We start from the raw sequence: 72,089 nt of genomic DNA, 5'->3' as shown, positions 1-72,089 counted from the left end.
GGAAATGATTTTCATAAATCAAATCCTCTTTTCATTTTAATTTTTGATATTTTAATAATTTTGTGAAAACCATGTATATTTATTTTACCCTTTAGGAAAATTCCTAGTGTGTAGGAAACAAACCTGTTGGCACTAAAATATACAGCAACTAATACTATTTAGCATATCTTATTAAACCTGAACATTTAAATACCCTGATAAAATGCAAAACTTTATCAAAATATACATGAAAATTACACTTACATCTAGGTTTCATTTAGACAACATTTGTGACAAAATAATCATGTGCACGTTTAAAAATAAATATATGTCCATTTTTAAGCCCCTGGATTAAATCAACAATGGCATAGAAGGCACACAATTTTAAATCTTGGTGACAATTTCCATGAAGTTATTCAAATACATTTTGACTTCTGACAAGAGGATGTAATTTATAAAACAGAACGTGCCTATCAGTGGAACTTAAATTAGCATAATGAGGATACTTTCATTTCTGCAAGCAGTTTTTGACATCCCAATGTGGAGCTCTTAGAAGAAACCAAAAAAAAAAAAAAAAAAAAAAAAAGAAAAAGAAAAAGAAAAAAAGGTCAATACGCCTTAGTAGAAAATTATGAAAAAAAAAAATACTTAGAAACTTTATCTGGTTTGAGTAAACAAAAAAATATTTTCAAAAAAATCATGTTCCCTCATACTGATAAAAAAAAAATGTTTCTTAAAGGCAGAAAAGTCGAATACAGCCTTCAGCTGCTGTCATCCCTGTAAAGTAAGGGAGGTGTTTTGAGGTTATCATTGCATGACAAGAAACATTGTTTGACATTAATGTTATGCGATTTTTTTTATCAGTGTTTTGAGTTAATTTTCTATTGTGTTTCGCGTAAACACAGCGCGAGCATAAGTATAACCTTTTAAAAATTGTTTTACAAATTTCTGTATTGAGTGGAATGAGGCGGGTTGTTAGCTGAATGATTTGGGTTATTTGAGAAAGATACAGCAAATCGTTAAGGAAAATGGATGCTTTTTTACTTGAAGCAATATCAAACTGTATTCACCAGCGGAAATGCTACTCATACCATTAGATTCAAACCTGACTTGAGAAATAATGAAAGAAGCCACAAGTTCTCTGTACAATATTTGAAAAAAAGATGGAGCAGTTAAGCAAGTAAAATAAGCAATTGTATTTGAAGCTTAAGTTACAAATACCATTTGCTTCAAACCTGGAACACAAGAAAATAATGATATTTTTCCAAACACATCCCTAAAATATTACTGATATTCTTTGGAGGCATTTGAACTTGTTGTCCTTGAGTAAGCTATGAAATCACTGACATCTATATATAGTCATATGAATACTTTCACCATTTTATACCAAACTAGGTTGGCAAATGCTACTCCGCAATTGAAATATCTTCAAAGGGAAATTTCCAAAGACCTTCTCCTAAAAGGATACAGAAGAATATGTATTTACCTAAGGAATTATTATATCATATTTCAGAAATACGGTGATGTCATTTTGCAAGGAATGGAAAAATTTAATATGAACGAGATATAGAAATGATAGGAGTCCAAAGTGGAATACAGACAAAGGCCATGAGATTATGAAATTTTAACTTTATTGTTTTAACTAGACTTTTATCTGTGGTCTCTTTAGTGAGCCGACTTTCCTTTTACTTGTTTATGATCTTAAGTGAAAGCCAGGGCAGTGGCTCCTGCCAGATTAAGCACATCATTATTAGGATCATACAAAACCTATATGTTACACATAGTTTCCAAGGTAATATTTCAATTTTTTCCCACAATGTCATCCTTGTTTGTCAGTCCTTAACATTTATTTCTTTAATAAATAGGTTGGAACCACTATTACATTTTCAATATTACAGAGATACAGTATATAAATGTCATTTTGGTTTTAAATGTAGCATTGATGTTAATTAGCATTGAGTCATGTTACAATGTTTTAGGTTATCATAGAATAATAATAGGCAAAGGAAGGTATATCTAGCCTTGATATAAAGATTCATTTTCTTCTCATCTGCTATTCCTTCTTTCACTATATATGCTTAATCCAAGAAGTGATACTATTCCTTGACTATCAGTAACAAAAGAAAGAGATGCCATAATTAATTTATATATATATGTATACACATATGTCAATTACATAATATTTATTTCTGTAAATGGAACTGATGGTAAAGGGAATTCTGTTCTGAAAAATCAAATTCTATGAAATTAATAAAATGTTATATGGAAGATCATGACTTCATAATATATAAAACGGTTCTCTGAACACTCCGCTGTGATTTGCGGTAAAGTAATACCACACGAAGAAAAACTTGGTTTGTGTGTATAAAATACCACTGTTCTTTTTGTTTCCTATTTTTCCTATGTGAGGACAGACGGGAAGAATGGGGGGACTCGGCTGGGGTGAGGTAACAGAGGACAGAGGGACATCTGGGAGACACAAAGGACTTGAACTGGCCTCAGGGTCTGCCATCAAATGCTGCATGGTGACTCAGCAATTGCCACTTGAATGAGCTCATTGGAGCTTATCTTTCCTGTTGTCCCCTGGGTCAGACTTGTGATGTGACTACTTTACAAGAAATTTTTTAGAAAGACTCTTTTCACTATGTCCTACCAATTACAGTGTTGGAAAGTTAGCAACAGAAGGCATAACGGAAGAAGGAAAGTGGAATGGTGGTTGCCAAAGCCTCGGGGAGGGAGAGTGGGGAGTTAGAGCTTAATGGGTAAAGTTTCAATTTTGCAAAATGAAAAGCATTCTGGAGATGCATGGTAGCGATGGTTGTACAGTGATGTGAATGTGCTTAATGCCCCTGAGCTGCACGCTTAAAAATGGTTAAGATGATAAATTTTGTGTTATGTAGATTTTGCCACAAATAAAAAATAAATATAAGAAGAGGAACTTTATTTGAAAGAAATGTAACTTACACATGGTGAGTAGGAAATGAATGAGCAATAAAATTTCGAACAGCTGTGGCCGGAGGAGGATGCTCTGTATGTGTTTTAGGAACAGTATTGTGGTCTCTGCCTCACCAGATCAGGGAACTGCCTCTCAAGCTGGACCTGGAGTCTGCAGCCCGAGAGAAGCCCTGCTGCCCACCAGGACAAGGAGCAGGGTGCTGTGTGTGTGGGGGACGATGGGTGCAGAGAAGAGCCGCCTCTTGCTAATTGATGGTAGGCAATTCACAAATAAGGTTTTAAAGTAATAGCTAGGATTGCTCAGATTGGAAAACCCACTATACTGAAACACTATTTCAGCCCAACAATTATAATTTATAAGACCATTAGATATAATACGATATAACACGAATGAGTCACTGAAGAAACTTTAAGTTTTGAAATTTGAGCAAATGCGATCAGTTAGAAAGAAAATTATCTTTAAAGCTTCTCCTTTTAAAGGTAGATAATTTTTTTCAATATGGAATGTAGAGAATATGATAATAGGTCAAGGGGCCTCTGAGTGGGGAAGGAAACAGACAACAGATATGACAACAGGGTAGTCAGCTATGAGTTTAACCTGTAACTGTGGCCCAATTCTGATAATTGCAGAATTGCACTGGATGAAACCAGTGGTTTTAGATGATAAAATGATTACTTAAGTTACCTAGTTAGTAAATTGCATATCATCCTTATTTCCATACTATATTCAGCAGTTTAGAATTGGATTATGGAATTCTAAAAGCCTGAATAACGGTCCATCTCAGATTCATTAAAAATAAGTATCTAAACATTGTCAAAATTACATACCCCAGGCAGGTAACATGTGCCCCTTTCTGATGCGTTTAACAGAACTTAGTCCTTTTTGGACTTTATGTACATTACAGAAACGTGAAAAAAATCCAATGATTTGTTGTCAAAGATTAGGAGTAAATGAATTATAGCCAGGATACCTAACAATAAGGAGTTAACATAACCATATAATTAAGATCAATTCTACAATTTTTCAAGTGATTTGCAATGGCTCTATAAATGAACGTTGCAACACATGCACTTTTACCCTTGTGATTGTAAAACATGCACAAATGTTAAGGCTTCGCCCCAGAGCCCCCACATACTCTTTATTCCTGGATATAGAACTGTCCAGGTTATTCATTGGTCTATCAGCTGAAGGATTACAAATAACACTCCTTGTAACTGGAAAACATACTGCATTTGAGGTTTAAAATTCATTCTTCAAGGTAACTTTTAAAGTGTTGTTTTAGCACAGTCTGCTATTTCTTTCATATTTCCTTCAATTGTGCATTTCAATATATACTCTTCACTTTTTGAAAAAAGATTTTATCTTTAAGTAATCTCTACACCCAAGGTAGGGCTCAAACTCACAATGTCGAGATTGAGAGTCACGGGCTCTATGGACTGAGCCAGCCAGGCACCCTATACTCTTCGTTTTTAAAAAACAAAAACTTTTGAGTAATTTTTGGCACACACTGCATTTTGAGGTGTATCAAAAAAACTGGATTTCCTTTATGAAAATTTGTGGAATATTTGAATTAAGTTTATTAACCCTTTCCCTAAAATTTAAAATTTTATAATAATGTCACAAAGATAATGATATTTTTCTCCTTTGACTTCAGGGAGATATGAATTTCAAGCTCAGTTTAATGAGAAGCATACAGGTGTGTACAGATTACATTAAATTAAAAAATACGTTAGTGATTTTGCTGTTTCTTTTTTATTTTTAAATTGACAAAGAGTGAGCAAATTCCTTTTCTCTGGATCACATATAACTATGGATTCTGAGGAGTTTAAAGAAATTAACAAAATGTCAAAAGTTTATTCAAAAACAACTCTTTAAATTTTAAATGACTAAATCACTTCAAATAATTTAATATTAAAAATAAAACTGGTTATTTTTAAATATATAAAGAAATATACCCCTAGTCACATCATTTTCCCATTAAACTTTGTTTGCAAAGTACAAAGTACAACCACATCTTAATCAAGATTAATGATTTAAAATTTTACTCATAATGATGCTCATTCCAGAATGTCTTTATTTCTGTCAGAATTCATAAATAAGGATGTCTGGGTGGCTCAGTGGTTGAGCGTCTGCCTTTGGCTCAGGGCATGATCCTGGGGTCCTGGGATCGAGTCTCACATCAGGCTCTCAGCAGGGAGCCTGCTTCTCCCTCTGCCTGTGTCTCTGCCTCTCTGTGCCTCTCATGAATAAATAAAATCTTAAAAAAAAAGAATTCATAAATAAAGTCTATTGAAGAAGTCTTGAATTAATTCCACTGATTGGTTTATGTTTGATTTTTCAGCGACAGCTGATTATTCTCAGCATACCATTCATTATGAAATGTAGCCATCATCTCTTAGTCTTGTTACTCATGCTTTACTCGTAGGACAAATGCTGGGGATTTCTCAGATGATCTCAGATGATTTAAGCTTTTGTTTTAAACCTGGCTTATTAAAATTGTTTTAGGTGTATTCACAATGTTCTATTACAATAAACACAGACATAAGAAAAACAACATTGACACAGCCCGAAGCAAAGGAATTATTATCTAGCTGTCCTTTCCTCTAGAAAATTCAAGAAGGATATACATAGAACTCTAATGAATGCGAGTCCAAAATATATTTTTAAATCCAATCATTTGAGGAAATCAGCTGAAAGCAGATGAACTTGCTGTCAACCTGGCACACTATTTCAGCCCAACAATTATAATACACTTCTGCTGATACTTCTTGTGCAACCTCATTTGGAATGTTCTCCACAGCTGTTATTAGGAACACTTATGTAGACAATTTTAACCCAAATCCATCTTTATCATATAGGAATCCAACCTTTTGAAGCCTTTGGGTGAGGGGGTCTTTTCAGGGACAGATTTGACCTTTATTAGTGTAGATTTTTAAACATTGTAATGGTGACCCAAATAAAAAAGGAAGAGGGAGTAAAGATAGGGATCCAGATAGAGACAGAGATAGACATGGGCTTCAGGGAGGAAAGATGGAGAACTCTTCCCTAAGAAGAGCACCCATTAATCTCTGTAAGTGCAGGACCTGAGCGAATCAGTGGCTGGCATGGTGAGAAGCCATTTGCCCAATCAGGCACGTGGCAGTACCCCAGAGTCCCACTGCCCTCTTCCCAGGTCTTATTTCTCATCAGAGTACATCGTGAGAAAGCTCTGCTCAAGCTCTTTGCAAATGGAGACTTACCAGTGGTGGTAATGGGGCTGAGGAGCAACATCCCCACGAGAAAGAAAGAAAAGCAGAAAATAGACCTTGGTTTATAAGCTTTTATGATACAATTAATTCCGTGTCAGTAACTTCAACATCACTATCACCAAAAGGTTTCTTGGTGGCTACAGTTGTATGATCAGGAAAGCATGTGGCAGAGAGTGTTGACCAAGAGTTAAATGATATGTATCAGAGAGGGAATGAGGAAAGAAGGGAATAGTGAACTTTTTCAACCCCCGTTAATATTCATCTCACAGATGGGCACAGCATGTGCCGACCAGCACACCTGGGCTGGAGAACCGGCTGCCTGGATTTCTTGGGGACCCTAATATAATTATAAACAGACAAGTGGAGAGATGCCACAGGTCAGCCAGCAGGGCAAAGGGGGAGAAGAAAGTGCCAAATTCTCAAAGTTTCCCAGAGAATAATAATATCCACAACTTTCCTAGCACCTTTCATCTGAAAAAGAACCAGAAACAGATCTGTCATCAAGGAAAGAAGGTGCTAGCCAGGCTCCATACTCCCTCATATCTCTGATTTACATTTATCCACGTCACTTAGCTTCTCTTGAGCAGATAAGAGAAGTCTCGAATCACTCCCCAGAAGTCTTGATCATTCCATGTGAGGTCATGCAGTGAGACAGATAGAAAAGAAATCAGATAATCGGATATTGAATTTTTCTTAAGTGTGGTATTTCAATGGGACTCCAGTTCACCCACAGGGCAAGACGTCCTGATTTTTATTCCTCATGTGCTCACTGGTAGTGACTTTGCAACAGTCAGGCCAGATGTGATGCTCAGACTCTCAAGGTGACGATCAGGGTCTCAGTTCTGGAGTCTTGTCTACCTCAGGATCTCTTCATTCTGCCTTAGCATAACCTTACTGTGTTGTCCCTTTCCTGCCCAGATCATACTGATGCTGTCCTCTGCACATTTATCATAGGGAGGCTAGTCTTTACAGGGGTATTTCGTATTGCTACCACCTCAATCTGTGTCCCTCTTCTCTATTTCTATAGGTTCGATCTCCTTCTTCTCCACTTAGATGGCCTCAGCATTTGATTCCTCTCCAGTGTTTCCAACTTTCACATGGCTATGCATTTCTTTATGGAACTTAGTTCTGTCTGGGAGGAAAAAGGATAAATGTCTTAAGTTAATCTTTCAAGACAGACACAAAGGAATTGCGCTCACTCTAATTCACCTAGAATTAAATGCAAACAAGTTTTTCATAAATAGTAGGAGTGGACGATTACATATAAACAAATACATAAAGACGGATAGGTAATAATGATATTTGATTTTCGGGTTTTGAATTTGAAAGCCAATCATGCAAGAAGGCCAGGGTATCAGTCCGATTGCATTTGGCTATGAGTTTTAGAAAACCCAACAAATGGTGGCTTTAAAAAAAGTTCACTTACAATTTATTTAGTAAGAAATCCTGGATTGGGAGTCCTGGCATTGCAGAAGTAGCTCACCAGCCTGAAGCCCCAAGATTCTTCCCAGGCATCTCCTGGGGCTACTTTGCCAGCTTTTTTTTTTTTTTTTTTCTGGAAGCATCCTTCCTCATTATGACAGAACGGAGGCCACAACTATAGGTATCCCATCCTTGCCCCAGAGGAGATAGAGACTGGGTGTTGACCCTCAGGTAAAAGATGTTTCTTTCTCCTTTTATCAAAGATGGAAAATCTTTCTCACAGTTCCTCCAGCAGACAGTTCCCTCTGACCTCAGTGGCCAGAGCTGGGCCATGTGGCTCCTATCAAGCTGCTGGGAAGGTAATTTTCTGCCTTTAAGCCTCTCCGATGGGACCTAGAATGGAAGAGGGGTTTGAGAACAGCTATTGAAAAAATAACCTGGTGAATCTACTCCAGCTTTGCTTCGAAGCAGGGGCATATTTAGAGTCCTGTACATATTTGGAAGTATGGTAATGACTTTTGTTGAGTACGGATATTTATTTTATGAGGGGGGGATACTAATAGCAAGGCAGCAACAACCAAAAAAAGATTAAATGAAATAGAAATGAAGCCTGATCTCTTAATGTCAGAAGGAATTTTCTGTAAGCAGAAGGTACACACACACACACACACACACACACACACAATATTCCCCCCTTATTCTTGGGATGTAAGTTCCAAGATCCCCAGTGGAAGCTTAAAACCCATGAATAGTACTGAACCCTATGGATACTATGTCCTTCCTATACATACAAACCTACCTATGATTAAGTTTAATTTATGAATTGGGTACAGCAGGAGATTAACAAGTAATAATAAAGTATAAGAACAATTATAATGCAATGTAATAAAAGTTATGTGAATGTGGATTCTCTCTCTCAAAATGTCTTATTGTGTGTTACTCACCCTTCTTTTTCTGATGATGTGATTTGATAAGATGCCCACGTGATGAGATGTAGTGAGGTGAACAAGGTAGATGCAATGAAGTAGTGTTAGGCTACTAGTGACCTGAGCATATGGCAGAAGGAGTGTCATCTGCTTCTGGACCATGGTTGACAGCGGGTAACTGAAACCAGAAGTAAATCCACAGGTAAGGGTGGGTGGGGGAGACTCCTATAAACTGGTGAATAAACAGGCTAGTTTTTCATCAGATTTACTAACAGGCCTTTCTTTATATATTAGATTTGCCCACAATTTGCATTTATTCATGATAAAATAACATCAATTAAATCATTATAGATAATCTGGATAAGCATGTACCTCATACTCTAGGAAACATTGGTCAGTGATTTGAAATAAAAGAGAGCAAAATCTAAGTTTGAATAAATGCGTTCCTTTTTCCTCAGCTTCAGGGCAAAGAGCCAGTGGCTTGCTTTCTCAGAGGAGAAATCATTAAACAGTGGACAGGAAGTCCTGCTGCAAGGGATCCCTTACATCATCCAGCAGCAGCAATCAAGAAGTCACCTGCCATAACCAAGAAGTAGCCACACCAATGCTCTTTCCTCAACAAGGCCACGTCACCCAGCACAGTGGGAAGCCCGAAACACTCAGTACCAATAAGGACCCAAATTTGAGTAAGCTAATTCCTTTCAGGTGGTTTCTCCTGTAATTCAATCAGGACTTGAGTTTAGTTTCAAACACTTGAGCTTAGGGATTTAGAAATCCAGTTCTGAGAACAGATGAGGTGTTTTAAGGTATGTCCGCTTTTCATACAATCTTCTGGAGAATGTGGGTGAGCGGCCCTTCAGACCTAAACTTTCTCTTTTCTTCCATCCTGAGGGTGCCAGCCCACTTAAGCGTTGGTATGGTGTTATATTTATTTCTCTACTTGCAGAAGCTAAGCACTCATGTTTCTTCCTTCACTGTGGATGGGTGGAAGGGCTATTTTCAACCCCAGTAGCTGTTTTTAATTTCATTTCTCACATGTCACTGACCCAGAGTACGCCCGCCCTTCCTGATACCCTTAATTCTCTGTGCTTCGAGAATGACCCAGAACAAGCAATGACTTATCACCTGGCTGTCCTAGTTTCCGATGCTATCATAATAATGCCCAACGCTGATCCTTGCAGACGTTCAAATGACTGGTTATTAGTGTTTAACATATGGGGAATTCAAGCACACTGGGGTGAAGTCAACTCTCTCAAATGGCAGAGTCAGGACTCACACACATGAACACAGTTCGAGCCCAGAGCCCCGACTCTCGGCCTTTGTTGTCTGTGGCCCCAAGCTAGGGCCAAATATCAAAGAAGTCTCTAGCATTGGAGGATGACCTTTACTCCACCAGGACATACTCCCTGCCTCTGCACCTGTGGCTCTCCCAGACCTTCTTTCCTGTGCACTCACCTGCATCTCTCCTGGCCATCTGTGTGGTGAGCAAGCTGACATCATTGGGAATGCGTTGGCCAGGACCTGTCACCAGGAGCTCAGCTTTAGCTGTTCCTGGAGTCCCTTGGGAGAGACCCTTCTCTCTCTCTCTCTCTCTCTCTCTCTCTCTCTCTCCTCTCTCGGCTGTTTCCTCATCTCTACCTGAGAAGTTAAAGTACAAACACCTGCTTCCTCCTAGCATAGGTTGAAATGCCCCTTCTGAGAGGCGAACAGAAACCAAATGGAGTTTCTTTCCTTCTAGATTTCCTTGGGTTTTAATTTGAAGAAAAAGAGAGAACTGCAGGGGACCAAGCCATCTTTCCAGGGATTCATCAGCAGCCCTCGCCTCCCGCGGCTGTTCTGATTAATGGCTGCGCCTCCCGCCGAGTCCCTGTAATAGGTGTCAGGAAGGTGTTTACTCAAAGTTTTACACCCAATTGTCGTGAAGGTCAAAACAATAGGGCGTCTCCCATGCAGGTTAAACATCTTTTTATGAGTACATGGTCTATTAGAGAAGACTCTGTTTTCAGGCTGGCTAAACTCAGTGGGTTTTTTCTTCCAGGCTGACTCAGCAGGTCCCTGGTGGGGGAGCTGGGCTTGGGCTTGACCCTGAACTGGGCCTTGGGCCTTGGGAAGTTAACCAGTGGGCTACTGACAGTCTCTCCAGCTTTGGCGCATGGGTCCAGTCTGCTTTAAAATTCTGAGCCATTTTATAAACCCAAGCCAGTCATATCAAAATTCCCTTCCCAGGGAAGAGCCGTTCATGCAGAAACAGGGATGGTGTAATTCCTTCAAATTAAAACGTCTCCTTTTGCCACATTAAACAATGACCTTGGACCCCCAGAGTCGTTTTCCCCCTCCCTTATTATCCTCCACCAATTTTCTCTCCTAGCCTCTCCACCTCCTGCACAAACAAGCCCAGAGAGCAAAATGCCACAAGTTAGAAATACTGTCTCCCATCTGTTGCCCACAGGTGTGTGTCAAGGGGGTGGATTTTGACCCTATTTCTGAGGAAGAGGAAGCCAAAGGTCAAAGTGAATTTCCTAAATGTCAGATGCTTTCAAAGTGCTGCCTTATGTTTGTTCACACCATGCATGCAGCCGTCTTCAGCTCTGGTTCTTCCTGTTACATATGGGGTGCTTTCTGCTGGGTGCAGCAAGCAAGACCAGACCACAGCCAAGATCAGAAGAGCCCATTGGAGTGTAGTAAGAGTCCTCCAGAGAGCAAGGACTCCTATGGCTTCCACTGGGTTGATGTTAATCTTTTCAAAACCTTTCTGGTATAAAAGCATGTTTCTCTTCCAGTGAGGACCCATGCCACCCTCCACCTATACGAATGGCCACTCTTGCTTCTCTAAATAGAGAGATGACTACAGAGCTTTTTATTTATTTTTTTTAAAGATTTGTTTTTATTTATTTATGATAAATATATATATATATATTGAGAGAGAGAGAGGCAGAGACACTGGAGGAGGGAGAAGCAGGTTCCATGCCAGGAGCCCGATGTGAGACGCGATCCCGGGACTCCAGGATCACGTCCTGGGCCAAAGGCAGGCACCAAACCGCTAAGCCACCCAGGGATCCCTACTACAGAGCTTTTTAAAACCATTATCGTTCTGGATTTGAGTTGAGCTAAAAACAAGGCACATGTTCAGGAGGAAATGAATTCTGTAAGTACTTACTGAGATTTTATCATCTGTTGAAATATTTGGGATTAAGAAAGATGGATCATAGGCAATGAAAAAGAAGGAGAAGGTAGGACCGGAAATGGAGCTGCGGGGGGACCGAGGACAGTCATTGACTGGTAGAGATGAAAGGGAAGGGAAGGACCCAAGTGGGGTGATAAGCCCTTCACCTGTGTATAATCCTGTGACCATACCTAGCTTTTACTGCCTTCTTACATGGATGTGGACACTGGCATCTAGAGAGGTGGAAGGCTTGCTATATGCCATGCTGGCCAGGATTTACCATCTTGCATGGAGCAAGACCTGTTTTGCTGGATGACTACTAGACTCAGCTTGTGAAATGACATTGCCAGGCATAGAACAGGATCAGGCAAGAAGTTAAGAATTATAAACAAAAGAATGTAATATCCAGTTCTCTGAGATAAATCTTTCCAGTGGCACCATGAGCTGGAAGAAGGTATCAGGCTAGGTCTGGTGAGTGAGTGGGGAGGTGGATGACAGGCCATGATGTATGTCCTGTGGAGTAAGAATTGGTGGAACTCTGTCAAAAGACTGGATATACAAATAGACAATGGCCAGACCATATACAGAAATAAAACTCTGACTCATCATCTCTGACAACCAGCCCAGGAAAACAACCATGATCTCTAGTAACATTTCATTTATTTAATTGTTTTTAAAAATATTTTATTTATTTGGCAGAGACAGAGAGAGAGGAAGCAGGGGGAGCAGCAGAGGGAGAGGGAGAAGCAGACTCCCCATTGAGCAGGGAGCCCGATGTGGAGCTCTATCCCAGGACCCCAGGATCATGACACAAGTCGAAGGCAGATGTTTAACTGACTGAACCACACAGGCGCCCCTCTAGTAACATTTCAAAGAGCAGAATGATAACCCCAATGATCATCAACCTAAAATGGCCAAGACCTGATTGATAATTGACAACTTTTCTCATTTTAGCCCCCATTTCACTTGGGACCAAAAAGAGAAAGCCAAATGTAAACCCCTAACCAATCACATAGGGCACCCCACGACTAGCTAGCCTGCTTCAAGAGGCCCACACCAACAGCCCCCCATCGGGACATATAAAAAACACCTGAGCCTTCTCTTTTTTCCACCATAAATCTCTCCCCCGCCTCTGCCTGTTCTTTATGCTAAAACTGGAATATAATAATGCCTGTCTTTTCTATCTGATGATGAAGTTGTGAGGTTCAGATGACTTCATGGATATAAAAGTACCTTGTATATTACAAACTGCAGTATACATAAAAGGTACACTCAAAATAATAGCTATAACTATAATTCTTAATTTTGAATGATTGTAAAAGAGGCATCAGATTTTAAGAGATTTTTTTCAGGTGCTTGCAGCTCATTTGTCCTATCTGCAAACAGATACAGGAGTCTCAAATGTAGTAATATACTATGTGGATTATTTGCTTCACAAATAGAATATGGAAACTTCCAGAAGACCCAAGGACCAGCCTGGCCCCCATACATATGATAGTGTGATCTTAGGTTCCTGATCTCAGAGCTTTAAGCAGACGGGATCATTTCTGTCCAGCCTACTTGCTTGTGAGTTTCTCCATGAGCTCTGTTGACTGTAAATGCCCGCATAAATGCAAAGTATTATGTTGCTGCATTTGAAAAGTGCTATTTACGTGCCACTTACTATTATTGTGGTTATTATTATAGTTGAAGAGTAGAATGCATTTCAGCAACCAATGATAGAGGTAGCGAATCTTTTACTGCCACATGAACTCCCTGGGTGTCTCCCTCGCATAGGCAGACTTCTTTTCATTTGGGGCTGTCTATTGATATAATTAGCCTTTGCCATATGATGGGCTTTGCTTTTAATTCTGGGTACATAGCAGAAATATTTCATTGTATTTACCCCTATAAATAGGACCTACTTGATTTTTAAATTAAATAGCATTAGGGAACATGCTCTCAGGCTGACTATACTAACCATTTTCCACAAATGTATTACGTATGACTTAATATTTTTCTATGTGCCTAGCTTTAGCTATGGCCTAGTGAATATAAAGCTTTTATTTTGAAAAGTAACTGTTAATATTTAAGATATAGAAGAGAAATAAAGAGTAAATGCTCCTTTGGTTCACCCATAAAATCAACCTACTTAATTTCCGACAAGAAGAATTTAATAATATTTTATCTATCATCTGGTGTTCATTTTTCACCTCAGGGTATAATCTTAGCAATATTGTCACAATAAGTGTTTTAATCTCTGGGAAGCTTCATTTGATAATTTGTACAAACATCAAGTAACCAAGTTAGGTGAATTGCACTTTGGGGTACATACTGTCTTTATGTACTGAAAGTCTTAGCAAGAGTTTTAATTCATTTATCATTCTACCATGAATGATTCTGCAGGGACCACAGTTTGCCAGAGACTTCTAGGGCCCCGGTGGCTGCAAGTGACAGGAACTCCACCCATCATAGTGTCTTTCTGCCCTGCAGCATACTCACTACAAAGCACCCCAGGTGGCTGGGTCTTGGCCCTCTTAGCTCCTCAGTTTTATATTATATTATTTCAGCCCCTGGGGAAGAGACTTTAATTATGCTTTCTCTGGTTCCGTGTCCATAAATTCGAGGTCAAGTTCTCATTGGCTTAGTTTACTTAATTGCCCACCCTTGCATCGATCGACTGGGACCAGGGAGCGAGAACAATAAATAATAAGATAACCCTTTTAATTGAACTGTGAGACTTGGCAGTGGGAGAAGGGGTCATTCCTACAAAGGCCCGATGGGAAAGGTCATGGTCAGTTGACCTTTGCAATCACCATCTTTCACAGAGTATCTTGGACAGAATCTAAGTTCATGAAATGATTAGAATTTATTTCATTAAGAAAGTTTCCCAATTATCTAACACATGAAGTTACGGAAAATTCTGTGGAGGAATAATTCAACCACTTTAGCTAGTGTCTGGCTATGAGTATGATCTCATTTAATTCTGACAATAGCTCTGTTATCTTCATTTTATAGTGGATGGATCTGTAGCTCAGAGATGCAACAGCAGCTAGCTGATCTTGGGGCCAGGACCAAAGCCACAAATTGCTCAGGAGTAAAGCTTGTGGCATATTCACCATTAATTTAAAAAAAAAATTCTTTCCAGAACATTTGTGCTAAATTCAGATCCATCTTTTTTAATCATTTCAGTATCTCAAGATTTCATTTCAGGGTTAATCTAACTTATTTGTCCAGCCCCAGACTACCATTAGAAACAGATGAAATTTGCCTTGCTCTTTCCAGCACTGCTTTCTGAGACATTTCTCCATTTTCCTATCTTCTGTTGTGTTCAGATTTTTGGACAAATGATAACCATCTGGCATATTTATCCTAAGAAGTGAGATTCTTAGCACATGAGTCTTCTTAAAGTAGCTACACTGCAGAATGTCATTCAATGATTATACATACATAGCAAAAGAGCTAACACATTATTGGTAACTTTTTCTTTAAAGCTACCAAATATACATTATTTTTCCCATGGACGTCTGATAGTAATAGGGAGGAATTATTCAAAGGCAAGTCTTTGCTGAAAGTTTTTTGATTTATATGTCTAATAAACATTTCTAACTTTTTGATCTAGCATATGCACATAGAAAAGGTATGACATTTACAATTTTGGTATAGAAAAGAATAATGATAATGATGTCCATAGTACAGATTAAGTATCATCGACTCTTACTTTAATATGAAATCGAAACATTCACTGAACTCATGCAAGTAAAGAACATACCACATCATTCAGAGCATGCAACTCTCCAAAGATAGACTTTGCAAACTTGTTTTAGCGTTAAAAGAAGAGTTACCATAGAGGTGTGACCATACTTCCCATCAGGGCTATGATAGATTTTGTGCATCAGAGGGGAAGGTATTTTGGGATGAGGGAGCAAGCAGATGCTGACTGGAAAGAACTGTGTCTTCTCTCCTGCTAGAAAGTGAAGCTGCTCTGTGTTTCTGACCCACTATGGCTTTGCCTAACCCAGACAAATGGCAGATGACACCACTGGCCTTGGGGTCAGAAGGCCAACCAGATTTTTTTTTTTTTTTGTAAGTTCTGTTACCTGGACATGGAACACTGTAATCTTAAGTAATTGCTTTATGCATCCCCCCTCCCCGGCACCCCAGAGTCTCAAACTAGCTCTTCACTTCAGTTTGAAAGTTAAATTTTGCTATATAGTTTCATCTTAAACTGTGTCTACCTGGGTTGGTTTCCCACCTCACCCTGCCACTGGCATCAGCTCCTCAACAGTGTGGTGGAGGGGAAGGCACACAAGTTTGGGATCCAGGGAGACCTTTGTCCCCAGCCTTGAACTCACACTTTTCTTGCCCTGTGATGTGCAAGTTACTTGACTTTTCTCTGGCTTGGCTATTCCATCTACAAAATGGTGATAGTAGCACTTAACTGACAAGGTTAAATTTTGGCAGATAAGAGATTGACAAAGAAAGGTTTTATTAAAAGGATAATAGAGCATGAGTAAAGTGCCTAGCCTTGTGTTTGGCAGCTAGTAGGTGTTTCAACAGTTGTTCAGTCTTCTCTCAATTTAGTAAATATACATAGAGTGAAGATACCAGGCGTCAAGCCATATGCTGGGCCCTGTGATCTAAGGGTGAACAAATGGGGATCCCTGGGTGGCGCAGCGGTTTGGCGCCTGCCTTTGGCCCAGGGCGCGATCCTGGAGATCCGGGATCGAATCCCACGTCAGGCTCCCGGTGCATGGAGCCTGCTTCTCCCTCTGCCTGTGTCTCTGCCTCTCTATCTCTCTGTGACTATCATAAATAAATAAAAATTAAAAAAAAAAATTTAAGGGTGAACAAATGGGTGCAGTCCCTGACTTTGTGGAATCTGTATTTCATTGGTGGATCATGTGATCATAATCCCAAAAATATATACCTGGGATTGAATCCAAGAAGGAAAATGCTGGGGTGCTGGGTAGTGCAAGTGACATTTTGACCAGGTGTGCACAGCACAAAGTGACCCTTATGCTCAAATCCAAGGAGTAAGAGAGCACGGGAACTGGGAGAAAAGGAGAGGAGCATTCTGGGCAGGAGGAAAAAGCAAGTGGAAAGGCCTGAGTTGAGAGAATGAGTTCAGGAACTGAGAATTAAGTCACTGCGGGGGTAAAGAGAATGAGGATCAGAGTCTGGGCTTATACACCTAGTTGGGGACTTGGTCCACTGGCGTGTGAATAATAGGACTTCACTGAAGAATTTCTGCTGGGTATGGCAGGATCTGATTGGCACTTGGAGAAGGGTTTATTAAAATAGGCTTCTCGGAGACGCCACTCTTGCCTGTTGGACCAACTAGCTGGGTGACTGTGAGTTGACCATGAGGAGAGTTGGTAGCTGGGACTGGGGTGCTGGTCTTGAAGAGGAAGAGAAGACATAGAAGTACTGAAGGATCAGACAACACAATCACATAAAGAGTGGTGATATGGGGCCCCTGGTGGCTCAGTGGGTGAGCATCTGCCTTCGGCTCAGGTCGTGATCTTGGGGTCCTGGGATCAAGTCCCACAGAGACTGCTTCTCCCTCTGCCTATGTCTCTGCCTCTCTCTGTGTCTCTCCTGAATAAAAAAATAAAATATTAAAAAAAAAAAAGGAGTGGTGATGTAGCAAGTGTGCCGTGTCTGCTACCTGAGATCGCCCACTCTATCACACGCTTGTGTACTGAATTTCTGTCTTCCTCACTGGAAGATATGGACATAACTCCCCAGTACATGAAAATCTAACACAAACTCATTTGGCAGAAAAATCTGGACTGCACTGACACGAGGCTACTTAGAGTCTTTGTTTATTTCACTTGCTTGGAATATTTTGCCATAAAATTACGTCTGTGTTTTATTATCCCAGACCTTGCCTGGGTGGTATGCAATATACAGTGTACATATCATGTTACCCATGTAAATTCTGAATTATTCTGAATTCCAAAACATATCTGGCTCCAAGCATTTATGGACCTGTAATCATAATCCCAAAACCGGCAGAGCGAAATTGCCAAGGTTGCTCGCCCGAAGGCTTTCAGCTGCCAAAATTTGCCCCCAGGTTCATCTAAACCCAATGCTGAGACCACTCAGCACCATGTCCTACCCCTTCTCTCCCTGAGAGAATTTATCATTTATTTATTTATTTGTTTGTTTATTTATTTATTTATTTTTAAAGATTTTATTTATTTATTCATTCATGAGAGACAGAGAGAGAGAGAGAGAGCCAGAGATACAGGCAGAGGGAGAAGCAGGCTCCCTGTGGGGAACCAGATGCAGGACTCAATTCCAAGACCCCAGGATCATGACCTGAGCCAAAGGCAGATACTCAACCACTGAGCCACCCAGGCATCCCTACTTTCTCTTTTATTTAGAGGAAATATAGCCATGGGCCAAGTGCCCTCTAATTATGAAGTATGGATAATGGAGAAGTGAAGGAGACTCACCCAGGCTGTGAGGGAAAGAAGTTTCCTCCCCATTGCCATATTTTTCTCTTCTCAGAATCCCACAGCAACCTCCTATTAATGTAGAGCAAACCCGCTCACCTTCTTTTTATCACAAAACTCCTTAAAAACCATCTGCTCAGCAAAGCATTTCCATTACGATAACCACTCACTTCTCAACATTGGTCGCATTGCATTGTGTTTTATTGGTGTTCATTGTCTCGTGTGTCCTTGTGTGCATTCATATTGCAATTCCCCCAAGGAAAATCCTGGCTTTGTTCTGTCTGGTGCAAGGGCACACCCACTGTAGAGCTGTACCCACACCTATGCCCTGTATAAATAAAAGATAAGAACAAAAACACCACCACCACCGTGTTTCATCTTTGAGGGGTAAGGAGCGGTACTTGTCATATCAAGAAGACATGATATAATTCTATGGGGAAACTTTTTTTAAAAAGTGATGATTTATTTAGGTAGGATCTTTCATTAATTTTAAAGTGATTGAAATTATTTGGGAAGCCATTGGTGCAGGTAGATAATAAAGCATCCATGAATGCCCATCTTAAATGACAGGACATAACTGAGTTGATTATTGAAAGAAAATCACCACGGTCACATCATTAAATAAAGAAAATAGCAGTCGTTGTCTTCCACATAGGAATAGGCAAATCAAATTTTGGGGAGGAGGACACAGTATAAAGACAATTCATTTTTTATGCTGTATGTATGCGCTTGGAGTTCTGGGCTAGACTCAAATACTAGACATATTATAGCTGCCCAGAAAAATAAAGAGAATACAAGAAAGTACCAAGATTCTCTTCTGTCAGGATGAATTGAGTTGAAATGGGGAGATGTGTTTCAGTATCGGAGATAGATTGGCCTCTTTGTGACAGTTTGTCTTTTTCCCTCCCTTCGTTAGTATTTTGCTATCTGTGGTTTATGAAGGCCATATTTGATGGACCTAAGAGCCATCTTCCTACTTCATCACACCCTTATTTAAAATCTGATGGTTACAGTGATCTGACACCTTTTGGGGTGTGTGTGTGTGTGTGTGTGAAAGACAGACTTTTAACATGAGGGATTATCATTTGCCCCTTTTAGCTAAGGGGATACATTGGGATTTTGTTACATATATACTGAATATTTGTGTTCCTTTGAACTCATGTATTGAGATTCCAACCCCATTATGGTGGTATTTAGGGGTGGGCTATTGGCAAGTGATTATGTCACCATAGCAGATCCCTCATGGATAAGACTGGTGCCTATATAAAAGAGATCCTAAAATAATTCCTCCTCCCTCCTACCATGCGAAGACACAGCAGTAAGGTAGCTATCTATGATTTAGGAAGCAGGTTCCCACCAGACACTGAATCTGCTGGTGACTGGATCTTGGACTTTCAGTCTCTAGAACTATGAAAAAGAAGTTTCTGTTGTTTGTAAGTCACCCAGTGTATGGCATTTTGTTACAAACAGATGAAGATACAACTATATCACTCATTATCTTCAATACCAATTAACCAAATATTAATACTTTCCTTTTACACCCCAAATGGCAGACTTGTGGCCTTGTACAGGTACAGAATGCCACCTTCAGTTGACTTCCGAAGATTGTATCTGACACCAAAGGCATTTCCTCTGGTTAAAAAAAAATTACTTTTCATAATAGAAGCATTCCACAATATAAGTGACACTCAGACAAAAAGTGTAAGTCTTACCTACATGAAAGGTCTTATATTTTAAAAGTTGCAAGCATAATTTCTTGAACAAGCATCACATTTCTCTATTGGGAAGAATATTTGAGAAAACTGGACTTTCTGAAGTAGTAGTGCCTGTAGTAGTAATAGTAGTAGTAGTAGTAGTAATAGTAGTAGTAGTGGTAGATTTTATCCATGACAAATCACTATTATGAATGTCTCCATCCTTGCCCAGGTGATGTTATTATGTGACCCTAGGAAGAGGTTAGATGAAAAGCTTACTTTGGGGAGGGTACCACCTCACTCCACTCTTCCTTCCCCACTCTCCAGGAGGGACCACGCTGCACCACAACTGGTTTCCATTTGTGAGACTTAAAAGAAAAATAATAGATAAAATGAAGGTTTATGTGATTACTCCACGTCCAAGACTGAATACCCGCACCAAATTAGCGTCGGAATATTTGTGATTAAAAACAAATAATAGGGATGGTTGTTTGGCTCAGGGCATGTTCCTGGGTCCAGGGATGAAGACCTGCATCAAGCTCCCCCAGGGAGCCTGCTTCTCCTTCTGCCTGTGTCTCTGCCTCTCTCTCTCTCTCTCTCTCTCATGAATAAATAAATAAAATCTTTAAAAAAACCCTCCAACTCCCCCAAAAAAGTCCAAATAGAAATTGCTCACGTTTATTGAATTGCTATTACAAGCTCGATATTATTTTGCTTTATGTAGATGATCTTGTTCTATCTTCAGTCTACGTAAAGCCAATGGTGTCATTTGCCACTTTTAGAGAGGAGGAAACTGAGGCCTGGGTAAGTCATGGTGGAGCCAGTGTTTGAAGTCTGGTGGTCTGATTCCCAGAAAATGCACTTCTACAGTGTGCTTTCTTCTTTTAATTTTTTTCTAGTAGGTATTCTACATCCCTTGCCTTTCCTGAGTCTGTTTCTCTTCGTGGCACAATAGTCAGGGGTACAGTGAGAAGATTCACACTTGCAGACACAGAGCAACCACCTGGGGGCTGTAGGTGGGCTGCCAGTGGCTGTATTTGCCTCAGGCATGGATTCTAGAAAACTCCTTTTTAGTCCGTGCTGTCACATAAACTGTTCTCCTCAGAGAAGATTGTCTCTACCTCTGGTATTTCCTTAATTCAAAACAGTGTCTACACTTCTAAATGCAGTTCTGTAAGGTGAAATCACATACTAGGTAAGTTGGAAAGGCTTCCTGGGGCCAAGTGTGGGGGAGGGGCTATCTAGTTCTACAGATAGATTGAGGGCTTATGGGAGCAGGAAGACACTTGGGTACAGGACCCTCATCACCTAACAGGTGCCAGGGCCCCAATATCTGGTCACTGCTGGGAGCCTGTGGGAAGCTGGCACGATCAGTAAAGCTCTGGTCTATGGTCACATTCTGGCTGTGCTCAGAGGCATGTTACCTGAGGGCTTTAAATCTTTCCTTTTCTTCTTCCTTCTGATCAAGGTGAGATTTTTTTTTTTTTTTCAAAGAAAACCTTTGGAAACTTTCCTACCTCCCTTAGAATGCCTCCACTTCCTTAGGCCATCCTTAGCTAGAACCTTATTTTTATTTTTATTTTTTTTGCCACGCTATCTTGCTCTTTTTTTTCTACTTTCCTATCTTTCTTACTGGATCCACAAGCTAATGAATGAATATGTAATATGTAATATATAGTCACTTAATACAACCGCTTTAAACAAAAACTAAAGCAGAGTGAGGGCATAGTGGGTACTGAGAGATGGGAGTTCAGACGAGGACTTGCGATCTGGATGGATACAGAACATAATGAGGGAGTCAGATCCTCCTGGAGAATCAATCAGTCAAACAAGAAACCAAGAAGGAGTAGACTTTCCACCCATTTCAAAGGATCTTTGATATTCTGAAGTTTGAATATGCCAGAAGAATTTAAAGAGTCATTCATATTATTCATAGAGTCATATTATTCATAACAATAGAACTTGTCCTGTGACCTGTATAAAAGAGTAGATTTAACTTTGTTTATTTAGCCACAGACTCTTTTGAATAGCTGCTGCTATTGATCCTAGATAGAAAAATACACAAGCATAAAATTTGGATAAAATTTCAGTAGCTCTGTGGAACCATCTGAAGCCCACACATGGATCTCAGCTTACATATCCTTTTTCCACATCCAGAATTATTGAGCAAACTTTTTTTTTTAAAAAAAAAATCACAACTTTTATGTCATTATTCCTTTTGGTTGAAGTTGGCTGTCTTGGCCTGGGCCCCCAAACAGGGGCTGAGACATAATTTTGGATGCAGGTGGCTTACTTTGGAAGTGAGCCCAGGGAGCAGGAGGACAGGAGGGGAGGAAATTACAGCAGGGCAAGAAAGAAATGAAACTCAAGAATGTCTTACTGAGTTGGCACCCCATCTTTCCAAAAGCTTTGGAAAGGAATCTCAAGATTATCTGTCTAGCTGATAGAAGGGGGAACAGGCTCACTTCTGGGTCCTGCCTCCCATCAGGATAGCAGCTTAATGATTGTGAATTCTTTTTGTTAAAAGATGTTATTTATTTATTCATGAGAGACACACAGAGAGCAGAGACATAGGCAGAGGGAGAAGCTCCCCTGCAGGGAGCCTGATGCGGGACTCCATCCCAGGAACCTAGGAACATGCCCTGAGTGGAAGGCACTGAGCCACACAGACGTCCCAATTGTTAATTCTCCTGAGCTTCTAACTGACAGTGGTGGAGGCTGAGCTGCTTCTCCAGGCCTTCATGAGATCCACATGGAAGACCCAGGTAGAGGTAGAGGTGCAGCCTCGGAGTGAGGGCAGGGTGCTGAGCATTGCATCCTACAGTATCCACAGATGTCTGCCAAGAAGTGGTCTGTGCAAAAGGACCAGAAGAAAAGGAGGGGCTCAGGGGATTTCCAGGGATGCTTAAGGGGTGCCCATCACACTGGATATGCCCTCAAAAATCATCTTTTTTTTTCATTGATAGGAGAGCAAAAATCAATTTTCATATACAGTTACTTTTAACCATAAGGTTTACATGTAATCATCAAAGTAAGTTGCTTTGACTTTTGTGAATACTTTGAAACTGTTACTTTTTTTCATGTTATTTATGGTCTATAGCTAGGATTTGGTTAAACTGCATTAATTTAGTTACGATGGTAATAATGGCAGAAAACATATATCCTGTAATACTTTGTGCCAGGCACTGTTATAAAGAATATATATGGATTTTCTCAATGAATCTTTATGACAACCCCATGAGATAAGTAATACTATTGCCTTTTCACAGATGAGCCATATGAGGCTTGAAGAAGTTAAATCATGCGCCAAGGGACACGTGGGTAGTTTTGGAGGCGGCCTTCGAGCTTAGATTTTTCTAGTAGCAGGGCCATAAACCACTATGTTTCTCAGAGTCTAGAGTATCTGAGAATCATATGGAGGGCTTAGTGAAACACAGAACACCACCCCCTCCCCATCTTCCCGCTCAATTTTCAGTGGGTCGTGGTAGACCCTGAGAAAGTGCATTACTTTCTTATTATTTTCTTTTTTAGATTTTATTTATTTATTCATGAAAGACAGAGAGAGAGAGAGAGAGAGAGAGAAGAGAGGCAGAGACACAGGCAGAGGGAGAAGCAGGCTCCCCACAGGGAGCTCGATACAGGACTCGACCCCAGGACCCCATGATCACGCCCTGAGTTGAAGGTGCTCAACCACTGAGCACCCAGTGGCTGGGTGGCTTTCTAACTTTCTAGCAAGTTCCCAGAAGATGGTGATGCCAGGGGCATGAGGACCTCACTTTGAGATCCAGTCACCTCACCATACTAACTGGCCTATCTGGGTCCTAGGCTACTTCACGATAGCAGCCTGGGATCCTTCCAAGCCTTATTCTCCAACACTTGTTCTTTTGTTTTCATCTTCTGCTTTAGTGAAAAGGCATGATACTGGAGAATCTTCTGAGAGGATTTCTTCCTGGAACAGTTAGTGGTTTTTGTTTTGTCCCCCCCACTCAGCCCATGGCCAAGGGCTTTGTGCCCATTAGCGCTAGAAACCAGTTCAGCTCATGAGGCATTTACTTGTTGGAAATCCAAAGAAGCACATCCATCTTACAAATGATGTTTCGACTCTGCCTAAAATATAAATATTTATGAGAGTGAGGTTAGCTATTTGGCATGCGATACATATTTTTTGTTAAAGTTTTCCCATTAGAAGACAGTTGCTTGGGAAAGCCTTAGAAACTAATATTGCATTTCACTTCATAAAGACTGTGGAAAACTAGACACCAAGAGAATCCACATTCCAATTGCTGATGAGAGGTGAGGACATGTTCCCACAACCTCCCGGCGTTAATGAATTACAGTCACAACACGCAGCATGGCTCAGTGTGGTGTTTCCAAGCCATAATTAAGGAAAGAAAGAATTATAGTATTAGGGCTGAAGAAAAATTTCTGAGAGGAGAGCCAGTGCGAGAGCTGGATGGTAGCAGGAGTTGGCTGAGCTGAGAGAAAAAGCAGTCTAAGGGAGGCATGGTGAAAACCAGCCGTGTTGACTGGCTCCCAGGATCTCTGTCTAGGCAACATGGATGCAAGATAGATAGGAGAGTCCACTGTGGCTAAGGACAATTTGCAGTCAGCCACTCTTGGCTTTTCTGGTTGGCGTTTGTCAATATGGGGTGGAAAGATGGCTCCACCAAGTTAAAGTGAGGATGTCAGATTCACACCCCATCACTGGAATGGTAGTAGGCCGAGGAAAGGAAATCTATACTCAGGTGCCTAGAAAATTATATGGGACATTTTTTTTCCCGTGCGATATTACTTTCTTTTTCAAGACACATAATGGGAACGTATGGGTCTTGAGCCAAACAAATCTACTTTGACTTAGCTCTGCCCCAGGTTGCCTTGGTGAGTCTGCATGGCACTTGGCCTCACTCATTCTCAGTGTCCTCTTCTTAGGATGGCCCAGCGCCAAGTCCCTGAGTCACTGTGAGGAGTAGCTGAGGCACGATGCCTGGCATGCAGTGTGCTCTCATGATTTGGCCTTGTACGCTAAGGTGATCCCATCCCAACACCCTGTAAGGACAAGTGTGCAGTTTTTTTTTTTTTTACCCTTTTTTTTTTTTAATTTATTCATGATAGGTACACAGTGAGAGAGAGAGAGGCAGAGACACAGAGGGAGAAGCAAGCTCCATGCACCGGGAGCCCAACGTGGGATTCGATCCCGGGTCTCCAGGATCACGCCCTGGGCCAAAGGCAGGCACTAAACCGCTGCGCCACCCAGGGATCCCACAAGTGTGCAGTTTTAGTATTGATAGAAATATTTCCTGTTTTCTATCAAGGGATCTTAGTAGGAACATTTCTCTTTCGACAACTTCTGTAAGTGCTTTCTCTCCATGTTTCTTGGGGGCTGTGTCTGCTTCTATTTAGGGATTCAGATAGAGTGTAAGGGGGTAGTTTTGAGTCACTGCACAAACATGGCAGTGTTCCTTTTCCATCGAAGAGGTAAACATATAATGGCTTTACATGTGCCACTTAACAAACTGCATCAGAAGCTGAGACGGAGGAAGGAAATGACAAAGATGAGGAACGGTGACAGGAGGAAGAGGCAGGGAAAGGGGAAGGAGGGGAGGAGGCAACCCAGGTGTCTTCAGTCATTCGTGGCAAGAAGCGCTAACTGCCTGCATCATCTCATTTAATCTTTACAGCAGTTGAGTAGCAAGTACGATTTTCATCTTCATTTTAAAAACAAGGAGTCAGGGATGCCCGGGTGGCTCAGTGGTTGAGCATCTGCCTTAGGCTCAGGTTGTGATCCTGGGGTCCTGGGATCGAGTCCTGCATTAGGCTTCCTGCAGGGAACTTGCTTCTCCATCTCCCTATGTCTCTGCTTCTCTCTGTGTGTCTCTCATGGATAAATAAATAAAATCTTAAAAAAAAACAAAAAACAAAAGGAGTCAAGAAGCACTTGGGTGGCTCAGTTGGTAAAACATCCGACTCTTGAGTTCAACTCAGGTTGTGATCTCACAGTTGTGAGACCGAGTCCCACTGGGGCTCTGAGCTCAGTATGGAGTCTACTTAAGATTCTCCCTCTCCTCTGCTCTTCCTCCTGCTTGCACTCTCTCTAAATAAATAAATAAGTAAAATATTAAAAAACAAAACAAAACAAAAAAACAAGGAGTCAAGGAGATAAGCTGGTCAACTACACTGCACTCCACTGCCTCTGGTTCTTAACTTATCTTTTCCAATATGCCACCCCCTAGGTGCCCTGTTTCTCCCCTGCCTCCCAGACTTCACTATATGTATCATAATTCTAAAGTGAAGAATTAGAGGACTGTGTATAATATAGCAGCTTGCCTTTCTTCAGTGTGATCTGAGAAAGTTTGGGTAAAAGAATGTATAAAGAAGATGGTAGAAATGTAGCAGGATGGTCCAGCCCTGCTCTATACAACTTAATCTTTGTGAATGTACTGGGGAAGCCTGCAGGATGTGGGCGTAATCTGAGGCCTTGGAGGGTGAAGAGGGGAGTCTGGAAATAATATGAAAAAAGTAAACAAAAAATAATAAAGGACAACTTCAAAGCCCCTTATAATTTCATTATGATGTTCAACTTGAGAGAGGGCAGGAGTATAAGGTTCTGTTTGAACTGTCAGATACTTTCTAGGTGGGTTAGCATGTTCTGAGATGTTCTGTTCCTGTGAGGACCTATGGTTATGTTAACACTTAGGAGTGCATAAAATTGTTCCTTAGGCTGATACTTCCTTTGAGTTCTTGTCACAAAGGAGTTTTAATATGACCCTTAGCATTGTGTCAAGCAGTCAGATTTCAGTAATTTTAGTGCTATTGATTCCAACAATTTTATTTTAAAGATTTTATTTATTTATTTATTTGAGAAAGAGTATGAGCAAGAGCCATCACAGAGGGAGAGGGAGAAGCACTACCCTGCTGAGCGGGGAGCCCGATTTGGGGCTCCATCCCAGGACCCTGACATCCTGACCTGAGCTAAATGCAGAAACAACCAACTGAGCCACCCAGGTGCCCCTGATTCGAATAATTTTACATTTGTTGAAATAACTGTATGTGAGGAGTGATGGAATCATTCTTGGATTTGGGCAATTTACTCATTCTGGAATCTCATCGGTCGGTGGGTCACTTCAAAATCCCTGTTTGATTCTTAGAAGACCAAAAAGAGTCTTAAAAAAGTCATCACACACACTTTTACATGCCCTTGCACGGACACCCACACAAGGGAAGACACAATGAAGTGGCACGTTTCAAGAGTTAATAAGACCCACTGCTGTTGAGGTCTGATTTCCATTAAGAACTCACTGAACATCTACCCCAAGCCATATACTGCATAATTGTTGGAGATACCAGGATAAGTATGATTTGCTCTTAACTAAATAAGCATGTAGACTAGGATAGAGATAAATGAGTACAATATGCATGGAAACTTAGTATAAGCAATTATGAGTCATTAACTTGAACGCATGGGATTCCTCACAACGTAGTCTACAAGCAGGAGCAGAGAAGTGCAGAATTTTCGCCAAATGCACAGGTGTTATGTTGTTTTTTTCCCCCCATGTCCCACTTCTAGACTCTGCGATTCAATTTGGGACTGGTGAGGGTATTTCCCAAGGCCGAATAATATCCATCATTTAAGCACTGGGATTTCAAAATGATCGCTAGAGAAGTACTTATGTAGTAAGTACTCTTGGCACCTCTGAGAAAGACACAGTAGCATTTCTGTGAGGGAGCTGGAGAAAGTGGCCAGAAATGGAAGCCAAGTGTTTGCTTATACAGTTTGCCTTAGATAGGGATCACAAAATTTGGACTTCCCCCTTCATTCTCTGCATCCAGTAATTCCAAACACATTACAGTTTTAAATTCTGTATGGGGCTGAAGGACTACTTAGGGAATGAAGAGAAGGAAGGGCCTCTCTTATTTAATTTTTCTAAACCACTCCACTGAGCTCTAGAAGCTTCGTGTGTAGTGAATGGAAAATTTGCTCCTTTTAGGGCCCATCCTTACAGAAAGACACTTGAGTTTAGAGAAAGCTAGGCTTCTCTCCCCACCACTGACATACTCAAATCAATGTGGGATTTTAGGAACAAATCCCTGATTTTGTGAAGTGGATAGTTTTTATACACTTTTGACAAGAAGTTTTTTTTTGTTTTTTTTTTTTTTTTTTGGTCCCAGTTCTTCCTTCCTGGAGTGCCTTAGTACTGGAAATACATTTAGTCTCTTCCCTTTCATTTCCACAAAATCGCTCATGTGTTCTTTTGGTATTTTCTGTGGCACTTCCAGTTTGGGTTTGCTGTTGTTATGTTTGGGACACGTGTGTGCCATGGAATTGTGCTCTTCTTTTTAAAGATGTCAGTTCATTGCTTAGCTGATTCTTTGACATCCCTTTATCGATGTAAATTTCCTTATATAAAGGAGGAGTCACATTAAAAACAGACAGAATTGGAACCACTGATAAGAAAGAACATCTATCAAGCGTGTGTCGGTTCTCTTAAGTGTTCCTGTGTTGAGAACACAGGGCTTGCTGCCTGCAGTGGAGTGATGTCAGGATCCCTGCTGTGCCAGTCCTGGACCTCAAAGGACTGCAGTCCTTCCTACACCAGCATTATCCAGTTCTGGCACAGGTCTGGAAAGCCAGATTTTGTGCTGAAAGCCAGATTTCAGGTAATATGACAACGAAGGCCTTGCTGTCAGGATCTTACTTTCATTACAGAAAATGAAAACATCCAGCCATTGATTAAGAGCCTGGACGTGGAGGTTCTATGAACATGAAGAGGAATAATGGAATCTTTGTTAAGGAACTGGTGAGTTTCAAGGTAGGTTCACAGTCGTTAGCACATATAGTACAAGGTACAGGATTTTAAGAATCATGCCAATCGGGCACCTGGGTGGCTCAGTCGGTTGTGTGTTTGCCTTCAGCTCAGGTCATGATCCTGGGGTCCTGGGATCAAGCCCTGCCTATAGCTCCCTGCTTAGCAAGGAGTCTGCTTCTCCCTCTCCCTCTGTGCTCACACTCTTTCTCTCTCTCAAATAAATAAATAAGCCTTTTAAGAAACAAAACAATCATTTCAACCATCTCAAAGATTTTCTTCTTTGTATATGGGAGGAATCTGTCCTTTTCATCATGTAAAGAGGACTCAGTTCTAACAAGAGGAAAAGGTAGAAACTTCTTACTTACTGGAGCACTGTCATTTGTAAGAGCCCTTGGTATGAGGGGATTCTGGGGAAGAGGGTACCCCTGGGGTGAAGCAGTGCATGGTGGAGAATTTATATTCTCTGAAAGGTGAAGGGAGAGGTTCTGTGCTGGTGACAGGAACCCAGTGCCTCATGGGGGTGTCCCAACTGGTGAGTGGCCAAGGTTGGAAGCCCCCTTGCTCCTTATTCATCATTACCTGGTCCTTCGGAGCCTGAGCATGTCCTTGGGCACTAAAAGGGTTTTGTCCTTGGAGCCCATCATTGGCCATTGCTACAGCACGGCCAGGGCTATGGGTCAGCAGAAGCAACTACACAATAATGACCAAGGGCCCACCAGCCTGTGGAGGATGGCATATCACAGTGATACCTGGTGGCAACAGAGGAACTAGTGTGATCATTGTCACAGAGGCCAAAATAGTCATCTAAGTAGGAAAAGCTTTTACCATGGAAATAATTAACTCTGGAATCTAAAAAATTATCGGCAAACTTCTATGTCTTCTCCCTGCCAAAAGCAGAGTTGGAACATGGGCAGGCCTGATTGCAGAGTTTGCACTTCGCCCCTCTGCCACCTTAGATCAATAGGCAATGAGTGGAGGCATGGTGAGATTCCAGAAGCAACCCCACACCTCCAAGCTTATAAATTACCTGTAGAGTGACCTTTTCATCTCTTATTTAAGAAATGTCATTTTTAAATGTAGGGTTCATGTTAATTTAGGGAGTCATTGAAGTCAGTCAGGCCGATGGACCAAAAGACGCAATGTGTGTGTGTGTGTGTGTGTGTGTGTGTGTGTGTTTATTCCATTGTAGGCACTGTTGGAAACTCTCTCATGCCCACACATCATTAGATTGTCTTGGATCATCCTACAGAGGCCTTTTCACTTACAGGTGGGCCCAGGATTGAATTTTGTGCAAATTCTGCTATGATGCGGCCACTGGATGCCTCCAAGAAGCCTACAATCAAGGGTTGTTACCCAAGATCGAGAAGACATTTTTCTTACCCCTATACCTAAAACTATCTCTCTTTGTGTGATACAGTCTTTGAGAGAATCTGTCTGGTTCTTGGCTCCTTTGCTCCGGACTGGTTCTTTCGTGGAAGCTTGAAGTGCCCTTCGTTTGAATGCTTCACGTCTGGACACTTGCCGCTTATGATTAAGTATGAAAATTCAAAGGACATTCATGGAAGGAGGTTGTGTTGGTTATGTCTGTGTAATTGCGGACAAATCTGGCCCAGCAAAGGCCAAATACAGTTCTCTCTCCCTGAAACAGCTTAACACTGAGAATTCATGAACAACCAAACAAGACAGAATGTTCCTTGTCAATGCAGCACTTTGGGAAACAGCGGAGGGTGGGGAGTCGGAAGGCACCACGGGATTGATCTTTGATGAAGGTAACACAGATGATGGCAACTGACGAGTTCAAACATCTGAGCTAAAGAATGCTCTACATTTTGTTTTAAATATGGAGCAAGTTAAAAATGCTCTAAGAATTCCATTGTTCTAACCCTCTTTCCATATATTTCTCTACATATGGAGCTTTCCTGCAATTTGAGGAATCATATGCCAGAACACCAGCTTTACGGAGAAGTTAAGTTAGAGCAGAAGCGAACTGACAATTAATACATTTATTTCTTTTGCCTTTTATATAAGTTAATGGGTGTTAATTAATAGGTACTAAAAAATTCAACATCTCAGGGTAGGATTATTAAACATTTTTGGGTCCGATACAGTAGCAACCGCTCCAATCAGTGTAATATACCTTCCTGTAAGTAGTGTTTAATTACAGGGATTAGCAAGCAGCGACTCTCTTAGTTAGCTTTAATTTTTCTAGACATACACCAGCCGAAAAGCCCTGGCTTTTGCTTTCACCATGGTGCAGATGAAACCAAGGATGACTCCAACGGCGAGCAGCAGCAGCTATAGGAGAATCTATATAATTGGCTGACATAACATCACCGAGGAGCAGGTGCTCTGTAATCTGACAAATCAAATTAAAAGCAAAACAAACCATTTCCTTTTCACTGTGACCAGATTCAAATGTCCTTTTGGTATCAAGGAAGCAAAACATTCTTAATTGTTTATTGATTATTCAAATCATGCAAACCTGAGATGTATGAGTGTGGTCAAACTGTTTCTTTTGAGGCACAGGCACCAGGGCTTACTGGGAAGGCAGTGTGCTGAGCCACCGCGTGCAAATGTGTGTTGCTAGGGCCTCTCTGTTTGGGATGATCCGAGGTGGGGAGTGCAGAGGTGGCACCTTCATTAACCTAAAGGGTGAGAGGGCCTCACAAGTCATCTTTCCAGCAGCGGAGAACAAGCTTTGAGACATCTATATAGAAACTTCTTTTCGGGCTCTCTAGCAATGGAGACGCCTGCCAAGTAGTGAGCTGGCAAAGGCTAAGAAAGCAGAGACGGGTGGGGGAATCTTGAAAAGATGCTCCTTTGCTACCCAAATGAGTTTTTGGTCAAAGTCTCTGAGCACAGTGTGAGAACAAAAAATGGAGTGGGAGGAATATTTTGCAGCTATTTTGCAAGCTAATAATGTCAGATTTTAGGGTTGAGGGGAAGGAAAATGAGTGGGAATGGAAAGGAAGGAAAAAATATCCCGAGATTACAATGTTATCTTTAAATATTGTGCTTCAACTACACAGCGACCAGGGGCTTTCACGCTGGCTGCAAAGTCTGACAAAAATCTTGGTTTCCTGGGGGTACAAAGTCATGAACTGTTCCCCGACACCACTAGGTGGAGATGTAGCTTTACCAAGCATTCGCTCACTGGCTAAAAATGGCCTGTCATGGCTGTGAAATCCTTAACAAAAATTTAAAATGTTCAAGATTGATCAATTATGAATCATGTTGGTCACGAATTCACACTAATCTCTGGGTGGGGGGGGGAGGTTTTTAAAAAAATCCCACATCATACAACAACAGCAAAAACCCCTCAACGCGCCGTTGTAAAGTTGTCCATGCGAATTACTCTTTTTTTAAGCCATAAGTTCTGATGTTTAAGACTCTGAGAGAGAATAATCACGCTATGTTATAAATTGTCTGCTGCCAATACACACATATTTTCCTTTATTCTCACACCAGCTGCTAGCTCATGCTATCAGTGGTCAGGAACAAACAAACAAAAACTACCCCTAAAAAAAAAAAAATGCAGAGCTTCCTTTCCAACTTCATCAGTGGAAATGTGCCAGCAACTGGCAGGATTTGGGAATTGTGTGTTCGAGTTTAAGGGGCTGCTTCTAAATGTAGTACTTTTTGCGAATCTCATTACCTCACATCTTGATGTGTGAAGTGTGATTCACAGCACAGTTTGCTAAAGGCTAGTTAGCTCTTGTCTTAACGGTCTTAGGTGTCTAATATCCCATTAATCAAACCTTAGTGAAATGAAGCATTTCACTTTGTTTTGGCTAAGCCTCTTCTGTCTACTTAGCTGACCCCTTTTCTTTTATGTTAACTTTTCTATGCCCATTGGTAGATGGCATGGGCTATCAGATGGCTTCCAGAATAGACAATGGATACCAATCGTTTTCTAGAAAGCCAGGGAGTCATTTATTATTTCTCCTTTCACACTTGTCTCTCAGATAAAAATGCTCCTGAAGTTCATTTAATCATTCACTCACATTTTCTCTCTCTCCTATTCTCTTGGTCTCTTTCATAGAAAGAATACCTCATAGATTTCATCTGTTGCCCATGTAACCCTACTCCTCAGAGAGTGTGGCTATTCCACCTGCCAGGATTCCATTTAAAGACTCCATTTTCTCATGGAGTAAAGGAACTCTCCATTTATATATGGCTGGGGAAGTTCAAATGCCAACGTAATCACTGCTGCATTACAACCAAGCGAGTGGAGACTCTCCCATGATGAAGGTCAACGTTGAAAAAGAATGCATTGTGGTAGCAAAGCAATCATTGCAGCGAAAGATGTTTAAGATTCTATTAAACACCTCCCCCCTAAGATTTCAAAATACACAACATTTTTTATTACTGTGCAGATTAATCCATAAAGAAAAGTAGTGTTATTAGTGGCCAGGGGAGAAAGGAAGTAGAAACAATTAAAATACAAACACTAGATTTGCATCTAAGACATTACCTTCCATCCACGCTCATCATTAATTTCCAACTCGTGTTTTTTGTTTTTGTTTTTGTTTTTAGAGAGGCAGAAAGAGAGAGAGCCAGTGTGAGGGTGTGAGGAAGGAGGGGCAAAGAGAGAAAGACAGAGAGAGAATCCTAAGCAGGCTCCACACCCAGCATGGAGCCCAACACAGGGCTCAATCTCAGGACCCTGAGATCATGACCTGAGCCGAAATCCAGGGTTGTATGCTTAGCTGACTGAGCCACCCAGCCGCCCCAATTTCTAACTGTCCTAAAGTAATATTATCATAATCTTTATTTATTAGCCATAATCCCACAATTAATACTATATGGAATTAGGTAATTTATTCACAATGAGTCCCACATGAGGAGGAGTTGCATTTTCTAATATCATTCATTCCACAGCTTCATTGAAAAGCATATTTCATCAAGGCTCATATCATCATCGCATGCATTACTCATCTTCTGATTCTAGAGGGGGAGGTCTATGTCTAGAGTCATCCTCTTCTGAATAGACATTAAATGAACATTATGAGTAAAGCATTGCACTGGGGTGATGGGGATGAAGGGCTGACCATCACACAGACTGAACCGTCAGGAGTTCCAACTCCTTGGAAGGATCATGTTTTGAAAAAAAGCCAACAGCATTGCTGCATGGAAATTACCTGTATGATGTTTCTTCTTTCTTTGTCCTGTGAAAATCTCAGAAGTCACCAGAGTTTTGGTAGAAGCATAAAATCCTTTATGCAGGAGAAAAAGTAAAACTCACCTTTATTAATAAGCTACAACTTCGGGGATCCCTGGGTGGCTCACTGGTTTAGAGTCTGCCTCTGGCCCAGGGTGTGATCCTGGAGTCCCGGAATCGAGTCCTACGTCGGGCTCCCAGCATGGAGCCTGCTTCTCCCTCTGCCTGTGTCTCTGCCTCTCTCTTTCTCTATGTCTATCATAAATAAATTAATTAATTTAAAAAAAATAAGCTACAACTTCAGTAAAAACAGCCACTTATTATTTTTTTTTTAATGCTTAATGCTAGGTGTTATTAAAGCACTTTCCATGGATAGACTGATTTAATTGTACAAGATTCAGTATTAGTATTATTGTTATACCCACCTTATGGAAGAGGAAATGGAGGCCCAGAGAGGTGTAGAAACCTGCCTAATGAGACACAGCTAATGGGTAATGAGGCTGGGATTCATACCCAGGTAAGCAGATAGAAACACCTACCATCTTACCCCCTTATCCCTAATACGTAAATACATACTTGCATTCAATAACTTACAACTTTTTTTAATAGAAAGAGTTTTCTTACATAATATGGACATATGTATGCTCCTCAAAAAAAATACCCTATCAAAGTGCCGCTTTTCCCGGAAGAGATGAATTTTTTTTTCTCAGTTCAAGGCTTCTTGATATATAGTTCTTTTTTAAAAGATTAAAAAGTAAGTTTTTTTGTTTTTTGTTTTGTTTTTTTTTTTGCCACATAAGTAGTTCTTTCAAAGTCATTGTAAGATACATATTGTAATTTTACTGTGGTGGTATGATGAGCAGCAGGACTATGCACTTCCATGAGAGATGGTATCAGGGAAAAGAGTGGTTTTGTTTATTTATTCATGAGAGACACAGAGTGAGAGGCAGAGACACAGGCAGAGGGAGAAGCAGGCTCCCTGTGGGGAGCCCAATGTGGGACTTGATCCCAGGAGCCCCAGATCAGGACCTGAGCCAAAGGCAGACTCTCAACCACTGAGCCACCCAGGCGCCCCCAAAGAGTTGTTTTTAAAAATCAGTCTACGTTCCTCCTTGGGATAGGCAGGAAAGTATTAAAATAACAAAAATAGGCCTGGAATAAAACTGTATATTGCTTAGCGGACAAAACTGTTTTCTGCAATACCCATATGACTATTACCCAAGCACATTCAACACCATACAAGAGATTACTTCTGAGCAAAATCATACCATCAACATAAACCCCCTCTGCTCAAAGGCAGACAGACAACATCTGAACCACGAATACAAATCCATGCTGGTCTGGTTTGAACACAGAGGTCAAGTTTTTGTTAGACCGAAACTTTGAAAAATTCATATCAAGGAAAAAAAAAAAAAGATCAGAACTTACTGGGTTCCAGGAAGAGACTAAATTTCTCCCCATGCACATTCTCCTCAGTGAGACCTTGCCCCCCCTCCATCCAACATTAGTCTAAATACCTTCTAATCAGTGACAGATTGTGAGGAAGAAATGGAGTGCTGGCCTAATCAGCTTTCTCCTCAAATATTAAATATTAAGAAAGGTTTCGGGGAAATCAGCCTTGATATGATACTGTGCTGATGTGCGTGTGCTTGGTCCACGTACACAAACATGCCTTCTGAAAAGTCAGTCAGTGTGAAAACCAGGAATCCAGAAAGAAACCTCGCATGCAAACCAAAAATAATTGGGTTGGTGGAGGGAGTGGAGAGGTAACTTAGTTACAAGCAAGCTTCTTATTAACCAGTTACTGTGGCTTCTCTGGTTCTCTGTTAGAACTTCCATGGGCTGCCCAAAGGGAAGGTTCCCAGACAGGCAATCCCTCCAGAAGACATGGACTGAAGTGGACCAAAGAGGCAGTGCTTGCTTTTTGGCTTTCACACCCCTTTGCCACGACAGAGCTGAGTCAAGGAGGCTCACAGTCCGTCACATTTAGTTCTGACCGAGCCATATAAAAAATTGTCAGGCTGGCACATTTGATGGCTGCTAACTTTTGAGACGACATGCATTTGCTCCACAATTTCATTTCGTAATTCCTTAGAGTCCCTCCACAGATGCGTGCTTCCACAGAGGTGAGTGTTGTGCAGATTTGTAGGTGCTGGGGATGTCGATAGAATCACATGGGAAAGGGAGAAGAAGGGAAGGGAGATGCCCACCTGGAAATCTTGTCCGTTGACAGAGCATACGTTTGATCAAAATGCAATGTCATTTGTCTTTTGTGGCTCTTTGTCGATCATGTTTGCTGGAAGGATAAGTGAACTCCATGAAAAGACATTTATCTAAATTATCCTCATAAAGTGCCGTCACTCTGTGTAAGAAGAAAAATGGGAGAAGGCCAGTCTGTGCACAGGCGCCTTAGACTTGAATTATTTGAGGAGGAATACAAAGATACATCATGGGTAATCCAAAGATATATATGTAAACTATGTATGTATGTATGTATATGTGTAAATATATATGAATATATATACGTACGCATTTCTGTGCATGCGTGCGCGCGCGTGCAAACTAGGATCTGATAGGCTCCAAGTTGCTACTGTGGTTAGCTGCTCAGCTCTTATCCTTTTGAAATTCATATAATGCACAAACCTAGCTATAACCCAAGAATCCTCCCTGGCTCACTGATAGAAAGCCGGTAACCAATTTGTAAACAAATATGGGTAATGTCTGAGAGTCTGTGCCGACAAGTAGATAAGAAGATAAATGTAGAGTTTCTCTTAATTAGCCTTTCTTAATTAAAAACAGCAGCAGTATTGTGATCAAAATGAACTCTGGTGGGAGCGTGGTCACTTGGTCTTCTGGGTATCACTCAAGGAAAATTAGATTTTTTTTTTTCCCCTTCTAGGATAAATTGTGCACTAAAGAAGGAATAAACGGTGTCTGTGAGCAGTGTCCCTTTGGTTTTTATCTGTGCGAGATGGATGTGCCTCTTGCCGTTTCCAGAATGGCGTGGGGGCAGACTTAGCCATCATTAGCACCCCAGGATGGATCCAATTCACTAATTACTTATGCTGTCCTGGTTCACTGAGATTTAACTACCAAGTCAATCCCATTATCTGCAGTCTCCCAAGCTTGCCAGAGCCATCCGTCTTTCATGGAAAAGAAGCACAAGGGTTATCAATTGGGCCCTGCAAGACTTGGGATTTTCTGACTTTGGGAGAAGGCAAGATTAGTCCCAACTCAAGCCCAGGCCCCTCTAATCCGCCACTTTGGATGTGATAAAAGTAAACGGTGACAATTATCCAGAACTACGTGAAGGAGCGGGAGGGGCCGAGCAGAGAGCAAAGGGAAGGGAGGGGAAGGGGGGGAAGGGAGGAGAGATAAAAAACCCGCCAAGAAAAGAACGCAGGCCACCCGCTGTGACCCTGGGCCTGTGGTTTCAGGCAGCTCCGTGCATCACCTCCAAGCTACAAACGACAATTCCTCTCCCACAAACACATGATAATATAGTCAGAAATCAGGAATTAAAATATTCTGTAGGCCCAAGGCCCCCTCTGAGAGGAGGGATGGCTGGGGAGGGGCCGCAGGAGAGAGAAGGGACCCAAGGAGCACCTGCCTCTGCAAGGGCCTCCTCTGTCCACACCAGACAGGCTCCCGCGTCTCCGTGGCTCCCGGGTCCCCGCCGCTTGCGACGGGTGATTGGCACCTGCTCTGCCGAGGGGAAGGGCCTGGCAGCTATTGGCAGCGCCGTCTCGTTCATTTGCACACTTTAGGAAGCAGCAGTGTGGCTACTAATACAAAAAAGAATCTTCTAAGCAGCATGACATCTCTTGGAATGGAATATTTGTCTTTACAAATGATTGCTCTGCTGCCAGCACTTGACACGGTGCTCGCAAACATGTGTAATTGTTGGAAGTGTAATGATGATTATTTGCATATTTAATGTTCAAACAGTACTGAAGAAGCAACCTAGACTAAACCTTTTAGGGGAGGATTTGAATGTGTTCAGCATCAGCCCAAGGAGTCCCAGGAAGTAGGAGGCATCCGATGGTGAGCAAATGCAGGAATAATTGGCTTAAAGTTCAACGCACTGCCGCCTTGGTGCTTTTATTCAAGGACACAATAGCACTCCCTGGACCCATGCGAGGTGGAAGTTCACCAACACCAGAAGACGCTTTCTTTTGGCTCTAGTTCAAGCAAAAACTGCAAGACGCCCTGTATCAGCCTGGTTTTGCATTAACCAACTGCGACTCCTAGAACAGTAGCCAGGAAATTAGGGGAAGAGTTCTGATGCTACAGGGAGGGATGACAGACACTGAATTCATTACACTTTTTATCCCCTGGGGGGGGGGGTGGTGGAAATCTTCCACCCATTACTGCACCCCCAAAGACATCATTCCCGGGGAACAGCCCAGCCCAAATATTCAAATGCCGTTATAGGCAAAATGCTAGGGGGAACATTTTGCTCTCTTAAAAAGAAGATGCACTTCTAAGATACTCTTCTGGCTTTCGCGTAGACGGGTGCTTGTTCTTTTTCTCCGGATGTTAAAACGAAACATTGCGGTGATCGTGGTGTACTATCCACCTGTATCAAATCACTATGCTGTACGCCCGAAATGAATACAATTTTATATGTCAATTATAGCTCATTTTAAAAATGCTTTTTTTCTCATTATCCTCCTTAAAAATAGAGTAGTCGAAAATCTAAATGGAATGAGAAGCTCCTCTATTACCCTTTCCCCATACCCCTCAAATTTTGACCCAGATGCATCTTTATGGGGCTCATAAGGTGCGGAGGGAAGTGCTTTGCCCTTCTGCTTCCCAGCCATGACCAGATGGGTCTGGGAGGCCCCCGGGGATGCACGGGGCAGTTCCCTGAAGTAGGTTCCCTTGTCGGAAGTGTCCCAGGAAATCCGGAGCTGGGAACATTCCCTGTGCAGATGACACTCAGTACCCCAAATTTCTCAACATACACAAAGGCCCGGACCCTGGGAACCCTGGCGGCCTGCCTGCCTCCCTCTCTGAGCTGGCGCTAACTAGACACTCACAGCAGGCCGACCCGTGCTTACCCACATATGCCTACGCATCTTGAACGGCTTGAAACTCAGAGGCTGTGCTGCGTGCTCCAAATCAGCGGGAAAGGAGATTTTAGATGGTGGTAATCATCTCAGGGAAAACACACCTCACTGAAATCAATAGAATAATTTTTGATAATGTGGCCACTTGATCTGGTAATTTGGCCTTTTACCTGTCGTGAACACTTCACTGGAGACTTCTGGAGCTATTAGATGCCTCTTACTTGGAGGCTATCCTGTTCTTGTCTTCCAAAGGATGTTGAAGCTTTTGAACTTAGTGCTGTCGCTCCTTCCTCTTGCCCCTCACTCTTGTCACAAGGCCCCGCCTGCCCCGGCTTCCTCTCAGGCTCCTCTGAGCCAGGCCTCACCCTGCCAGAAGCCACCGGGTAACAAGGCACAGCTCGTCACAGATGTGTGAGGGGCAGCCACAATCCACCCAACTCTATTATCATCTTCTAAACTGATTTTTTAAAAAGTCCGATGGCTGAAGAGATGGAACGTTGCCATCACCACCCCCATGGTCCCAGGTACAGCTCCCTACAGGACCTGAGCCTGAGTGGCAATGCCTCTAATGAGCACTGTCTGTGGGCCACGTCCACTATCTGTGGAGTCACCTACAGAGTACGAGGTCTGGCAATGTTGCCTTTGCACACCCCTCAGTCAGATGACTGACTCTTTAGAAATGACAACAAAAGCGAGTTTTGCTTTGGAGCGTCAGAGAGGCCAGCCACTCTGTGGAGACATGAAGGTGGAAAACACCAGGGCGGGGAATAGTGGTGGTGAACCCTTTGATAGTGCCAGACACGTTTCTGCATTCGTGCGTCTTCATTTTCACAGCGACTTGATGAGTTCACAAGTCCCCATTTTAGAGATCAGCAAACTGAGGCGTGGAGAGAATAAAGCATGAGCCAGCTGTCTCCAAGCTCACAAAGGGTGAGACTGGGATTCACACCCAGGCATGGCAGTACCCCAGTGGAACCACTGAACAGTAGTGCCTTTTGGGGCTGTTAGCTACACTTCCTGTCCCGGTGTTCACGCTGGGCATTACGTATGGATGCTAAAGCTGTCTCATCTCTCCCTGGACTGGTTTAGTGCAGTATCACAAGACTCTGCTTGCCACTTCATGTGTCACTGTAGAAAGAAGCTCTTCTGAAGTGCAGCTGACCACCACCGACCCCAGGGATCAGTTCATTGCTCTCCTACAACCCAGAACACAGAAAGCTAAGGGCATTTAAAAAAAATGATATTAAAACGACCCCTTGGGATACGAAGTTGAATTTTATTCCTTGTTAAATTCTTTGAAGAGCAAAGTATTTAAAAAACACATGACAATAATTAGCAGTATTTCTTTAGGGGTTTGTTGGTTTGACCTTAGCCTTTTAATCTGTCAAAGTATGTTAATCAGCCTGGCAGACAGAAAGATAAAATGTGGGGGCAGATGTGCTAATAGTGAAAGAGGAAAAGAAAGGAGAGGATGAGGAGCCAAGGGGAAGTGGAGGACACTATGGTCAACAGTCCCTGTGGGGAAATTCTTCCCGGGTGGCCCCAAAAGGTTCAGAGGGAGACAGAGCCTCAGAAGCAAGTTACTATTTTTATTCAAAGCCCAGCAAAGTGAGCAAGCTGATTGTGTACGCTCCAAAAACTTCCTTTTACTGTGAGCTGAGCTTAAAATACATTTTGTAGTATAAAAGTTGTGAATGGGATGGGAAAACACATAAATGTCCTAATTTAAGGTTCAGTGGACGATGTCTGCACTTCCAGCTCAAGGCCTCACGCCGTCCTGTAACTTGGGCAGAGACATTTACTGCTCACCAAATATCCATGGACTCTTCCATTTTTCCAGTCTCCCTGTAGTCTGGTGGGTCCATACAACTGGGCGAGTGGGAATGACGTGTGTTAATTTTGAGTCCCCACATTTTAGGCCTTGTGTGTGTACCTCCGGCTTTCTCTTCTGCTGAGGGAGAATGCAAGGCCTGGGATTCACATGGTCCAGCTACCAGGTGAGAGATTCCTAATTCCCTGAGATCTATAGTAACTGAGGAAAGCTGACACAATTAGACATATGTTCTATGAGAAAGAAATGAACTTTTATTGCAGTAAGCCATTGATTTCAGGGTTATTTTGTTACTGCAGCATAACGGGATCTTTTCCTGACTATAGACTTATAGAAAAACGCATGCCTCTAGTAATTGAATGGCATAGATCTTTTGAATTCATGCAACATCAACCAACCATTTGGTTCCTCACTATACCTAGCTCAGATAGGAAGAATAAGGGGGAAATTACTGAATATGTCCTCCATCATGTACATTGTATAAGATGCTGCACATAAGTCATTTCACTTTGGACTCCCAGGACAAATAGGGCTAGATGTTGACATTTCAGCATTTGTTCAATAAAAAGGGAAATGAAGTTCAGAGAGGATAAACACCTGCCTGTTGATATGCAGTTCCTTTTCTGGGATTTCATGCATTTGGCTCTAAAATCTGTTTTCTGCTTTATGTTGCGTGACCTTCCTACCAAAGCAAACCAGAGACTATTTAGGTACCTTAGAAGTCAAGGAATAGATGGCATGATCTGCTCGCACTTTCTGGGCCCTTGATTCCATGATTCTATACTTGATCTAGCAAGGTAGTACTCATAAGTTTCCTCAGTAGGAGAACCTCAAGCTTGAACCTCTTAATTTCTAAATTTCTTAAAGTGGGATTTGTATCACTTGAGTAGGGATGGTAGAGGTATTTGTAAAAGGACCCCAGAGAACTCCTAAATTCCAAGGAGAATGCGAGTGGCAGAACCCCTACCTATTGACATACATCTTCCCAAGCACCCCCTCACACACATTATTATTATTACTGGTTTCTTGGTGAGCTTTTAGTCTTTCTTGGGGCACCTTTATTTTTACATATTCTACAAATAGTTTCATTATGCCAAATACTTTTGTGTGTTCATGCATGTGTTTGGCTATGTTCAATATATAAAGCAAATTAGTTATTAACCAATTATATACAGCACTGGCATTATTGTATTTAACATTATTGTATTGAAAAGAATTAAGATTCTTTAAAAGTAACCCCTAACTCAAATTTACGACCTCCACATTGTAAGTTGCACACTCCACCAACTGAGCAAGCCAGGGACTCAAAAATATGGCAATAATCCCATTCCTGTATATGTCACCGCCACCCATCAAACACATATACACTCATACACTCCGGCACCTGTTACCTTCCCTCTGCCATACATACATATGCACATGCCCACATTTGTGCTGTGAAGGGTTCCATGAGTCCTAGGGCAGGAAGTGTAATGAAAAAGTGTGAGAATTACTGATTTAAGAGTTCTAATTTCTGGATACCAAGGTATAGAGACTAGAATATTGGAGATGTGTGGAGGCCATTAATGTAGCTCATAGGAAATAGGAGATGGTGTTCAAGTCCTCAGAAAACTTCTGTTTAGCACCTATGCCAATAGCAATACAAAGGCAACCATGATACAGTCCTACAGTCATGTAGGGTACACTTGAGATGGGAAACTGTTCATCATGTTTTACTCAAAAATTGATTCTGGTCTTATGCCATTGCCACCTTATCTCAAAGTGAACATCTTTTCTGCCATGTCTTTCCAATTTCCCTCCTAATAATGTATGTGGTGATTTAGTTCTTTTCCATATTTTCAGGGGTCCCTGGCTGGCTCAGTTGGTGGAGTGTGCGACTCAATGTGGAGATTGTAAATTTGAGTTAAGGATTACTTTTAAAGAATCTTAATTCTTTTCAATATTTTCATCTCTATCCATATGCTTCGTATACTATGAGCTACTTAGAGCTCTCTTCTGGAACACTTACCTGGATGACTATGCCAGCACTGACCACTGCTGTCACCACCATCTCCAGCATCACCATTATTGTCATCCTGTGGTACTTATTACATTCCAGGCTTCTCAGTATGATTTCATACATGCCCAGAAAGTACTGAGGCCAAGATTGAAAACCATATGTTCTTGATCTCAAGGTCCATTCTCCTCAAAATTGTGCTGTCCTCCCACACCTATACATCTACAACTTAGTTCCTGCTTACATCCAACCCATTCTTCCAACTCAATAGAAGTGCCATTATCCTGCCAATTGTTTTAACCAGAAAGCTGGATCCTATCACTCAGCACATCTGCACACAGACTCCTTAATTGCTCTTGATTTTCCCAACTTCCTTCTGTTTCCACAGGCACTGGCTCAAGAGGAATCCCCATCAAGCCTCCTAGCCACTGCCTTGCCTCTAGCGCCTCTTGATATTCACTGTTGACACTGTTGCCCGAGAGATCTTTCTTTTTTTATTTTTAAGGATTTTATTTATTTACTCATGACAGAGAGAGAGAGAGAGAGGTTGAGCAGGCTCCATGCAGGGAACCCGACATGGGACTCGATCCTGGGTCTCCAGGATCACTGAAGATGGCGCTAAACCATCGAGCCACCGGGGCTGCCCCCCACACCCACCCCGAGAGATCTTTCTAAAGACCTGAACTTCTCCAGTTTAAGCTGTCCCAAGATACCTCATAGCTTGCAGGGTAAAGGCCCAATCCTCAGACTGGCAGACCGGGCCCCTCTGCCCTGAGTTTACCCTTTGGCCATAGGCCTACTAACCCCAGCACCATCTCTACCATCTCAACCAAGGGCCTCTCTGTGAGTCTTTCTGCTGTGGGCAGCATTCCACCACATCTTGTTCCCTGCTCATCTGTCATCAGAGGTTAGCCCCTGAGCTCACTTCAGCCTTTCTACCACCTGATCCTGGCTCTGGCTCACTTTTAGGATGCTCTTTAGAGCATCACACCTTCACCACAGCCCAGTATAAGTAGACAGGGCAGTCATTATTTTAATCACCATTTTACGGAAGTATAAACTGAGGCTAGAGACATTTAAGGACCACACACAGGAACGTGGTTGATATAAGCACTAAATTACGGGTCTTGGTTTCTAAATCCTGAGTTTTCCTAGCCAATTTCTTTCAGATTAGAATTTGAAGGTACTGCGGACATTTCCATTTTTCCTCCTTCAAGATGCTCTTCCTGCAGAACGGGGAGTGTATATCTTACTGCATCTCCTTCATTGCTCTATTAGCACAGCTCTTTTTGCACTTAGCATCCTCTATTGTCCTTTATCTCTTCCTATGCAGGTAAGGTGGTATAGTGTAAGGAGGAAAGCTTGGATAGAATTTTCTAAATGCTTGCTGTGTGACTTTGGGAAAGTCACTTCATGTCTCCAGATTCAGTCCCCAAATCTGCAGTATAAATGTGCTAGGAGCTATACCATATGGGTTTGGAAATCTTGTATTGATGCTGTCATTAAAATAAATACAGATAACTCTCTGTACTGTCACTAAAAGTAAATCAAGTATTTTGGCCAACCCATTATTTCACAACAGAGAAATGTTGCCCACCTAACAAGCATTTCAAATGCTCAGTTTCATGTCACCTAACACTCTTTAAAAACTAAAATAAGGATGGCATGAATAGGAGGCTTAAATAGGACTCATCTTTCTCTTTAAATTTCATTTTTAATTTTTAAAGATTTATTTATTTATTTATTTATTTATTTATTTATTTATTTATTTAATATAGAGTGAGAGTGAGTGAGAGAGAGCATTAGCCAGAGGGAGGGGCAGAGGGAGAGGAAGAAGGAGAAGCAGGGCCATGGGATCATGACCTGAGCTAAAGGGAGATGCTTAACCAACTGAGCCACCTATGTGCCCCAGGACTCATTTTTCAATTGGTGAATGGATGCAGATCTATTGACTGAAGGAGATAGGATAGCTAGGGCAGGTCCTGCATTGAAATTCTTTCTCTGCCTCTGATTGGCAGTGGATATTGGGCACATCATCTTCCATTGAGGATGATAGCAGCTCCAGTCCCTACTTAATGTTGTCTAAGGCCGACAAAAGAGATATCAAAGCCTTTTGAAATGTTTTATCCTAGTAAAAGGTATCACTACAATTATCTCTGATAAACCACTTTCTGTCACTGGACCACAATTTTTATCTTTCAAGTAAAAGGATTTAGCTAGTTGCCTTTTCAACTTTACTTAGTATTGGACATAAATGATGATGATGATGATGATGATGATGATGATGATGATGGTGATGATGATGATGATTATCACATAAAGGTTTAGTGCTCATTCTGTGCCCAAATCTGTGTTGCGCACTTAAGGAGAACCACGAGCTAGCTCTTTGATGGAATGACACTCAAATGGACAAATCCACAGTGGCAAACATGGGCAGTGATCAGAATGGAAGGCACACTTGTCCTTGTGTCTTTCTTCTCACTTGATTTGCTCATCACAAGGCTCAAAGGTAGAACCTAATATTGTGTCCAATGTCTACTTCTTTGAATTTTTGACTATGGCCTTACAAACTTGCTATATCCTTACCAGACTATTCAACATTCCCCTAGCAAACACATGGATTGCTTTGATCTCCTGATGCCTCTACCTTTCCTCATTTTGGAAGTCCTACTTTTCTTCTCCTGGAAGTCTCTTGCCACCAGGGTTACGACTTCTATGTCACTTCTCTTGAGCTCTCGCTTAGCAGGTTCCCTCAGCAGAATGAGTTGTGCCTCCCCAAGACATTTGCAGGTCCATGTTGTATTACAGCACTGGATTGCTACCAATTTGTTTACATCTTGTTCATTTCTTTTATGACTGTGGCCTCCCCCAACAAAGAGACTGGGCATTCTCTCAGCTAGGAAGGGTCAGCACTTTTTGGAACTATACAGAGTTTTATGAAATGATGACTCAAATATTCAGTGAGTGCTCTCCACCAGCTTTGCTTTATCGATTTTTCTCCAAAATACATGTTATGGTTTAACTCTGCTGTTCCCCACCCCTGACTCATTGCCAGTGGCTGGAATAATGAATTCAAATGCCTAATAAATAAAAATAAATATGAACATTCAAATTTGTCTTGTTTCTTCCACCCTCAATAGCAACTATTTAATTATATATTTACAAAATGCTAAAATCTTCACTTGATTTCACCTGATAAAGGTCTTAAAATTCGTTATGTTTCAACACATGAAGAATTTGCTCCATGCAGGCCAGTCTTAGATGGGGTGTAGGATGCAATGAAGAATGCTGCTGTCCCTGGAGTTGTAGAAACTTATACAGAAATTGACATGAATCCAGAGAATATGATTAGAGCCACAGGATATTGGGAAGCAAATTGTTTCAAGAGCCCAGAGAGAAGGGGACAGGGGATTTAGGTTAGGTTTCCCCACAAACTATTAAACTTTGGTAAAATTAATGGAAATGGCAGTCAGCAAAGGGTATGGAAAGAGTGTACAGTGCTCATGAAAATTGAGGGGGAAGGTCAGCCTACAGAGTTAGCCTTAGTGATGGCAGAAGCAGAGCAGTCATGGGCAGAGGTCTAGACCACGGCACTGGAGGGAAAGAATTGGACCAGAAGGCCATGAAATTTGCATCCAGGGAAGGGGCTTAGATTTCAACGTGGAGGGTACTGAGAGCTGACAGAGATTTTTGAGTTGGGAACAGAGGTTTGGGGCACCACAGACACTTGCTTTGGGGTTTTCACTCTGGCCCAGCATATAGGAATGTTTGGAGAGAGAAGAGCCAGTTATGGCCAGGGAAGCTATACTAATAGTTCAGTCATAAGTATCGATTGTTCCAGAATTATTATTCAAGGGAGTCTATTTTTAACCTCTCATGGTGAACACTGGTCCAATGTAGAGCAGCATTTCTAATACACACCTTAAATATAGCTATATTATTACCAATTGCAAGCATTTAAATCTCTGAAGGAAAAGTCTACGAATGGCTCCATCCAAAATGGCAGGAAAGTCATAATTGCCATTGAGTTTCCCGAATCACGTAGCGTAGGACTTAAAAAGATCGTTGTCTATCCAATTCCTCTAGGTCTGGCCATTTTGCAGTGGATTCTTGCTTTCTGGACGCTCAGGCATTCCCCTTGGGATAAGGAATCTCAATGCCCTCACCCCGCTCTCTGCCCACACCCCCTCCCCTGCACACAACCTTTGTCTTTTGGTCCCAATCCAGAGCTCCTCTTGCCATTTCCTTTTCTTCTCGCCTGAAACTCAGATACTCTGTCAAGTGCTACGGTAGAATGCTAGAGAAGCAAATGCAAAGGGGGAGATGACGGGGGAAGTTTCTTTCTTCAAGAAGCAATATCTTAGAGGTGGGCTGTCAGGGATCCCACAGCATCTGAAGTTCCTGAGACTGAATGAAAAACACTCAGCTAACAAAACGGAGCGCTGCACAGGACGCTTCATCTGCTCTGGCCAAATCCCTTCTTTCTTTCCATCCTTTCTCTCCTAATAACAGCTGCCCTCTCATTCCCTGTTACTCTGCTGTGAAGAACAAAACCTCCCTCCGACTATCTGTTTTTCTTTTCTTCCCCAGAGTAGGTCTCATTACTGGTGATTAGCAGATGATTAAAACCAATTCAGCTTCCCCCAGTAGATATTTTCTCCCTGTTTGTGCCTAACGCGTCAGCCTTCAATGAACGTGCTCCTAAGCTTATTAACAGGCTCAGAGGATTAGCTGCCGCCAAGCTCGGTGGCTCCCATATTGTGATGCAGGGAGTGACATGGAACCATTTGCTGAGCGCAGACAGGACCGCTGGGACCAAACTATCTAAATCACAATTTTATTTTCCATGTAGAGCAAGATAAAAAAAAATCCCAACAATAATTACAAAAATCAAACGTTTGGACAAGTCTGAAAATATCCTAAACTCAGTGGCAGAAAACAGGCTAAACCCTTCATGAAGGGCATCAGTGTGTGTGTGTGTGTGAGTGTGGTTAGTTTACATGAACATAGAATCACGCAGTTTAGCCATGTTCACACCCGGGTATGAAGATGAAGATCCTCATTTAGCCTCTGCATTCACTTTGGTGTCTGCACAGTATGTTTTTAAGTTGGCTGATAGATAGGTCTCTCTCTCTTTTTTTAATAGAGACAGAAGAATTGTCAACTTGGAATATAACACACTGTAATTTAGGTGATACTTTAAAGAGCATCCAATTCTCCAAAATTGTGAAATTTGGATGTTGGCAGATATACACAAAGGAATTCTAAGTAACTGGTTTCACTTCTGCTTCAGAACCACAAAGATGCCATACGGTGAAAGTTTAGGAGGCATGTTTCCCTATGTGCATAGGGTTTTCTTTCAAGTATAACTAACTAGACGTTAAGTACCATAATGATTACAATAATAATAGTGATATATTTATTAGCAGGGATCACAGTCAGCAGGTTAGGAAGCAAAAGGGACTAGTTTCAGAAAGTTCTGAAAGAAAAACCTCACGGTATGATGTTTGGGGGATGGAACTGTATCATTGTTACAAATGGTCTCTTATTCTAAATCTTTAAGTTTTTCCCATTTATTTTTTTCCCACCTTTTAAATGCAGCTTAACTCTGAGCGTGCTGGAGCTTGAAATCTAGTTTCCGATTCATAATAGCAACAGGGTTTGCGGAAAATGTCAACAAATCCCTCATCACCAGGGAAAGGAGGAAATGTGAAAGGTAAGTCACATCAGTCTCCCCTGGCTGCATGATGGAGTGCATCTGCAGAAGAGGAGAAAGAAGAAAAATCCTAGCAAAATGGATGCTGCAACCAAGCACTGAAAACCCAGCAATGCCAAGAAAACAAAAGGAGACCTGAAAAAACAATAGGGAAGTAATGAGGACTTAGAGAAGGATATTGTCAATCACCAAAAATGGCACAATCATATTTTATTTAATTTCAATCACTTAATATCTAAGGGAAGATGACAGGCAAGGAGTTCTTATTGGTTCGATCTTACCAGCATTTAAAAAAAATTCCGGCAATAACCCTGACCTTGGTTGGCCCCAATAAGTGGGTAATTGCTAAAGGATCAATTCCCTCATCATTAAACAATAGGCCCCAAACAAACGCAGTTTGTATAATCAACTGACAGTAGAGCACCCCCCAAGGTAACAATACAAAGGAAGCTTTAAGAATGAAATTCCCAAAAGTGCTGTGATAAATACCAGGAAAGTGTTTAGAACCAAGGATCTGTAATATTAAAACTAGAAGGTGCAGGAAACGATTATGGTTGAAGATGGTTCCAAACATTTTATGATGTGCCCGCGAAGCATAACACATAGGAAGAAAGTGTTGTCGTGAGGAAACAAAGATAAATATTGTTTAATGAAATACTTTGGCTTAGAAGTAGTTTGCTGGGACTTGAGAGAATTCCCATGGCCATGCAGAGCCAAGTTCAGAAGGGGGGCTGTGCCAGGCTCAATAGATGAATAAAAGAAACTGAGCCATGGGAAGGGAAAGCTCTTTCTGTTCCCTCCTCAGCCAGCTCTGTGCACTACAGGGCCAGTGAGTGCAACATTCTGAACTAATATCCTTTCACCTACTGAATTAAACATCATAAAAAGACAACGGCTTGTGTTTTTTCCACAGTTCTTCAAACAACCTTCGCCGTTAATGGTGGGCCACAATGCAATGGTTGTCCTGCTACTCGCGCAATCCTAGAATTATTTCTGACTCCTTGATATATGGGGTCATTTTCCCCTTCATAATTTGTCCTATTTTCTTCTTCTTTTCAGGCTCAAAGGATAGAATTACACAAGGCATGTGACAGCACCTGTCAGGAGAGGATGGACCCCACAAACTCCTTTTACCGTTATCATCACAATACTGGGATGGTTAAGAACTGTGGTTTGGATCAGCTCTGAAAATGACTGGTGTATGACCTTGAGGAATTGGCTTCACCTCGTTGAACTTGCATTACAACATCTGTAATGGGGTAGAAATACTACCCATCTCATAGAATTAACAAGGGTTCATAACATAACGAAGAATTTTCAGATAATGTTCTCAAAGGACTCAGTCTGCTACTTGGCACAAAATCAGAGCCCAGGAATGTTGGTCATATCAGTAATTGGGTCAGCAGGAGTGACAAACTGTATGTAGTGCTTTCACATGTGTGGATCCTACCTTGGTGGGAGTATAAAAAGGGAGCTCTCCGAGTTAATTAAGACACTTAAGAAGTTTGAGAGACAATAGCTACCTTCCCTAGGCCTGAATCTTGTAGGAGTAGAAGGCGGGAACTGGGTGAAGCAGAAAGATAAAAGTATAAGGGACAGGACACACATTAAAAGATCAATAACCATCCAAGGCAGTACTGTAAAGCAATAAAAGAGGCTAGAGATAATAAATACTGTCTGGGAGGGGAGGGAAGGGGTCATGAAAGACAGGGAAAGGCGGTGGTGGAACTGCAGTGAGGGAGTAGATGGGAGCTTGCCATGGACAATCCATCCAGGCATCTTCTGTGTCGTCGTCGTCTAGAGGCTTCTGTCCAGACAGCCCTCCCCCGGATACTTCCTGAGCTGGGGGCTTGTATGCTATTATGTGTGAGTGAATATTCGACTGGTGGGAGGGTTATTACTATTATTATTAATGATAATACTACTTGAAACCACAGCCAATTTAACCCAACCATTTGGAAGAGCTACATTGCCCTATTATCCAATTGATAATTTCAGGGTTTTATTCACAGGCGCAATCATAAGAAAAACAAGGAGAAGACTGTCTCTCGGTTGTGTACATATGCATAGACTTTGCCTTTTGAGAACATAATTGGGGATGGGAGTTACAAAGAAAAGATCATTAAGAGTTACAAAGAAAGAAAGGGGGGAAAAAAACCCTATTGCCTTCTTGTGCCATGTGCCAAGCCCCGGGAGGCCTGCTCGACTTCATTCGCGCTGGAGGCAGTGCCCAACCAACTGGGGCAGAAACAGGGCAGGCGACCTCAGAGACAGCAGACATCAGGGCAGAGAAATAAAAGGGACAGGAGGGTAAAGGAAAGTGCTGTGTTGGAAAAAAAAAACTGCAAGGGAATTTTCTTCCATTTAAACATTAGGCAAAAAATAGCAAATATAGCTGCCGGCAGAGACCACCCCCTCTCTCCCACCCAGCCCATAAACACAATGTCTTCAGCTGCCAGCATCTCTAATAATCTACAGATTGGTGACTAAAGCGTTTTGGTGATGTGTGCGTTAGGGACCCAGTCAATTGCTATCTGCTGTCTGAAACTGAACAAGGGTGAAGCCAGGAGGGGGCAGTTTAGGGGGACACGGTGGGCTCTCTACCACTAATCCTGGAAAGACTCAAACTGTGGGATGGCGGGCAATAGAGTGCTTGCAGAAGCAAAGGCTCACCTGTTCCACACTGCCAGTCAAATGTAGAGGCTCGATTTAGCAAAATACATCCACTGAGAAGCAAACAGCTAGTTTTATTAAAGCAGCTAGTTTTTATTAGACATAAAAAGACAATTAGAAATATGGAGGGTTCAAATTGATCACTCATTTAAAAAAGATAAGTAAATATTCCTGAGAACTTCTTAAGAAGTATATAGCAGTAAAATTGCTCAGTCTTAGATTAGGCTGATAGAAATATTAAGAATTGATCTTTATCTATTCACCTATCTATTCATCTGTCCATGTATATTTTTACCATTCTAGTTTTTTCCTCTAATACTAGCCATAAACCTTTAAAGGTAGAATCTATTACATACTGGATTTTCCTACAGACCCTACCTTAGTGCAGTAGAATAAGTATGTTTTGAATGAGTATATAAATACAAAAAAGAAAAAATCCTGATAAGACTCTATAAAGAAATGCCATGATGCAGATTCCAGATTAGCCCAGTTACTGAAAAATGATACAGCAGAGATGCCATACCCTTCCTTGACCTTTCTAAAGTAGCCTTTGATTCTAATTCTGTTGTGCCACCAGAAGGCATGACTGTAAGGTCATGGAACTGAGGTCTCCTGGATTGTGGACACTGTGGCATTATAGTGTTGACTTCTGCTCAGAAATACTAATAGCTAACACTCATGTGACACGCACTGTCCCAAGTGCTTTTGAAGACTAACACATTTAAACCTCATACCAATCCATGAAGTAGGTGCTCTTGTCATTTTATCTTTGTACATAAGGAAAGCTTACACAGATAAATGACTTGTCTGAGGTCCTGGTACAGTAAATCGGGGTGCTGGAGTCGAACACAGATATCCTAGCTCTTCAGTCTATGCATTTAGGCTTTTCTACCTCCGAGCAATGCTCTTTTCCTTGTGTTTTACACAATTTCTTCGAAGTCTCTGTCACTCAGCAGTACTAAGAAGTAGTTCTGATTCTAGCAATAACTTTCAAATCCTGCATTTTTTTTTTTAAAAAAGATTTTATTTATTTATTTGAAAGAGAGTGAGAGAGTGAGCAGGAGCCAAGAGGAAGGGAGGGGCAGAGGGAGAGGGAGAGGCAGACTGCCTGATGAGTGGGGAGCCCAATCCTAGAACCCCAAGATCATGACCCAAGCTGAAGGCAGACGTTTAACCAACTGAGTCACCCAGGCACCCCTTAAGTCTTGCATTTTAATAGTAATGGGGGATTTTAGTCAAATATCTGTCCAAATACCAGTCTTACACACCTCTCGTTGAAATATACACATAGCAGGAATACCTCAGACATTCTGGATGGGGAAAAAAAAGCAATCAGTTTATTTTAGTATATATCATAAGCTTGAACAGGCTCTGTAGAGGGTGACTTATCAGGTGTATCAGATATATGTCAATTTTATCTTGTGTTAAAATTATCACATGCAACATATGAGAATGTTCATTCAATCCTTAAAACCTACAAGGCCCAATTAGGTATCTATAAAGATATCCTATTGTTTGGTATTGCTGATTTAAAAAATATTTATAACAATATTTATAACATTTACTGCATATTATCATAAGTATATTATATAATAAAAGTGGTGCATAAGAGAAGATATTTAAGAGCTTAAGAAAGTTTTAAGATGTTTTACAATGTTTAAGGAGTTTAAGAGACAGAAAGAATGAAAGATTGAAAGAACAAAATAAAAAAAGAGAAAGAAAGGAGGGACGGATAGAGGGATAAAAGGAGAGAGAGGAAAAAAGAGAAAAGTATAAAGTCCATTTGAAAGGGTACAGAAGATGTGGTTCCTACAGACACCCCAAATGAATTGATTGCTATATTTTTAAATGAAATTTGGCTGTAAGTCTTGAAACCCTAAGGTAAAAAGGGAAACTATATCATGAAATAATTGTATTATGGTATTTCATAGCTATTATATTTTATTTTCATAGATTATACATATTATGTTTAGAAGTACTTGTTATGTCTTCAATTCACAGTTTATTACAAGTGCTAAATATAACTGAACACAGATATTCGCATTCCACTTGAGTAAGTCTCTGCTTTTGTATGACGAATATAATGTAAGTCAGTCTCTGGAGGTTCTGAATTGAATTATCACATCACTGATACCTTGTTATTAAAGACATCTTAGATTAAGATAAAATACCACTTGATGCTTAAAGGTAAGCTGATCAACTAATTACTTGACAAGTTTCAAAAGAGATTCCCTGAAAACAAATAGAAGGAACACTTTTGAAATTGAAATATAATTATAAAGTAATGAAGATTATGTAGCACTTAGATCCTTGAGTATTGACATTGAACAATCAAACATGTGCCTGAGAAATGGTGTGAATTTCCCCAGGCAAATAGCTTCCTCTTGGTGTTCCAGCATGGCTTGAGCAGGGAAGTTGACACAGGCTTTTGCTGTCGGGGGAAGCTGTGGACATTCAACATTGTAGTCTGGCACACCATGGACAGCCGTCAGAGCTACATTTTCAACACAATCAGCTCGTGATTGTTCCATCAGTTGACTGATCCCCGTAAAGCAGGAGTTGGAAAAGAATCCCATTTTTTATGCATGCAGGGCAATATTCTTCCTCTAAGAAGCTAATCTTATGCAGGCCAATTATCTCTCTACACTTCAGTATCTACTTCAGTTTTTAATTTGAGAATGAGAAAGACTTTCTATCTCATTTATTCATTCGTTGAACTAATATCATGAAAAACAAAGGAGACCAAAGTCCTTTCCTTTATTCTAGTAGAAGAGACAGATAACAAGCAAGGAGGTAACATATCCAATGGTGGTGATTGCTATGGATCCAAATAAAGCAAGATAAAGGGGAACCCCAAATGCGGGGGTGAGGGTCGCTGTTTTATGAAGGGCCCTTAGGGAAGACCTTACCTAGGAGGAATTATTTAAACAGAGATCAGAGGGACGTCTAGTTACAGAGAGGAAGATTACTTTAGCCAGAGAATACAGCAACCAGAAAGGCCCAGCAATAAGGGCTTCCTTAGCATGTTGGAGCAATAGTGAGGAGGCCATTGTGCCTGGGAGGAAATGAGTGAGAGGAAGCATAGTGGGGATATAATGTGGGAGATAAAAGGAAATCAAATCATGTTGTTAAAAGGACACTGGTAAGGATTTCTCATTGCAACAAAATAGAGTAGTGCATAATTCCCAATCCTCCTCCTTACAACTAAAAATGCTGGACGTGACATACCAAACAAGCATAGAAGACTCCAAAAGGTGAGAAGGTGGACTACCTAGGGTCCTTGGACATTAGAGACATTACGCTATGTGGTGAGTTCCCTTGGTTTTCTTTTTGCTTCCATATAGCCTGTACAAGACCTGTAGGAGCCTTCATCCAGAACTGCCAACAACAACAAAAAACCTCCCCCCAAAACAAAAACAAACCCTAAACACCTTTGAGAAAAGTCTGTTCCTCCCAACCAAAGGACAGAGAAAGGGTGACCTATCAACAGAAAATCTTCTTGGCAATAACTCCCACCTCCCTACACATATTCATTCAAATACCAGGGGAAACTGCATTCTATCACTATTCCCCTCTACAAATAGGCACTAAGCTCCTATCCCGTCATCTAGTACTGTTGGTGGGGCCAAGCAGGAAGCTGATCTTTCACTTCCCATTCTGTGGAATCAAGTGAGCACAGATTCCTCTGCCAGGATCCCCAAATGGGATCTAGCACCAAGCTGAACCTCCAATTCTATCTAGTAACAAAGAGAATTAACAAGATGACTAGAGGCAGGGCTGGTCAGGCAGGACACCTTTTCTCTCACCTTAATATCAGCAGAGCCCAATGGGGAGATGATTCTCTACCTCTGACCATTATAAATGAGGCCAAGTGAGATGGTAAACAATTGGGCTAGTTTCACTCCATTTTTCCCTCTCTCTGAGCCTGGTCAGTGGGGCTCAGTAAATGACTGAACTTATGCTCCTACTGTGCAGTAGCAAGGCAGGTGAGTCAGCTCTTTGTTCCTCTCTCCTCCCCGCTCCCATGGTATTGGCACTCAATGGGGAGCAGATTGCATCAAAGAAGTAATGTGAGGTAGTGCTCCAAATGGAAAGAAGAGGTATCAGCAGGGTCAAGTGGAGCTCAACTTCCTAATGAGGCAAGTGTGAGTCAATACTTAATGTTTGCCCAGGTGGTCATCCTGTCCTCATACAACATCTAGACAGCACCTCCTAAAATAACAATAGATAAGAGCCTGAACCTCCTATCTTCTTCAGCAAACAAAGTTATAAAAAGAAAAAAAAAGAAGCAAATGGAAAGTATAAAACTGAAAAATATAACAACCAAATACAAAACAAAGCAAAAAGCAACTCACAGGATGGGCTCAATGGCAGACTGGAGATAACAGAGCGTAAAGTCAGTGCACTTGAAGATAAGTAAATAGAATTTGTCCATTTTTTCCTCTTCACCAGAGAGGAAACAGAAAACAAGATGAGCAGAGGCTTAGGGCTTTGTGGAGTGTTAACAAAAGAGCTAAAATTTGTTTCATCAGGGTTGGATAAGAAGAGGAGAGATCATGGGATTATAAAAGTATTCAAAGAAATAGTGTCTGGATATCTACCAAATTTGGTAAGAGATGCAAACCTTTAGATTCAAGAATCTGAATAAATCCAAAGAGGATAAATCCAAAGAAAACCATATCAAAACACATCATCATTAAACTTCTGGAAGCTAAAAACAAAGAAAAAATATTGAAAGTAGCTTTATAGAAACTTACAGGGCAACACCAGTTCAAATGGGTGTTGATTACTAATCTGAAACCGTAGAGATGAGAAGGTGGCAAAACATTTTTCAAATACCAAAAAACATGGGACTATTAATGTGAATTCTATGCCCCATGAAAATATCCTTCAGAAATAAAGGGAAAGGGGTTCCTGGGTGGCTCAGTTGGTTAGATGTCTGACTTGATTTTGGCTCCAGTCATGATCTCAGTGTTGTCAGATGGAGCCCATGTCAGGCTCTGTGCTCAGTACAGATTCTGCTTGTCACTCTCTGCTCCTCTTCCCTACTCTCTCAAATAAATAAGTAAAACCTTTAGAAAAAAGAACTAAAAGAAAAATAAAGACATCCTCAACAAATGAAAACCCAGAGAATGTGATGCTAGTGAATGTACTCTTTTTTTTAATTAATTAGTTTATTTATGATAGAGAGAGAGAGAGAGGCAGAGACACAGGAGGAGGGAAAAGCAGGCTCCATGCCGGGAGCCTGACGCGGGACTCGATCCCAGGACTCCAGGATTGCGCCTTGGGCCAAAGGCAGGTGCTAAACCAGTGAGCCACCCAGGGATCCCCTAGTGAATACACTCTTAAATAATGTTTAAGGGAAGTTCTCTACACAGAAAGAAAATGATAGTAGAAGGCTTAGAAATTCAGAAAGGAAGCTGAAGATCAGAATTAATATACATAGGAGTAAATATACTTCATATGAATTTTTTAAATCATATCTGGTGATTGAAACAAAAATTAAAACACTGCCTGATGTGGTGCTCAATGTATATTGGGGAAAACCTTGAAAAACTTATATTTAAAAAATGGGAGGATATAGTTACTTAAATGCATATAAGATTTCTGTACTTCACTCAGAGTGGTAAAATGTCTATACCAGCAGACCATGATAAGTTATGCAGGCATCTTGTAATACCTAGAGCAACCACTAAAAAAATTACACATGTAATATACTTAAGAACACTATGAAATAAATAAAGATAGAATCCTAAAATATGTTCAAACAACCTAGTGGAAAGTAAACAAACAAACAAATAAAAAAGAAAAACAGGAGAAGAAGCAGAAGAAACAAAAGGAAAACAAATAATAAAATGCCAGAGTTAAACCTTACTACATCAGTAATTACTTTAAATGTAAATGCTCTACTTACACCACTCAAAATACAGTAATAAAATGGACAAAAAATTAGGCCCAAATATTTACATGCTATTATAAATCCACCTAAGACTCAGTGGCATAAGTATGTTGAAAGTGAAATAAATGGGGAAATAAAGGGGACAAATCCAGGAGTGGCTATACAAGTATCAAATAAAGATACCAGAGCAAAGAAAATTATTAGAGACAAAGAAGACATTACATAATGATCAAATTATCAGTCATAAATTGAAAATACATATTACAGAAGAAATACAAAATACAGTAGAAATGGACCAGTTCCTTGAAAAGTATAAAATACCAAACCCAGTCATGATGAAATAAATAACCCATATAGTTCTGTAACTGTATTGTATATTCTATATGCATATCTATAAATATATTCCATATTCCATTATAGAAATTGAATGTTTATTTTAAAAACTCCTGAAAAAAAGCCTCCATGTCAAGATGATGTCATCAGAGAATTTGATCAAATATTTAAAAATTTAACACCAATATTACACAATTCCTTCCAGAAAATAGAAGAGGCATTTCTCAGTTCAGTTTTTTGAGGCTAGTGATATCCTGTTATCAAAATTAGACACAGACATTACCAAAAGAAAAAAAAAGTAAAAATGAATATCTTTCCTGAATTTAGATGTTAAAATCAACAAAATTTTATCATATCAAATCTAACAATGTGTAATAAGAATTAGAAAATGTGACCAAGTGGTATTCCAGGTATGCAAGATGGGTTCAACTTTTAAAAATCAATGTTATCCATAATAGGAATGAGCAAAAGAGGAAAAGCCACATGATTATATCAATAGATACAGAAAAAGCATTTGACAATATCTAGCGCCCATTCATTATACAAAAAATCCAAAATTCTGTAAAAGAGAAAGAGAAACTTCCTTAACTTGACCATTATATCTACCAAAAAACTCCACTTAACGTCATACTTATTGGTGAAAGATTTTGTCTCTAAGATTGGGAAGCAGACATGCATGCACACTCTAACCACTGTTATTCAACACAGTAGTAGAAGTTCTGGTAACTGCAATATGGCAAGAAACAGAAACAAAAGGCATACGAATGATACAGAAAGATATAAAGTTGTCTCTATTTGAAGATAATTGTCTACATAAAATTCCTGAGGAATCTAAAAAAGAAACTATCGAAAACAAAGAAGCAAAACAAGAAAAAACTTTCCCAGAGCTAGTCAGTGACCTCAGTGACATCTCAGGATATAAGATCAGCACATAAAATTCAATCACATTTCTATATACTAACAATGAGCATGTAGAAAGCAAAATTAAAAACATTTACGAATACTCCAAAGAAAATTAAATGCTAGGCATCAACTTAACCTAATATATACAGGTTCTGTATGCTGAAAATTACAAAATATTGAGAAAGGAGTAAAAACATCCCTGCATATATAAAGACACATACTGTGTTAGTGGATAGGATAATTCAAGAGGTAAAGATGTCAATTTTTCCCAAATTGATCTATAGATCAATGCAATTCTATAGATCAAAACAATCCCAGCAGGTTTTGATAGACATAAACAAGCTTATTATAAAATGCATACAAAAAAGGAACAGAACCTGAGATAGTTGAAACAATCTTGAGACAGAAGAATAAAGCAGGAGGGATCACTTTATAGATATTAAAAGCTATTATACAGCTTCCTTAGCCAAATTAGCCAAAGTGATGCCGTATGGAGAGAGCGAGATATACATAGATCAATGAAACAGAGTGGAGAACCCAAAAGTCCCCCCAAAATGCGGCCAAAGACTATTTGCAAAGTTGCACAAACAATTCAACAGGGTTAAGGTAGTGTAATGGACTGAATTGCGTCCCTTTCCCCCCACGATTTACATGTTGAAGTCCTATCAACGTATTTTTGGAGATGGGGCCTTTGGGAAGTATTTAGGGTTAGACGAGGTCATGAGGTGAGGATCCCTATGATTAGATAGCAGCTTTAAAAGAAGAAAGAGAGATCACAGTCCTTCTACCATGTGAAGACGGTGAGAAGGCCGCTGTCTTCAAGTCACAAAGAGGGCTGTCACCAGGAGCTGAATTGGTTTCAGTTGATTTTGACTGCTTTTCAACTTCCCAGATTAGATGTCTGTTGTTTAAGCGCTCACAGTCCACAGTGTTCTGTTATAGAAACTCAAGCAAACTAATACAGAGAGACCTATCAACAAATCATGCTTCAGGTCTGGGCATCCATAGTGAAAAAAAGGGAACCTTAACCTCACACCTTATACAAAAATTGACTCCAAGTGGATCACAGACTTAAATGTAAAATGTAAATCTATAATATTTGCTCTCTAGGACTAGGAAACAGTGTCAGACTTGATCCTAAAGGCATGACTTTTGATGAGAAAAATGGACCTCTTCAAAATTAAATTTATTTGGTCCAAAATGAAATTAGACATCATCAAAATTAAAAACCTGTCCCATGAAAGCTGATGCAAAGAGGATTAAAAGACACACTACAGAATAGGGCACAGTATTTGCAAACCACATATTTGATAAGAAGTGGTATCTAGAGTATATGATAGACTCAAAATTCAACACTTAAAAATAAACAATTTGGGAGGCCCGAGTGGCTCAGCGGTTGAACGTCTGCCTTTGGCTCAGGGCGTGATCCCGGGGTCCTGGGATCGAGTCCCACATCAGGCTTCCTGCATGGATCCAAGTAAGTAAACAAAGCACTTGGCCCTACTTGAGGACAAGAGATCCTTCCAAGCTCCTTTTCTTTCATGTGACATTTGGCAGTCAAATCTGGTATGTCTCCACTGCAGATCGGAGGCTTATTCTAGTCTTTGAACTCAAATGGCCCTAATACGTAAAGGACAATTCAGAATTTGTTGGTGTTCACATGTGTGTTTTTCAAAGAGAAGAAAATAAACAGGGGAAAAGTTCAACTTCTACAAAAATGTTAAATTTCACGGGCTCAGAATCTCTCTTTCTCTCTCTCGATTCCTCCTCTGTGTGTGTGTGTGTGTGTGTGTGTGCGTGCGTGTGTGTATCTATTGGGTTAAGTCCAGAATATGAGCTCAGTACCTTCCAATCACTTCCAATACCTGCCTACAACCCACAGAGGCTTCACAGATAATCAGGTTCTTTGCATGCACCTTTTCAGAAAGTCCGTTATCATGAGGAATGGGAGACTGGGTGTATAGTAATTTAGTTGATTCTGTCAAATATACTCTCCCTAAGAAGATTTCCTGAAGAGGGACACCTGGGTGGCTCAGTCAGTTAAGTTTGGGACTCCTGATCTCAGCTCAGCTCATGATCTCATGGGTCCTGGAATGAAGCCCCACATCAGGCTCCACATTCAGCAGGGAGTCTTCTTGAGGTTCTCCTCCTCTGCCCCTTCCCCCACTTGCTCTTGCTCTCTCTCTCTCTCAAATAAATAAACAAATAAATAATCTTTAAAAAAAAGATTTTCTGAAAAAATATAAGAGCAAACTTTACTCAAGGGGATCTATCACAATAGATGGAGGGACTACTCCAATGTGGGTTCCTGTGGGGGAGAGATTGGGCTCAACTCCAAATATAACAAAAAAGCAGAGGTTTATAGCCAAGAAGCAGGGTGTGCATGTGTGGGATCAGGGATGGGAAATACTGAGAGGTTATATCAGTAGTATCAAGGGGATTCTGGCTAAACCAGAAGGTGGAGGATGAGGAACCCAATCAAATTTTCAAGGTGACCAGATAGCAAAGATAGGGGATTCTAGTAAGCTGACTAAGCAGGATTCTTGCTAAAATCGAACAATGCACAGATGACCACAGAATTCAAAATGTCAGGATCTACTTGAAAAGAGAATTCAGAAAAGCCTGAGTAAAACTGAACAAGAATAGAATCTTTGTCCAACTTAAAGAGAATTGCAGGGTGAAGCAGTCTGGGGCTCTTTTAGGCAGACCTCTGTATGCTACCAGTGCATCTTTACTCACATCTGTATCTTCATCTGGGGGCCCTCCAAATCCAAACCATGGTGCATTTGCATAAAGAGACCATATATGCCAACACATTTGTACATTTGTCTGTATCTTTGAAATCCATTGGGGTACCATGGAGACCTTCCAGGGGCAAACATGTCCATGAAAAGATAGGAACTAAGTCCTGCTTTCCTTTTCCTTCGAAGAATGTGTGGTGATTTCCTCAACTGTGCACTTCTGAGCACGAATGCTGAGGGAGACAAAGGTGGCTCTATTACGTGAGAAGAATCTCATCTGGAACTTCCTGCTGATATCACATCTATTGTCACATCATCTGCCATAGCCATTCACCTCTTGGACAAAGTGACTGTCTTCAAAGAGCTTTTAGAAATGACTTGATCCGGGATGGGCAGCCTTACATAACTCACACACAGGTAACTGATATCTGAGATTTGCTAACTCATCCACCCACTTGTCACATGTTTTAAATAAAATAAGGAGACAAATACAGTATGTTCCCACACTCAAGGGCACTGAACATTGTAATGGAAGTATTGTGTAAGGAAAGCTGCAGACCAGATTTGCCCGGGGAGAGCAAGAGATAGGAAAGAATCTTCTAGTCCAGAGACTGACACATAATAATTGCTCCTTATATTATAGTAATACTCACCCAAATTTCCATTTTTCTTTTGCTTTTAAATGTCAACTTTGGATTGTTGCAGCTAAACCATTTGCTGAGAATAAATAAATTCATATTGTAGTATAGAATTAATTTAAGGATAAACATGTCCAATAACCCTGGAATGTTATAAATGCAATTTCTGTATATAAACTTTTGAGTCTTCAGTGTGGATTATGTGGCTGAGAGTATCAGGTCATTTCTGTTTCAATACTTTTTATTCATATGGATTAAATCTTTTTTCTAGACATGATGTTCTAGGGTGTAATTATAGGCAGTATGGACCCATTGTTACCCCTTATGGGTGTAATTATGGGTCACACCTATAGTTTATTAAAGGTTTAAAGTAAAAGTGCAGAGAACAATGTTCTCCGAACAAAATTTTTTGTTAGGATTATTGTGATAATAATGCTGATTTTTCCATAATTGAAACTTCTCTATAAGACATCTATTTCCCATCCTATGGAACAGTTCTTCGCGTTAAGACCTTTGTTTTACAGCTTGAGAAAGTCCAATGTTGTTTTAGTTTTTAAATTTTTCTTGTGCTCATTCAATTGCTGTGGAGGACAAAGGCTGTGCTTACTTCTGTGTGTGATATTGGTTATGGGGGTGCAGGAGTCTGTGGTCTGAGTGGCAGGCTGTTCTGATTTCAGGAGACATTGTTGTAGTGGTTAGTGGTAATGCAAACAAATGCATTCAGTGGTCTGACAGACAAGAGTTAAGAATTCATATTATTAAGGGGACAGAGAGTAACGCACAGAAAAGGCACTAATATGACCAATATTTAGCACTGTGACATTTTTTTAACTACAGCTACCTGGTGAAAAATATTGGTGATAACATATCACCTAAGAAGCATAATCTCTAAATGCTCTGTGATATTTCTCTGGGGTTTAAAATAGATTGGTTTTCTTAGAGAATGTCTGAAAAGGTTAAAGACTGTCTCAGGAAAAATACTTAAAGATGCAGATTGTGTTAAAAAGAAAAAAAAAAAAAAAAAGAAAAGCACACCACCTGGAATGAAGATGCTTATGGCAGCCATTGTTAAAAGCTGGATTAACACTCTCCCTAACTGAATTCAACAAGTATATTTTTAAGATGTGACCTAAACATCTAGTTTTAAATAAGCATGGTAGAGGATGGGATCTCAAGAATTACGTGTAAAAACTGAAAGCACCGGGATCCCTGGGTGGCGCAGCGGTTTGGCGCCTGCCTTTGGCCCAGGGCGCGATCCTGGAGACCCAGGATCGAATCCCACGTCGGGCTCCCGGTGCATGGAGCCTGCTTCTCCCTCTGCCTGTGTCTCTGCCCCTCTCTCTCTCTCTCTCTCTCTGTGTGTGTGACTATCATAAATAAATAAAAATTAAAAAAAAACTGAAAGCACCATCAGATCACTAGCACTGAAACTAAGAAAAATGTGATTACTTAACTAATTTGAGAATGAGCAAAGGGTTCCTAAGTATAACTTGAGGATAAAAATCACATAGGAAACTATTAACCTATTTTAAAAGCTAAATATCTCTCTAAACCCAAACTTTTCATAGGCAAATGTAAATGAAACATTGGCAATTGGGCCATGTTCATGACAAATATGAATAAATGTTAAATTTCCCATGAGTCAATAAAAAAATCATTAATACCTTTTACCTTGAGAGGAAAGAATATGAACCACTAACTGTTCACTCTTTACTTGATCTAGATAATATCAGTTGATATAATACATTTTCAATATCTTACCAGTTAGCACACATTCCCAAACGGATGTGGTCTTGAGAACCCCCTTCCTCCTCAGTCGCAAACATCTAAGCATCAGGGGGCTTAGTATTGGGTTTTCCTCACAGAGACAGAACAAAAATCAGAAATCTGGCATAGGGACAGGAACACTAATTTGCCCCATGTCACGTTATTAAAAGTGATTTTCTAAGTGTTTCAGCTTAACAAATAACCTCAATTCATTTAAAACAAGGCCTTTTAAACATATATTGTCAGGGTTATTCATTCAGACTAATGGAAGGCCATTATTTCGCTTGTAAGCATACACAGTTGCAAAAACGGTGTGTTTGGCCACAGAATCTATGTCCTGATCTCTGGAACTGTGCATTCCCCCGTTCCTGGCACTATTCAGCCTTCGTCTGGGTAACTTCCCTATTCCCCCAAACCCTTCAATCCTGCATAACTTAGCAGGCATGGAGAAAGGAAATACATGCATTTTCATCATCAGATAATATTACATACCATTCTTGGTAGAGAGTGGTCTTGACCTGTCTTAAGATCCTTTGCTTCTATTTTCTGGCAGTTTTATCCAAATAGGACTTACTATTCACCCCATTTTCAGCATTATTTTAACTCTTGCATCAGCCAAAGATCTATTTCTAGGGTTTTCCTTCTTTACTTCTGGGAAGCCAACTTGCTGGCAATTCTCTCTAGGGAATCAATGGAAATTGTACACTCTGAGTAGCAGTTGGGAGCACTAAGTAGCACAAAACAGCAAGAATCTATGAGCACACTATCAGTAATATCAGTGTGTGAATATATCTTCTCAGCAAAGTGGTTTGCAAGAGCCTGCTTAAAGTGATTATTTAAAAAAATAAACTATAGATTTAGCTTCTGGATAGCTCAGCTTTCTAAAATAATAATTATTATTTTGTACATGTAAAAGAACGGAGACAGACTATGGTCTTTCAGAAAATAGCAGTATCAGAATAAGATTTTCCTATTAAAGCTTGAGCTTAAACTACTACAACAGGGGTGCCTGGGTGGCTCAGTGTGCTAAGTGTCTAGATGCCTTTGGCTCAGGTCCTGATCCTAGAGGCCTGGACTCGAGCCCCGCATTGGACTCCCTGCCTAGGTAAGAGCTTGCTTCTCCCTCTCCCTCTGCCCCTCCCCCTGCTTGTGCTCTCTCACTGTCTCTCTCTCAAATAAGTAAATTTATGAAAAAAATAAACTACTGCAACATTTATTTGCATGCTTGCATTAGGAAGCTGGATGTGTAATACTGAAAAACTAACCTTATTCAAACACAAGTTAGGCTCAACGTAATCAATTTATCTCATTTAAATTTCAGGTTGAAGTACTATTTCCCCAAATAATATAGTGGGTTCCCACGAAGGATACATGACTTTAACCTCCACTCAGGTTCTTGGATTTTACACCCATATCTGGGAGTTAAGAACATGGGGACCTGGAGCCAGTGCATCTATGTGTATAGGCCAGCTCTGTAGTTCAATAACTGTGTCACCATGAGAAAGTTATTGCTCCTTGGTGTCCCTCAATTACCCTGTCTCTAAAATAAGGACACTAATAGTACCTACATTGTAAGGCTGCTGTGAGGATAAAAAGGGGTGTTGTATAGTCAAGCACTGGCAACAGTGCCTGGCACATACTGAGGTCTACAATGATCACCACCAACATCATCATCCTCTCTACTCGCCTATTAGCTCTAGACTTTTCCTTAAAGAGTTGTACACAGGGGTGAAGGAGAAATTCTGTAACTCTTTCACTTCCCTGATGGCGTCCAATGACTAAAGTCCAGACCCCACAGCAAGTGCCAGCTTCATGGACACTGTAGGAATTGTCCAGTCTTTTTTCTTTTTCTTTTAAGGACAAAATTTTCTTTTCTTTTTAAAGATTATCTATTATCTATCTATCTATCTATCTATCTATCATCTATCTATCTATCTATCTATCTATCTATCTATCTATCATCTATCTATCTATCATCTATCTATCTTATTTAGAGAGCTCAAACAGGGTAGAGAGACAGGAGAGGGAGAGAGAGAATCTCACACCGACTCCATGCTCGGTGCAGAACTCGATGATATGGAGCTTGATCCCAGGACCCTGAGATCATGACTTAAGCTCAAATCAAGAGTTAGATGCTCACCCAGGCACCCTGTCCCATCTTCAACTAAGGGTACTGTCTCTCAATGTGACTGAGAATGGCATCTTCTGTTCATGCTGCTTCCTTCAGAAGCCATACCTTGTTCCTGAGGGGAGTCCAAATGCTAGGGGGTGATTTTGCCTTCTAGAGACAATAGAGATATATGCTTTTGAAAAAAAAATGAGTAGTTAAAATGTTTAAGTAGCTTGTCTGGGCAGGCCTTTATAATAACGATTTAATTGCTTTAGCTACATAACTATATTTGCTGAGTACTTTGGTCTACTAAATAAATGCTCTACATAAATTTTCTAAAATAATTCCTGTAACAAGTCTGTAACGTAGATATTACTATCACTGCCATTTTTTACAGATAAGGAAACTAAGAAATAAATATTAGGTAATTGACCTGAGGACAAACACCTATTAATTGAATATCAGGGCCAAGAGAGAACTTAGATCTAACTCCAAAATCAAGACAGTAACTATAGGAGCACCTGGGAGGCTCAGTGGTTGAGCATCTGCCTTTGGCTCAGGTCATGATCCCAGGGTCCTGGGATCGAGTCCCACATCTGCTTCTCCCTCTGCCTATGTCTCTGCCTCTCTCTGTGTCTCTCATGAATAAATAAATAAAATCTTTAAAGAAAAAGACAGTGACTATACTGCCATGCTACATCTAAGCTGGTATAATGGCATTATGAATTGCACAGAGAACACTCTGCCTGCATGATTTTCCACGAACACTGATTAGGAAGACATGACTACCTGATAGGGTTTAGTTATTGACATGATTTCCTATTTCTCAAGATTCTCCTCCTGGAATTCTTGAATTTCTCAACATACACCATTTCAGATATACCTGATTCTGCCAAAATGCCCTCCAAAGTGGATAAATACACAAAACTACAATTCCATTAGCTATGTAGGAGAATCTTGTAGCTCAACAACTTCACCAACACTTGATGTTGTCAGCCTTACTTTTTTCTTGGTCGTCTTCTTCCTTCTCCTTCTCCTTCTCCTTCTCCTTGTCCTCCTCCTCCTCCTCCTCCTCCTCCTCCTCCTCCTCCTCTTCCTTCTTCTTCCTTCTTCCTTCTTCTTCTTCTTCTTCTTCTTCTTCTTCTTCTTCTTCTTCTTCTTCTTCTTCTTCTTCTTTTTGCTAATACCTCAGTGTCTCATTCACATAAAACTTCTACTTTTAACTGGTGTGTGTCCCTTTGCTACCTGCTTAATACTTTTGTACTCAAGTTTTCTCCTACTTTTTGTAATAGCACACACAAGGAGAATGGATATTTCTTGCAAAATAAGAAAACAAGTTAAGACCCAAGTGAATTTACTGCCCTATAGGAACAATCAGGGTTTATTATCAGCTTCATTAGATGTTCTTTTTAGATAACAAACTCCAAATGTATGAATTTTTTTTGAAAAGGTTCCTAGAGAAAATGTATTATAATCTCCAGCTCTGTCCCAGAGATGTTTAATGAAGCCCTTTAATCCCTTGGAGGCAGTAAGAATAAAATCATGCTCCAGTCACTCATCACTCTTGCTCTTTGTTTATATGGACTTCTCAGGGATAAGTATTTGCCTTCTGGCCAGTGGGCTTTACATGATAATATCAGGACAACTTTTTCATCTCTGACTTTACCGTAAGAGTGGGATTTAAGATCCAAGAGAATAAGTAAGTTATAGGAAAGGAAATGTGTATGTTAATGGGGGAACTCCCACATTCTTTATTACATGCTGTTTATTTAATTCTTTCTACTTCATTTTCCAATTTCTCAACCTCATGCCAAAATTGGTTTCAAGGTGACTTTTGTCAAATTCTGGAGTTTAAATCTCTGCCATTATTCTCTTTCATAAAGAATATATCAAGAAAGTAGTTCAGAAAGTATACTCTACATCAATATGTGGTTTAATTAAAATATTCTTTGATTCTTGGGGTACCTGGGTGGCTTAGTCAGTTAAGCATCTTTTTTCAGCTCAGGTCATGATCTTAGGGTCCTGGGATCAAACCCCATGTCAGGCTTCCTGCTCGGAGGGAGTCTGCTTCTCCCTCTCCTTCTGCCCCTCTCCACCACTTGTGTTCTCTCATTCTTTCTTAAATAAATAAATAAAAATCTTTAAATAAAATAAATTAAAATACCCTTTGATTCTTCACCTTAGAATACCAATTCTTCATGTCCCTTGAGTGACTTGGTGGTATGCCAGGAGGAGATGCACAGACTGATTATCTCTAAAGATCTCTTGAATTCTCCTGCCTAAGATTTGACAAAGTAGGAAACTCCTAAAGAAGGTCGGAGCTCTCTGTTAGGTCCTGTCACTAACCAGGCAGTTTATGGGAAGCCTGTTCTTTCTCCTCTGCTCAGGGGCTATGCTGCCAGCTCAACCCCACATCCCACATCATTCTTCATGTCCTCTGCCCTCTTTTTCCTTTTTTCTCTACTCAAGGAGCTTCTACTGTAATCCTTCCTATTCCCATTCCTGTTGCAGTAATCACAAGACTTTCAAGAAAGGAAACACAACAAATCCATTACATACATACATACAAACATCGCAGTCCACAGCGGTATTGTGGGCTCTGCTACCAAAATATCATAAAGCTAAGGTACCAGTTCAGAGAACAAAAGTACTAAACCTGGGCATTAAATAAATATTATCTGTTTCAAAAATTTTACATTGAAAGATCAAGGATGCTTTCAAACTTTAATGTCAGATACTGTCAGAACTGAAATCACATTCCTTCAGTTATTCTCTCATAGGACAACTGGTTTTTGAAGACAAAAGCAGTTTTTGGAATTACTGAAAATTCATTTAGAGTATTACAGAGTGATTAAGGTGAGAGGTTTTGTGAAGAATAACAAATAACAGGTGAAGGATCAATTTCAAGAAGCCATAAGGGGCTTGAGGTATTGAGTGCCATTGAACATTGGTATTTACTGGGCATGGGATGCAAACCAACCAGTTGGATTCCGTGTGTGTGTGATGTGTGTGTGTGCATGTGAATAAAGTTATTGGTTGGAAATATGTAGGTGCCTCACCGTGGCCATTCATGTTATTTAGAGAGACATCTTTCTCAGTATCATCCTACACTTCAGTGACATGGCACATGACTCCCACTTTTGCCTCTCTAGTAGAGAGAATGTCCCGGCCCTTTGTCTTATACATCATGGGTACTTCCTGATTTCATCTAAATGTTTCATGTTGTTTTCCTAACCCAGGCTCCATGTCTGGGGAGGGGCTCCTGAGTGCACTTCTCATTGAAACAGTTGGATCACCCAATGCTGATTTTCATATTTTCTACTATGTGGGACCCCCCTTTTCCTTTGCCTGAGTTCTACTCCCAAGACTACTCTCTAAAGGAAGATCTCCATGTTCTTTTACTGTTATATATCACAACAGTTCTGAAAGTAGACAGACTTTGGTGACTTTTTACATCTCACGTTCTAAAACAGTAGATGTTTTCACCATTCATTGTGTAGTTAATCATATACCACCTTGGGGGCCTTACACAACCTGGCAGAATCTGATACTAGCATCGTGTCTCCAGATGTTGGTTACAACCCTTGTATCTCCCCCTGGTCAGCTCTTCCTTCTATTCTCTTCTAGTGGACATTTCCGATAATAGATAAAAGTATACCTTTGAAATAAAAAAATATTATTCTGTGTTTGGAATGAAACAATACTTGTAAAAGGCTTTATTTCATATCGAACACCATAGGCACTCAATCCATTATTACCTCAATCCATTATTTCAGTGTAATTATAACAATTTTTCTGCAAAGCAAATAATTCCAATATTCTCCACAATTTCGAAGTGTCTCTCTCTGAGTAGGGGTCTTCTTTATTTCACAGAGAAAAATAGAAAGTTTTAGCAAAATTTTCATTCACATAACATACAAAATTACTTGCACTAACACAAATGGTTCTTGCCACAGAGAGGTATATCTCACTGTTTTCTGATTACCTTATCTTTGAATCCCTTCCTTGCCTTGTCCCCAGATCTCTTCATATTGTTATTTATAATTATTTATGCTCTCTCCTTCCTATTATCCTTGAAACAAATGCAAAATATCTTTCTTGTCTTCAAGAAAAAAAAGTATTGCTTTGACCCTATTTCTCCTTTGACCTCTCTCTCTCTCTCTCTCTCTCTCTTTTTCATTGTCTACCATTTTGGAAGAGTTGCCTGCTCTTGAAAAATCTATCTTTCTCACTTCCCTTGTGCACCTGAGCCCATTGCCAGAAAGCGTCTCCCCTCAGCCCTGCTTTGAAACTGCTCTCACCCAGTTCACTGAAGACCTTATGAGTGGAGGAAACAGCTACAATTTAGCAGCACCAGCTATGGAACCATGTACTTGGGACTGAACTGTCTCGCCAATATTTGTTACTCTATTGATGCCTTAGTGTCCTGATCTGTGAAGTGGAAAGAAAATTCCTGAGTGAATGCATGTAAGGGACTTAGAATAGAGGTCAGCAAACTGTAGCCAGCTCATTGACTGATTCTGGAAATGAAGTTGTATTAGAATACCATTGTGCTGCTCACTCCCTTATGTGTTGTCTATGGCTGCTTTTGCACTTCAAGGCACAGAGGGTAGTTGTGACAAGACTGGATGTCCCATAAGGCCTAGAGTACTTACTATCTGTCCCTTTGTGGCAAAGTTGTTTAACTCTGGCTTATAATCATGTCTGGCACATAATAAGCATGCAGAGATATTAGATGGTGTTGTAATATAGACTGGGTAATACTTGGCCATTCTGCAGAAACAAAGACTGAGACAAAGGGGAATGAAGTGATTAGTCCATGTGTATCTACTTTGTAATTACTGGGGTCAAGATTTAAACACACCCCTAATATTTCTGACACCCAAACCTATGATATTGACCATAATCTTGTATTGTCTTCCAGGCTCATTATAGAGCACGTTGGCAAGCCCAAGCATGATCTTAATTAACATTTGTCTTGCCTTACATCCTCATGTTGTAAACAATGTTTTTGTAAATGCCACGTTTTCTACTTCTGAGTCTAGCACACATGTGTTAAATGAAAACTTACTGGTTCATTTATTCTAGAGCAAGAATATATCCTCCATCAGTCTTTATACCTACCCCAATGTGAGTGGAACATGGCCCGGTATTATAAAAACACTGTATTCACTGGTTTTTGGCAACATCTCTAAATCACTCCCTCTCTCTTGCATTCTGTTTAGCTTGTAGATACTGCTTTTTTTTGGCTGAATCAACATGTGAACCTCATTTTGCAGGATTTGTTAAAAATATAATTAAAATGTTGTATAAAGGTTTAGGCCAAATTGGCCTGGATCCTAGAACACACTCTAAGCAAAACCTCAAGGAATATACGTTCATAGAAAAGGTTTGCTCTCTGGGATTCCCTCCCACTTGCTTTAACCTGATATTTTGCTTATTCTGCTATGAAATTCCTCAGAGGAGTGAAACAGTAGCTTGCCTCATTAAGACTCATCATTTACAAGATGTTGACAAATGTTGGCATTTATCCTGTTAACATAATAAATGTGAGAAAAATGACCATTTGGCATAGATAGTTCCATGCTAAATGCAAGCATGGTTGAGAATGAGGATGATTTGTTGGGTTGTCTAAGTAGTATCCTTCAGTGCTACATATTGGAATAAATATGTTTGGGAAATAATAATTATTTTTCCTTTGACCTGTAAATATAATTTCTCTTTTTATTTTTTTGGCTGTGGGCAGGCAGGGTGGCTTGAGACATAATCAAACCTTGAACTCAGGAAAACATCCGTAGAAATTTTATTTATTTCTTTTCACCTTAATAAAGTTTAGATTTTCTCTTTTCTGGAACAAAGTTATTACTTTTGTCTAATTATTTTAACACTTGGTTACTCTTTTCAAAAAATATGTATACATCTGATAGTCATACATTTCTTGTTGTCCAACATTATAGATCTCCCACCTTAAACTGAATAAACAAAAAGGAGTATATGCAAATACAAATTAAAGGAGCTGGTGAGATTTTTTTTAATGAAAAGGATTTTATCCCTATTAATGAAAATATGTTGAGAATTTAATTTATTCAGTTTTACAGAATTTGAAGTTGACACTGAGCTTCTAGATATGTGTACACACACACACACACACACACACACATTTACATCAGGAAAGAGAAAAACAGCCCCTGGCATCAGGAGCTGGCTTGGTACTCACAGTCAGATCTTAGTGCTCCCCTGTTGAATAAGAACAATTTTATCTGCAGTAGACAAGGCCACTCGGTGAGGGACAAAGACAAAAAGAAGACCACTGCAGAGTCATGGCTGAACATAGGCAAAGTCATAAACATTGTCTAAACCACAAAGATGGCCAAAAAACTCCCTCAGTTCTGACTCATAGGAGTGACCATCACTTTTTGAGCAATTAAATGCAGTGTCACTTTACGTTGATGCTAGTCATCCCTCCTTCTAGATAAGATTTATTAAGATGCCCGATCACCAAAATTTAACCTTGATACCAGAGACAGCACTGAATGTCATCCAACACAAACTTGGGTCCTATAATATATCCTTTCTAACATCTTCCTACTGAAGTACATCCTGCAATGTGCATT

General features: G+C 40.6%; 1 long non-coding RNA gene across 1 annotated transcript; it reads left to right on the top strand.

Moving 5' to 3' along the window:
* The first annotated feature begins 35,613 nt into the window (after window positions 1-35,613).
* On the top strand, window positions 35,614-52,830 carry LOC140596029 (uncharacterized). The gene is made up of 3 exons (XR_011998069.1): window positions 35,614-35,922; window positions 48,297-48,411; window positions 49,471-52,830. It is a non-coding gene; the product is annotated as an uncharacterized lncRNA (long non-coding RNA).
* The last annotated feature ends 19,259 nt before the right edge of the window (window positions 52,831-72,089 follow it).

This window comes from Vulpes vulpes, chromosome 16 (genome assembly GCF_048418805.1).
Source record: "Vulpes vulpes isolate BD-2025 chromosome 16, VulVul3, whole genome shotgun sequence".
Taxonomy (NCBI): domain Eukaryota; kingdom Metazoa; phylum Chordata; class Mammalia; order Carnivora; family Canidae; genus Vulpes; species Vulpes vulpes.
Note: the sequence above shows the minus strand (reverse complement) of the source record. Positions and strands in the feature narration are given on the sequence as shown.